The sequence below is a fragment of the Watersipora subatra genome, chromosome 11 (assembly GCF_963576615.1).
Source record: "Watersipora subatra chromosome 11, tzWatSuba1.1, whole genome shotgun sequence".
NCBI lineage: Eukaryota > Metazoa > Bryozoa > Gymnolaemata > Cheilostomatida > Watersiporidae > Watersipora > Watersipora subatra.
The window spans coordinates 7993529-8065617 of NC_088718.1; the positions used below are offsets into that span (position 1 = coordinate 7993529).

The 72089-nt window shown below is 32.4% G+C and overlaps 1 protein-coding gene and 4 long non-coding RNA genes across 6 annotated transcripts; 4 read left to right on the forward strand and 1 right to left on the reverse strand.

The window, feature by feature from the left end:
- Positions 1–14433: 14433 nt before the first annotated feature.
- Positions 14434–22923, forward strand: LOC137408457 (uncharacterized). Its single transcript, XR_010980088.1, has 3 exons — positions 14434–14549; positions 15047–15400; positions 22865–22923. It is a non-coding gene; the product is annotated as an uncharacterized lncRNA (long non-coding RNA).
- On the forward strand, positions 20717–22844 carry LOC137408456 (uncharacterized). The gene is made up of 3 exons (XR_010980087.1): positions 20717–20759; positions 21252–21361; positions 22513–22844. It is a non-coding gene; the product is annotated as an uncharacterized lncRNA (long non-coding RNA).
- A 3791-nt stretch (positions 22924–26714) lies between the features above and the next one.
- Positions 26715–29318, forward strand: LOC137408684 (uncharacterized). Of its 2 annotated transcripts, none has more exons than XR_010980111.1 (3): positions 26715–26824; positions 27321–27430; positions 28645–29318. It is a non-coding gene; the product is annotated as an uncharacterized lncRNA (long non-coding RNA). The 2 variants fall into 2 exon arrangements; XR_010980112.1 differs by lacking the exon at positions 26715–26824 and adding an exon at positions 26881–26915.
- A 3627-nt stretch (positions 29319–32945) lies between these two features.
- Positions 32946–34439, forward strand: LOC137408582 (uncharacterized). The gene is made up of 3 exons (XR_010980099.1): positions 32946–32990; positions 33478–33587; positions 34079–34439. It is a non-coding gene; the product is annotated as an uncharacterized lncRNA (long non-coding RNA).
- Positions 34440–42777: 8338 nt separating this feature from the next.
- Positions 42778–59630, reverse strand: LOC137407771 (solute carrier organic anion transporter family member 4C1-like). Its single transcript, XM_068094153.1, has 12 exons — positions 59471–59630; positions 57212–57330; positions 55823–56000; positions 53728–53904; positions 51973–52072; positions 50821–50939; positions 50303–50563; positions 48493–48685; positions 47512–47674; positions 46808–46980; positions 45749–45813; positions 42778–43304 (listed from the first exon to the last, which is right to left on the reverse strand). Exons 1-12 carry the CDS (start codon positions 59628–59630, stop codon positions 43039–43041), a joined length of 1974 nt encoding a protein of 657 aa, XP_067950254.1. The 3' UTR covers positions 42778–43038.
- Positions 59631–72089: the final 12459 nt, after the last annotated feature.

Sequence of the window (72089 nt, forward strand, 5' to 3'; positions counted from 1 at the left end):
AGCGTGGCTTCAGGCAAACAAACCGGTGGATATAACTCTTACTGTACTCAACATTTTGTCGGTATTAAGCTTGCAAATCTAGAGCAATTATTAGAGAATATACAGTAGTACAGAGTAATAATTACCTCACCTCAGTTCATTTGCCGTAATAATCAAAAGAACATAAATTTCGGTGCGACACCTCCTTTACCTGTATCAGTGACGGAACATAAGGAAGTGCCTTTTCTGACACTTATAACTGTGACAGCTACTGGCAAGTCAATAAAAATGCAAAGAAGACATAGCAGGTGATATGGTGGTTGCCATAAATTAAATGTGTAAATAGCGTAACATTGGTACAAACTGATACAGAATCATTTATTATACCCACTTGTCCGCTACAAGATTTAGATAGCTAGGAATGTAATAAGAACAACAGGTGCTGTCACACCTGCTGTTCAAAACTTGCTGTATATAGTGAGCGCCATTGATTGCTTCTGTGATGTAAGATTGAAAAATGGGTTTTAAAATACTCACATTCCTGTAATGAGCAGGTAATTATATATGTATTAGCATAAAGGAATTTTTTAAAACACACTTGAAGAGCATCTGTGAACAGTTTATTTTAATGTCAATATCTTGTTATAAAAACGAAGCAAATGAAAATAAATATCTTTTAGCTCTCATGGTCTATAATTTATACATATCTCAGGGTTTGTTGTTCATGTGTCCAGTCTTAAAAATCTGGTTCGCACAGGATTTGAACTCAAAACCATTAAGTCTGCAGTCAGGCATTCTACCCACTAGGCCTAGCAGCTACACTGAAGCATGACATCTTATCGCTGTGGCCATACTCATGAAATCAATTGAAATATGCACGAAGGGGAAAATACTAGTTTTATTAATAGCGCGCTTGAATATCATGATTGCTTGAGAGATCATACGTGCAATGTAACGATTATTAAGCTGGCTTCAGATACCATTATTTTTATAGTAAAGATTCAGACTAGCTTAAGTTACTCAAATTCATTGGGTAAATATTTTATTACCCGTGCAACGCTTGGCGTTTCGTTAGTAATAAGATAAACTGGTCTTGTAAAGTTTGAAGCAAACCATGAACCTTATCTGTGTCTTTGCTGCAGTTTTTGTCTGTTTTATGATTTTTTTCTATTCCACCTGTTGAAACTATTTACACCAAAAACTATAAAAGCCGGTACTAACTGAATTGCAATAAATTATTAATTATTACTATAATGAACAAAAGTTGGAAAAAACATTGAGCGGTACTGGATTTGAGCTTGCAACTTTCAGCAGGGTAAAACAACACTTTCCAAATTGTGGCAATGCATGAATGATTGTGTGCATGTTTATTCTCCATACTTTATCAGCACACCTGAGGATCTCTCACAGCCCACTAGACTGCTCCCATACCAATGAGAATTTATGTAAAAGCAGTTGAGTTATTCATTAAAGATGTAAAATTTAATGAGTTGATAGTTTAATATTTGCTAAAAGAAAGAAGCCGCTGTTTTTAAAATACTGAATTTACAGACGTTGCAACAGATAGCCTAAAGAGACCACTGCACATGGTTTGTTGCAAGCAGGCAACATAGGTATATAGTTAAAAATCATGGAGCCCAAATGGTCGAAGTTTTTGTTAATAATTTTGTTCTTTTTTTAAATTGTGACAGACACCTCTATTTTTATTTAATATATTGTTAAATCTGTAAAGATTTTATAAACACATCACTAAAAATTAAGTTTTTTGATGTATGCAGGAGCACCATTGTATTATCAACTAAAAGCTCAGCCAAACTTCAAAAGTAAAAAAGGAATTTTCAATCCGTTGACCAGAAAGGTTTTTTCGTTTTACTTCTCTAGAGTTACAATTATACTTGCTTCAAACTCACAAGTTAAGATGAGAAAAATCATTGTAAACAAGAAGGAAGACATCGAAAACATCAAAACTGTTTTAGCCATATTCCAAAGTGCCATGATAGTTGTAGATAAAGTGTTAAGAAAGTCAATAGGAACCTTTGGCATGTTGCACCATATGGTTAGGTTGACAAGGGCTGCTTCAACTCTGCCTCTATTTAGTGAGTTAGCTTTTAATCAGCTTGCTAGCTTTGACGTTGCGTCTTACGTAAAGGTAATCCAACCTCTTTGTCAACAAGTAATAACAAAACCCTAGTAATTGTAGGAAACTTTTGATTTTCAAATCTGACTCAAGAAGGTTTGAGAATATATTCAGAGTATTTGGCAGTTAATTATACAGAGTTATTACTAAAACTGTCAATAGCTTACAGTTATTTCTACCGGTAAATATATTTTGCTAATGTAGTTGTGATACAGCAGACTATCAGTCCTAGGAGTTTTGCTATCTACAAGGTCATGTGTTTAAGAGTTGTTACAAATCCGCTCGACTCTACCGATTCTAAAAAAGTTCTTAAAATTTTTTACATTCATTTTAACAGAACTAATAGGAATTACATAAAGGTTTTTATTTGTTATTTTTGCTATAAAACAGCTCTTGCAGCTTCTTGCCGGCAAAAAAAACTTGCGGCATATTTATAAAATAGAAATTTTTTTACTTGCAAATGAAAAACTTATTTTTGTTAATTTCATGAATGAACATGCCAAGTAGATCTTTTGCAGCATTGACTTTTCACTTTAAATAAACAAAAACATTTGGCAGTAGTCTACAGATACTGTACAAGATTGGTTGATTATTAGTTAAATAATTATTAATATCCGGAGTTGTGACCTCTTCAAAAACAGTTATTAAGTACTTAGCCTAAGTGCATTAAACAACATGAGTCATGAATAACTAAAAAATAATTTGCAAAGGTTTAGTTTACATTTTATCAACACTTGAAACGATTTGCTATTTATATGTAATTTTTGGTACAAAAGAAACTACAGTAACACTGAGATGTTAGCAGCAAAAAAGATGGTACATCAAGCTAACTTGAATGTTGTACACTTGTGAAAATGTTTTAGAATTGCAAGGGACACAGGCTAAAAATATAAAATCAAGCCAGTTTGAAAATAACTAAACTATGATAAAACAAAGATTTAAGGAAACAATGTTTTTCATTACGTTATTGCTAAGAACAGGTTCTAGAAGATGCGTAAAACTGTGCACTGTTGTTAATAACTTTATTGGGCACCTGGTAAAGCTATTCCTTACTACAATAAGGAGGCCACGCTTAAAGTGTTACAAAAAATTTATGCCTGACACTAGGATCAAACCCCAATGTTCAGATTAGCAGCCATGTACAGTACCAACTGTAGTTGAAACAAATTACCTGCCTATAGTTGAATACTGGTGGAGATATTTATAAACCATGATGATCCTTCAAAGTGCGCGGAACTGCAAGGGAATTAATGAGAATAATTTTGAATGAAGGTAAAATAATAAAATTGCGGAAAAAGCTTATAAAATTTTGAAAAATATTCACTTTCCGCATCTCTTCCTATGATTAAAATAAAGAGTTGGGCTCTAATGTATAATTGTGGCATCAACGCATTTTTGAGAATAAACGGTAGTATCTTTTACACACGCTGAGCTGTCATGTTTGCTGGATTTGATAGTATGTACATTTACTTTAGCTAAGTCATAAATAGTTGTATAAACATGACAATACTATAGCATACATGATCTTCAATAAAACTTTTGTATTAGATAATAGACACCTAGCTAATGCGACGGAGGAAAGTTGAGCTTTACCTTTACCCAACATTGTTATGTTCTTTACTAGTTCTATGTATCTAGTTTGATAATAACTCCAATACTGCCACCTTTAAGTTCTATCTGACTTTTTATTGATTTGGTGAAAACGTTATTTTTTAGTTGAGGTACATTTTTTGCATCAATAAATCTATTTGGAAGGTAATATTTCTGTAAAAATATACTTCATGTCTTTTTAAAACCAAACATTAACATAATAGAATGTGCTGATGATATAATGCTGCATATTGCTATAACTTCAAGTTATGAACTTTTTGACCAAAAACCGCTATGTTGCCATTTTTTTAACTTGTAAATGTAGTGAATATTATTAAAGAAACCGGATATAGATTGTGTATGTTGTTCAATCAAACATGTTGGGTAGGACAACTACTTCTAAAAACTAAATGATATTCTGCAGCAAACCAGAAAATGGAAATCAATAAACAAATAAAAAGCTAAACCAGGCAACAAATAGAATTGCAGAGTTTTTGAAAGCAGGCTAAACGATGCCTTAATTACAGGTGCGTCGACTATTGACTGCAACTGGTTTTCTGTATTGTTTTTGACTGTCATCTATCAAACACACTAGCTAGGAAGTCATTATAAAAGTCATAATAAAAATTATGCAAGCTTGAAAGCCAACAAACATCTCTCAAACTGCCGGTTGCTTGCTAAAATTAGCATCAGTTATTTTTTGCATAAACTCTGCCACAATAGTTAGAAGGTTTTAGAAAAGATTTGAGAAATCATTGGCAAATAGGTTGAAATATGACTAAGGAATTAGTTGATAGAGTTTATTGCAAGTCAAAAAGCACATGATAATTTAGGAAGTAGTCTTTGCCTTGCAAACTTGTATTCTCATCAATCACAGCAAATCAGGAAAAAGTTCAACCCTGGTCATATGACCAAAAACTTATCGCCAAAAGACCATGACATTTGATACGAAAAAAAGGAACAAGCTGGGCGGGACTAGATTGTCTCGTACTGTCTGACACCATAACAACCAGAGAACCCTGCAACTATATAAGGGTGCGTGATAGCAGGTCTCTTCACATCACATCTACTCTTCAAAACTCTTTGGTAAGTAAACATTGGGTACTTATTTAAAAACTTTTACCAATAATTAAATGTGTTCATTGATCATTCTGGAATATTATATTACTATAACCAGATAACTGCATAAACAGGCAAATTGTCATTTGATGAATTATTGTATATTGTTTTGATATGTAAATACTATATGTATATAAATAACAATGCCAACAAGGCATACAAAAAATTATAAATTTGAAAAGTAGAAAAATCGCAAGGATGACTAAAAATGCTAAAAAAAGATTTATCTGTCAGTCTACCTAAAATTCATTTGTTTCATTCAATTTTTTTACAATTAAACCATATTAGGGCTGTTGTATGTAGTTAATCTGTGAGTACCAAACTAAAATTTGAATCCAAAAAAATTTGTTTTATGCAATTTATCGATAATGTATATTATTATTACATTATTTTATTATTTTACGTGTAGATTTGCTTAAGAACATTTGAAAAAAATTTCTTTGAACCATAAACTGTCTCAAAAAATTGTAGGTAAAGCCTGATCCAGTTTGAAGTCAAACATGAATTTCACCTGCATCTTTGCTGTTGTCCTGGCCTGTCTGATGGTCTTTGCTACTCCATCTGTTGAAGCAACCAGCAGGGTAAGTATTTTACATTAGAATCTTGTATTACAGTAATGGCAAAACCATCTAATGTTATGAAAATATTGAAACATATCTTAACTGTGTGGCTGACTAGAAATTAACTTTTAATACGGAAATACCATTTTTGCCTTTCGTTTGTTAAAAATTATTAATTATTATTGCTTTGAGTAACCATATACTTGATGGAAACATTTAAACAAGTACTAACAAACGCAAAAAGTTCAAAAAGACAGAAAAGTAAAACTTTAACTTGTTCTTAACTTAAAAAACTTATTGAGCTTTTTTTATAGACCATCAGTGCAAAAATTCCTTTAGCCATTTATAGAATTTTTGTCAAGCTGTTGTCAAAAATATTTTAGCAAATGACTTCCAAATTTCAAATACATTCTTTCAGTCAAATGTATTCTTTCAGTCAGCTTTTCAGTTTGCAGCTAAGTTATTTGTTCGGCCTCCAAATTATTTGACCTTAACCCCCTTGATCAAGCTCATACCAAAGTTTCTATTTGCAGCCAAAGGGCTGCTGTCATTGGACTTACAAGTATGTGAGACAGTGTACACCTTCTCATGGAGGTCTCTACTACCCTCAACGCTGCCGATGGGTCAGGAAATACTACTGCGGTAGATACTGCCGCAACTCTCCTTACTACTAGAAATGACAAACCAGACCTCCATGATGATCTTTATTGAAGTTATCTTACCTTGATTACCCCTGTTTCTGTGTTTTTTGTGTATGAATACCGGTTAGTTTTTTGTTGCATAGCTTCTACTGTTAATTTTTGTGATTGAATTGTTATAAATACATTTTGCTGTTAGCACCCAAAGGAAGACTTCTGGTTTTTATGTTTTTACATCTTAGCGACCAGCTACACAACTGAAAAGATAGAAAACGCTTTTGATATTTTGTGATGAGTATGAAAGCATAAAATTTGAATAAGTAGCTCAGATGTTAGCCTATTTTCTATTCAGATAAAAAGTTTCTCAAGTTTCTTTCCTTAAAATGAACTTTAATTATTTTTAATCACTCATAACTTATCAGTTTCTCAGTCATATAAGGCTCCAGTACATAGATACATATACGCATATACACATGTACACATGTACACATATACACACATACACATGTGCACATGTACAAATATACACATATACAAATGTACACACGTATACACATACACACGTACACACGTACACATATACACATGTACACATGTACACGTATACACGTATACACATGTACATAAATACACATACACACACATGTATATATATATATATTTATATATATATATATATATATATATATATATATATATATATATATATATATATATATATATATGTATACATGTGTGCGTTAAATAAGATAAAATAGATTTGCGGAGTTTTTGTAACCACTCAAAATGATTTCTTCATCACATGAGCATCAACTATCGACTGAAATGATTTCTCTGTGTTGTTTTTCCTCTCTTCTTTTAAACAAACTGCTGTAACTAGGAAATTATTATCATTGAAAAAACTATCCTAGCTTCAAAGCCAACAAACGTCTTTCAAACTGGCATTGTTTGCTAAAATTAGGAACAATTGTTTTCTGTGTGTACTCGTCTACAAAATTGGAATGTTCTGGTAAACTTTTTGCCAAAATACTGCGACAAAAAAAATTACTTCAAAAAAGTGCATTTTTGCAAAAAAAGGCCCAGTATAATTTTTGCTACAATTCTAGACATTTGATGCTGCCAATAATAGCAATTTTCTAAATTCCTTTCCACTGTTTAACTCATGCACATGGTGATGTAAAAAAGCATTTATTTTAAAACTTACAGTAACGTGAGCACATCAAAAAGTGCATGACAGTTTATGAGCTGTTTTTGTCTTCTAGGCTTGTATCTTCATCAATCAAAGCAAATCAGGAAGAAGTTCAACCCTGGTTGTATGACCAAACACTTATCACAAAAAGACCATGACATTTGATATGAAAAAAAGGAACATGTTGGGCGGTACTAGATTGTCTTGTACTTTATTGAGAATTCATTTAATATAATTTAAAGAGATTGCAACAGATAACTCGAATAAGACAATTGCCCTCGACTTTGCCATAAGCAAGCAATGTATGTATATTATTAAACACTGCCGAACCTAACTGACATTATTATTGTTATCAATTTTTCTCTCTTTTAAAAAGGTGACAAACAGCTCTATTGTTATTTAATTTAATATTATATCTGTACAAATTGTATAAACCCATTGCAGCAGATAAACTTGTTCTGATGTATGCATGCGCACCAACTAGCAACTACAAGCTCAACCAGACTTAAAAAGTGGATAAATGAATTTTAAATCCGTTGACCAGAAAGTTTTTCATTTTACTTGTCCAGAGCTACAATTATACTTGTTTCAAAACTTACCAGTTAAGATGCAAAAAAACTTATTGTAAACAAGAAGTAAGATATCGAAAACATTAAAACAGTTTTTAGCCATAAGTATTCCGAAGCACCATAGTTGTAGATAAAGTGGTAAGAAAGTCAGAAGGAACCTCTGGTATGTTGCACTATATGGTTAGGTTGACAAGGGCTGCTTCAACTCTGCCTTTATCTAGTGAGTTAGCTTTTATTCAGCTTGCTAGCTTGGACGTTGTGTCTCGCATAAAGAAGATTCAACATTCTTGACAACAAGTAATAACAAAATTCTAGCGATTATAGAAACCTGTTGATGTTTAGCTGACTCAAAAAACTTTTGAGAATACATTTAAAGTATTTGGCTATTAAACAAACAAATTTATTACGAAAATTGTCCATAGTTTTTAGTTATTTCTACTGCTAACTAAACTTTGCTTATGTTATAGTAATATAGTAGAATATCAATCCTAGAAGTTGCCTCATGTAAAAGATCATGCGACTAGGCTTTTTTATAAACCTGCATAGCTCTTCTGACTATAAAATTATTTTTTAAGTTTTTTAATTTATTCTAACAAATCCAGTAGAAATTACGTAAAAGTTTTAATGGTTACTTTTACTACAAAACTGTTCAGTGATTACAAAACTAAACCGAACTGCCTTTGTTATTGCAGCCTATTTATAAAAGAGAAAATTTGTTACATGCAAATGAATAACTTCTTTTTGTTACTTTCATGAATGAACTTACCAAGTAAATTATTTGCATCAATGACTTCTCACTTTAAATATACAAGTACGTCTGTAGTCTACTGATACTGCGCAAAATTAGTTGACTATTGGGAAAACAATTATTATTAGCAGGAGTTGCGACCTCTTTAAAAGTATTCATCAAGTAATTAGCCTCAATTGTCAATAGATCAGGCGACATGACTGGCTAAAAAACCTTTAATAGTTTAGGGTGAAATTTAAAAATACTTGAAGTGATTTGCTATTTATAAGTAATTTTTGCTACAAAAAAACCAACACAGAAAAACCAGCAGCAAAAATGGTGGTAGATCAAGCTAACTTTAATGCTGTACACTTGTGAGAATATTTTTGAATTGCAAAGAGCATGGACTTAAAAAACTAAAAACAAGTTGATTTTAAAATAACTAAATATGATAAATCTATGATAAATCAAAGATTTAAAGAAACAATGTTTTTCATTGAGTGAAAGCTATGAACAGGTTCTCATAGATGCTACAACTACACCCTTTTTTATAACTTTATTGAACACCTGCTAAGGCTATTTTTTACTATAATAAGAGCCGTGTTTGATCTTTTGTTTGTCTGCAGCCACTCTTAAAGTGTTACAAAAAAGTTATGCCTGACACTAGGATCAAACTCCAATGTTCAGCTTGGCAGCCATGTACAGTACCAACTGCAAGGCTGAACCGCCTTCCTACATAGTTGAATTATAGTGGAAATATCTATAACACATGATAGTATCTCAAATTGCACGATACTGCCAGAGAACCAATGATAATAAATTAGAATGAAAGTAAATCGAAAAAATTGTGGACAAAGCTTATAAAATTTAAAAAAATATTCACTGTCCACGACTTTTCCTATGATGCTAAATAAAGAGTTCTGGGCGTTAATGTGTATTTGTGGGGTCAACACATTTCTGAGGATAAACTGTAATATCTTTTACACAGTCTGAGCTGACATTTTTTTATAGTCTGTATGCTTACTTTAGCTCAAGTATAAATAGTTGTATAAACATAGCAGTAGTATAGCATATATGATCTTGGATAAAATTTGTGTATTAGATAATAAACACTTAGCTAGTCTACAGCGACAGAAGAACGTTGCGAGTTACTCTTACCTAACCTGTCTTGACAAACTGTTGTTTTTGCAGAGTTGTCTCTTAGCGAGCGGTGCAAGCAAAACAACAGCTTGTCACAAAACCCACTGCACCTGATGCATCAGCTGTACTCAACAAGAGCTGGTCTCTTCCGTTTATGCGGCTTGGTTCCGATGTTATGTCGGTCGCTCCATTGGTAATCATAACAGATTTAGTGCAAAAATTTATGTAGAAAAAAATAAGATAATAGGGTTTAACCAGAGACCAGTCTCTGCGATAAACTTTAGTAGAACGAAAGACAACTCAGCAAAAACAACAGTTTGTAAAAGACAGGCTACTCTTAACAGACGTTGTTATATGTTCTTTAATAGTTCTTTGGGTCTTGTTTGATAATCTCTTTGACATTGTGACCTTTAGGTTCTACCTGGCTATTTATTGATTTAATAAAAACAATTTTCTTAGTTGAGATACCATTTTTTACAACAATAAATTTGTTTTGAAGGTAATCTTTTTGTACAAATACAGTTCAAGTCTTTTTTAATCAAAAAATAAACATAAAAAATGTGCAGATGATATCGTGCTGCAAATTGCTATAACCTCCGAAAGTGCTCTGACTGTACTTATACACATGTTAAGCGAACATCTAGATAAAAATGCTAAGAACTTGGTGCGAGCTCTTTTTTATTGACTAAACAAGCGCTTTTAACATTATCTATCCAGCCCTGTTAATAAAGAAAATGGTTTCCCAGCCTGTCATTCATCCAAACATAATCAACTTGCTATACAGCTTTTTAACTAACCGTACAAAAACTGTTAAGACTTCTGCAAATACATCAGTCATAATCAAATCATCAACAGGAACACCTCAGGGGTGCATCATCAGTCTCTTGCTGTTCTCGTTCTACGTCTCAGACATGTCATGTCAGCACGATAACATAAAATACATCAAATATGCTGAAAACACAGTGGTCCTGGAGTTTCTTACAGCAATGCAAAAATCAATGCTCCAAAATGAAGCAGATAATCTCAGTAACTGGTGCGCTGACAATGACCTTCTAGTAAACTCTAAAAAACTAAAGAGTTGATCTTCAGTAACTGTCGTGATAACCCTGCCGTTCAAAATCTAGCCATAAACAACTCGACTATCGAACAGGTGTCAGAATTTACCTATCTCGGCACAGTTCTGAGCCAGAAACTATACTTTAAAGCCAATACTGAAAAGTCTGTATCCAAAGCTCGCAAAAGACTACATATTATGAGTAAACTGCGGCATCTGGGTATCAACGCTAGTCTCATCACAACATGCTATAAATCGTTTAACGAAAGTGTCCTGATACAACACCTGGTAGTTGTCTTCTCCCATCTCACCAATGACTCGAAGAAGTTATTACAAAGGGTAGTAAAATCAGTTATGAAACCTAGTGGCGTTTCAGAGTTACAGTCTGTCCAACAACTATATGACTGTTGCCTAGCCAGTAAAAGCTTAAGGCTAATAACATTAGAAGCCACATCAATCTTAGTTTTGACAAAAATACTCTTAGAACGTCTGTCTACAACATAATTTAGAGTGAACCTATGCAAACACTGTTTTAGATCTAAGTGTATATCATACCTTAATCACATTTTTACCAAGTAATATGATTTTTATGGTTTTACATTTTTATTTTATTTATGTAAATCTTAGTCAGCATAAGTTTATGAGAATATATACAAACATTTTTTATTTCTTTTACTGAGAAAAGTACACACACACACTTTACACTTCACATGCACACACACACACGCGCACGCACACGCGCGCGCACGCACGCACGCACGCACACACGCACACACACGCACACACACGCATACACATATACACATGCACGCACACGCACACATTCAGGCTTTGCACTTTTTGACAAAAACTATTATGCTGGCTTTTTTTCTAACTGGTAAATCTAGCATATGTCCATTCGAGAAACTGGATATACAATGCGTATGTTGCTCAACCAAATGTGACCCCGGCAGTCAGAATGTACAATCGTGCGGTAATTGGATTGTTCACAATAGAGCGCAACGCGTGCTATATGCTATTATATGACACACCGTCACTATTTTAGTAAACAGTGGTTTATAGTGCATTCAACCCTGCTCTTTCACGTGGTCTTGTTTATTTTTGTGTCTGACCAATCGTAAAGCCAGAATTGCCATTTCACTCTACCCATATCGGTGGTTGCTATGGAATTTGTCATAACCCAAGATCTTAAGTATAAACTCTAATTGCGGGTGGGCGCGTGTATGTGGCTATGTTCTGTTTCAACGCTTCAGGCTAAAACAAAATAAACCATCGCACAAATTACGGCTAGTTTACGCTAATAATTTAGGTGAGTATTTCTACTTAAATTCTGAGTCAGCTGCCTCAGATTATAGTGAAAGCGATGATGAGGATTGTGATAATAGAGAAACCTCAGAAATACAGCTGCTTACGCAATATGTGGCTGCTAACGATAAGGAGAGTAACAGCGTTACAGCGATCATCCTAATTAATTAAATTACAGAGAATAACGATCAGCCTATCACTGCTGATAACTTTCCCATTATAGCTGTTGACATCAAACTAATAAGTAGATGCAACTGGAAGAAATTCTGCACTAGTTTTATGTCATCTAAACAAATAAGCCTCGTTAGAACTGTGTATCAAGGATTACCGAAGGACACATTTGAAATGGTTGTGTTGGGACAAACTGCCACTAATATAACAAGCAAACCCGTTGAATGGGCTACAATAAATCTCTGCAGTGTACGCTGTGATACAATGTGTGAGTGTTAAACTACATAAAATAACTCTAGATTGAATGGTCACTTGATGAGTTGTGTTAATATTTCCGCATCTTGATGCCCTCTGTGGTCACCTTTCGTTGACCTTACCATGACCTTTTGTATAGATGGACAACTTTGAATACACTTCCAACATTTTGATAAGTCGTTGGATTGTCATTATATGCAGTCATAGCAATATATCTTGATGAGAATTGCCCAGTTTGAAGCATACCCTTTAAATGTAAATCTCCAGGAAGGTGAGCTTTTAGCCACATATATTGCTGACCTTACCCTGACCTTTTGAAGATCAACCATCACTCAAACTTAAATAAAAATGTAACCATCATCTTTTTCAGGGTTTTAATGTGTAGAATGCCAGGTTTCATCAATATAGGTTGAGATTAAGTGGTCTGTTGCTATGGCATTTTGATTTGTAAACAAATACCATGATTTACGATTCATGAATCGTCAACCTTATCCTGCCTAAACTCAAAACAACAGTTTTAGTTTATCGTGAGACCTTCTCTACTAAATCGTGCATAACCTGGACATATATAATCCGATTTAAAAAATTTAAATTGCATTAAAATTCTCAGACTTTGCTGATTTTGATTCTGTAAATAACTCAAAAATGTTGTTTTAGCACGATTGTACATTCTGACTGCCTGGGTCACAAATATGTTCAGTAGGACAAGTACCTTTAAAAATAAATGATATTCTGCAGCAAACCAGAAAATGCAGACAAATAAACTGGTGAAAGGCTAAACGAGATAATAAATAGATTTGCGGAGTTTTTGAAAGCAGGCTAAACGGTGCCTTAATTACAGGCGCGTCAACTATTGACTGCAACTGATTTTTCTGTATTGTTTTGACTGACATCTATCAAACACACGACCTAGGAAATCATTATAATAAAAATAATGCAAGTTTAAAAGCCAACAGACGTCTCTCAAATTGCCGGTTGCTTGCTAAAATTAGCATAAGGTATTTTTTGTATAAACTCTGCCACAACAGTTGGAAGGTTTTAGTAAAATTTTTAAGAACATATTGGCAAAAATATCCCGATATGACTAACGTGATAGATTAGGGAGTTAATTTTAACTTTTGCAACAAACCTTGAGAACTATTGCTGGCAACGAAAGCTCTTTTCTTATTTCATTTTTAGAATGTTAATGTCATGCACACGGTAATGCTGCAAGCATTTATTTTAAAACTTACAGTAAATTGCACAAATAAAAAAGGCTCATGACACTATAGGAAGTCGTCTTTGCTTTGCAAACTCATAATCTCATCAATCACAGAAAATCAGAAAAAAGTTCACCCATGATTGTATGACCAAAAACTTATCACGAAGAGACAATAACATTTGATATAAGAAAAAAGGAAAAAGTTGGGCGGGACTACATTGTCTCGTACGGTCTGACACCATAACAATCAGGGAGCCCTGCAACTACATGTATATAAGGATCTGTGATAGCAGGTCTCTTCACATCACATCTACTCTTCAGAATTCTTTGGTAAGTAAACATTGGGTACTTATTCAAAAACTTTTACCAAGAACTAAATGTGTTTGTTGATAATTCTGGAATTTTATATTATTATAACCAGATAACTGCATAAATAGGCAAATAGTCATCTGATGAATTATGTTATTTTGATATGTAAACACTATATGTATTTAATTAATATTGCTAACAAGCTTACACAAATTACAAACTTGAAAAGTAGAAAATTGCAAAGATGAATAAATATGCTAAAAGAGTTATCTGTCAGTCTACCTACAATTTATTTGTTTCGTTCAATTTTTTTTACAATTAAACCATAGTTGTAGTTAATCTGTGAGTACCGAATTAAAATTTAAATAAAAAAAAAAATTTTCATACAAGCTATCAATAATATATATTATTATTACATTATTATATTATTCGAGATTTGCTTACCGATATTTGAGCAAAAATTATTTGAACTATTAACTGTTTTGCAAAATTGCAGGTAAAGCTTGATCCAGTTTGAAGTCAACCATGAATTTCACCTGCATCTTTGCTGTTGTCCTTGCCTGTCTGATGGTCTTTGCTACTCCATCTGTTGAAGCAACCAGCAGGGTAAGTATTTTGCATTAGAATCTTGTATTACAGTAATGGCAAAACCATCTAATGTTATGAAAATATTGAAACATATCTTAACTGTGTGGTTGACTTGAGTTTACCTTTTAATAGCAATCAAAACCGTTTTTGCCATTTATTTATTAAAATTATTACTACCTTGCATAACCATATATTTAATAGAAAGATTTAAATAAATTCTAGCAGATACAAAAAGCTTTTTGTAAAAAAAACAGACAAATAAAACTTTCAGATGTTTTCAACTTCAAAAGAAAAAATATATCGAGCTCTTTTTATGGACAATCGGTGCAAAAATCCGTTTGGGCATTTATAGATAATTTGTCAAGCTTCTGACAAAAATATTTTAGCAAATAAATTGCAAACTTTGAATATTTTTTCAGTTCGGCTTTAAGCTCGTAGCTAAACTATTTTTCGGCCTCCAAGCTATTTAACCTTGACACCCGTGATCAAGCTCATACCAAACTTTCTACTTGCAGCCAAAGGGCTGCTGCCATTGGACTTACAAGTATGTGAGACAGTGTACACCTTCTCATGGAGGTCTCTATTACCCTCAACGCTGCCGATGGGTCAGGAAATACTACTGCGGTAGATACTGTCGCAACTCTCCTTACTACTAGAAATGACAAACCAGACCTTCATGATGATCTTTATTGAAGTTGTTTTACCTTGATTACAATATGATACATTTGTTTCATATTCTGTTTCTGTGTTTTTTGTGCATGAACACCGGTTAGTTTTTTGTTGCATAGTTTCTACTGTTAATTGTTGTGATTGAATTATTATAAATACATTTTGCTGTTAGCACCCAAATGAAGATTTCTTGTTTTTATGTTTTCACATCTTAGCAGTCGGCTACACAACAAAAAAAGGACACACTTGTCATTGTTTGGGATAAGCATGAGACCATAAATCTTGAATAAGCAGCTCAGATATCAGTTTATTTTCTATTCAGATAGAAAATTTCTCATATTCTATCTTTAAAAATGAACTTTAGCTATTTTTAATCACTCATAACTTATCAGTTTCTCAGCAATATAAGGCTACAGCAGGTATTTTTACTTATTTTAATGATTTTAACAACGGTTAGCCACCAGTTTCAACAAACACTTTTAGCTCTTCTATATTGTAGCACTAAAATAACCGTTTCTGATAACTTAAAGTTGCACAAGATTTTAGCATATTTTACCAAAAGTATCAATATTTTTCTATCATTTGCGACTGTTCTTAAGGTTTGAGTTTATCTGACTGCCAAGATGTATCAAGATTTAAATCGACAAAACTAGATCGCGGTCAAAATAATCGGGCGAAAAATATGTGCAAAATGATTTCACTAGTGGCTATGGTTGACATTGGCTAATGCATTCAAGATACAACATTAGGCATCTTTATTTTACTGGTCTTTTTGTAACAAATAATTTGACGAAATAATTGAGGTTTTGCTTGATCTGAGAATTTTAACTGCTATCAAGTTTTGCCAATTTTAATTTTAAAACACTAATATTAAATGACTAAATGCAGCCCCATGATCTCAAACTTAAAAAAAATTGCAAGTTACAGAAAAATACTTTTAATAAAATTTACTAAAATTTTATGCAAATTCCTTTTCAATGGTCAGAAATATTTTTCAATGTCACGAAGAGGTGAAAAAGATTGTTTCAGTAAAAACATACGCAAAGAGCTGATAAAAAGTTAGGAGAATAGCTACATGTATGATTAATTGTTTGCTGAATACATTGATATTAATACATGCAATCTAAAAATAACCCTCAGCAATAGTTGTCATTATATACCAGATATTCTATTTGATAATAATAACGCTGGTTTGATTTTTGACGCACTCAAAATACAAACTTTAGATGAATCTTTAAAAGCTATAAAAAACTTTTAACAAACCTAAAGCCTTTATGAATATAAAGTAATTGAAACTATATATAACTTTATTTTAAACTTGCTAAAGCAACAAAAACAATGGGAGAATGCTACAAGAACAGCAAAAATAGCTAAACAGCAAACAATAACAACAGCTACAACAACAACAATAAGAACAAATACAACAGCAAACAATAGAAATCAGCAAAAATAACAACAGCAAACAGCAGCATAAATGTGCTATCAGCTAAGGAACTTCCTGTACTGGTTTTCATCATTCAAGCTATTTATATCAACAAGTCTGAATAAACACAAAGCCTAAACTTTTGCTATAATCCTGGATCCTTTAATTAATTATAGGCATTAAATGTACATATATATAGTGTTAGAAAAATATATTGTGCTGCACAGGAATCTAATCAAAGCTTGGATTCACAGCTAGGCATGCTACCAACTGCACCACTTAACCACCTTCCACATCTAAGAACACTTGTGCGCGTAGTTGTTACACTTAGCAATCTCTAACAGCATGCAGGACTACCAGCATACCAATACATGCATATATACATATGTGCATATATACATATGTATATATGTATATATCTACACATGTATACACCCATATACATACGTAAATGGGTTTGTATGTACATACATATATACATACATTACCGTACATACGTATATACATACATATGTATATACTCACATACGTACATACGTACATATATACATACACAAACATATACACATGCATACATACATACATGCATATACATGTGACAGTATACATGTGCATTTAGTTCGTATGTGGAGGTACGACTGTACTGTAACCGACGAAAGTTGCAATTTACATTTACCAGCTGTTGCTATATGCTCTTTCATAGTTCTTTTGATCTAGGGTGAAAACATTTCCATAGTTATGATTTTTAAGTTCTATTGTGTTCTAAGTGCTATTTGCTTATTTAGTACAAACAATGTTCTTGACCAAGGTACAGTTTCTTTTCAGTAATGAATCTATTTTGAAAGTTATCTTTGTGTACAAATGATACTATCAATCTTTTTTAATCTAACAGCAAACAGCAAAAATAACAGCAAATACAACGACAGCAGCAAACATTAGAAAGCACCAAAAAACTGCAGCAAACAGCAGCAACAAAATGGGCTATCATCTGACGGACCTCCTATACTGGTTTTCATCACTGAAGCTATTTATATCAACACGTCTAGACAAAACAAAGCTTAACCGAGTACTGACCATACAGATTTCTTAAACGACGGTCGATTTCGGGGATATTTAAGGCAAGTGGCTAATCCCCAATAAATCAAAAAGTTGCCTATTAGACCTGGACAATGCATATAATTTCTAAAAGCTAACAAATTGAAGAACTTAACTACACCATAATCTAGGTTGGGAATGTTAATTAAATACACTATATTTGACCATACATCATGGGGAGACAAATTCATGAAAGATTTTTTCCCATGTTTTAGGAAATGTAGGAAAAGGTAGTGTCCTTCTTTTGAAAGTGTCTTTACAGAATCCAACAAGACTAAGTGTGAAGAACATATGCACAATTTTTCAAAGAATTATCTTCATTATTTTTTCATTTTATTGCAGTTTTATTCAAAACAAATTAATAATATTCAAGTGTACAGACTGCGCTAGATAAACGCAAACAGAGAATTACATTAATGTAATATTATTTTTAATTAATAAAATATTAATATAGTTACAAATAATTAAAGGAATTACAGATTATGATACAGTTAATTTCAGCCTAAATGACAGCCCATTTTGCAGGCTGCACATCAGGTGCTCCAAAACGACCTTCTACAATGTTCCTTACTCTTACAAAACTATTTCTTTCACCACTATCAAATTCAGTGCTGCTACTTTAATTATCTGCGTAATTACAAAAATCTGAAATGGCTATAATGTCGGCAACAAAAATAATTCTCTGTTTTCTAACTTAGGAGGTACATACAAAAGCTATAATAACACTAAATAGTTCAAACGCCAGAAAGAAAAAATGTTTGTTTTCAGTTTGGAAATTCTCAAACAAAAAATTAAAGTTGCTGCGTGATTTTCTTAATTTTCTTGATTTTCTGATTCAGAAGAGCTTTCTGAGTAATCATCATCAGTATAGTCAGCCTCAAAATCACTGCCATCAGAATCTAAATGACCTAAAACATCAAACTAGGCTTACTACTTTTACTATAATCCTGAAACTTTTAATTAATTATAGGCATTAAATGTACATATATATATATATATATATATATATATATATATATATATATATATATATATATATATATATATGTATATATATATATATATAGTGTTGGAAAAAGATATTGTGCCATTCAGGAATCATACTCAGAGTTTGGAATCCCAGGTAAGCATGCTACCACCTGCACAATTCAACCGGTCTTTTTTACATCTAGGAATAGTTGTGCACGTATTTATTACATATAACAATCTCTAACCGCATGAACGACTTCCAGCATACTAATATATGCATATATACATATGCATATACGTAAATACGTATATACATACATACGTACATATAGACATACATACATACCTATGTACATACATATGTACATACTTATGCACCTACATTCGTACATACAAACATTTGTACAAACCTCTGTATCAAAAGTACATAGGTAGGTATGCACATATGTCCGTATGTATGTATGCACATATGTCTGTATGTATGTATGTATGTATGTATGCACGTATGTATGTACGTATGTATGTATGTATGTATGTATGTATGTACGTATGTATGTACGTATGTATGTACGTATGTACGTATGTACGTATGTACGTACGTATGTACGTACGTATGTATGTATGTATGTATGTATGTATGTAGGCATGTATATATGTAGGCATGTATGTATGTATGCATGTACATATGTACGTATGCACGTGTATATCCACATGTACCTATGTAAATGTGTATGCACATATGTACATATGCACATACGTATATACATATACACATAAATACTTGAACACATATACACATATATACATGTGTATACACATGTGTACACATGTATACATTTGTATACATGTGCATTAAGCTCGTTTGTGGAGGAATGTATGACCGTACTGTAACAGACAAAGTTTGCATTTTGCAAATTACCTTTACTGTAGGTTTCTGTATGATATTTAATAGTTATTTTGATCTAGGGTGAAAACACTTCAAAATCTTAATTTGTAAGTTCTACCTTGCTACTTATTGATGTACATTTAGTACAAGCATTGTTTTGGATCAAGGTAAACTTTCTTTGCAGCAATGAATCTATTTCAAAAGTACTTTTTGTACAAATAGTAATTTCAGTCTTTTTCAGTCTAAAGATGAACATAATATAATATAAACATAATAAAGTGTGCAGACAATATCATGCTTTGTATTGCTATAATCTCAGGCTATTGATTTTTTATAGAAATTACTATGTTGTTATATTTTTTAACTTATAAATGTAGAGAACGTTTATTCAAGAAACTGGCTATAATATAGGTTGTGCATGTTGCTCAACCAAACATGTTTAATAGGAGAAGTACTTTGAAAAATAAATGATATTCTGCAGCAAACCAGAGAATGAAGACCAATAAACTTATAAAAGGCTATTCAGATAATGAATAAAATTGCGGAGTTTTTGAAAGCAGGAAAACCAATGCCTTAATTACAGGCGCGTCATCTATTGACTGCAACTGGTTTTCCTGTATTGTTTTGACTGCCATCTATCAAACACATTAACTAGGAAATCATTATAATAAAACTGATGCAAGTTTAAAAGCCAACAGACGTCTCTCAGACTGCCGGTTGCTTGCTAAAATTAGCATTAGTTTTTTTATGTATGAACTCTGCCACAATAGTTGGAAGGCAACTTTGGCAATAAACCTGGACAACTGATGCTGCGCAAAAACACTTTTCTAAATTTATTTTTAGAAGGTCAAAGTCATGCACAAAACAAAGCAGCAAGCATTTATTTTAAATCTTACAGTAAATTGTACAAATCAATAGGTCTATGACAGTTTAGGAAGTTGTCTTTGCCTTGCAGACTTGTAATCTCATCAATCATAACAAATTAGGAAAAGGTTTCACCTTGATTGTATGACCAAAAACTTATCACAAAATACCTTAACATTTGATATGAGAAAAAGGAACAAGCTGGGCGGGACTAGATTGTCTCGTACTCTCTGACACCATAACAGCCAGAGAACCCTGCAACTATATAAGGGTCTGCGATAGCAGGTCTCTTCACACCACATCTGCTCTTCAGAACTCTTTGGTAAGTAAACATTAGGTACTTATTTAAAAACTTTTACCAATAATTAAATGCGTTTGTTGATCATTCTGGAATGTTATATTGCTATAACTAGATAACTGCATAAGTAGACAAAAGTTCATTCGATGAATTGTATTGTTTTGATATTTGAAGACTATCTGTATATAAGTAATAATGTCAAAAAGGCATACGATAATCATAAATTTGAAAAGTAGAAAAAGTGTAAAGGTGAATATGTTAAACATTTATTTGTCATACTGGGTACTCTGTCTATCTACAATCAATTTCTCCATTCAGTTTTTTCACAATAAAATCATATAAGAGCTGTTGTAGTTACTCTCTTTGAGTACCAAATTAAAATTTGAATAGAAAAAACTTTTTTATGCAAGTCATCAATAATGTATATTATTATTACAGTATTTTATGATTGTAGATTCATTTATCAACACTTGAGTAAAAAACAATTGAACTATAAACTGTTTAAAAAAATTGCAGGTAAAGCCTGATACAGTTTGAAGTCAACCATGAATTTCACCTGCATCTTTGCTGTTGTTCTTGCCTGTCTGATGGTCTTTGCTACTCCATCTGTTGAAGCAACCAGCAGGGTCAGTATTTGGCACTAAAATTATGTATTAAATTGTTGGCAAGACAATATAATGCTATGAACATATTGAAACATATTCTAACTGTGTGGTTGACCTGAGTTTACCTTTTGATAGTAATAAACCGTTTTTGCCATTTATTTGTTAAAACTATTACTACTTTGTGACCATACATTTATTGGGCAAATTTAGAGAAATTCTAACAAATGCAAAAAGTTTTTGTAAAAAACAGAAAAGTACAACTTTAATTTTTTCAACTTTAAAAGAGAAAATCTTTTTAAAATTTTTCAAGCTTTAATAATAATAAGAATAATTTCCAAATACATTTTACCGACATGTCAAATATAAAAACTCATTCAATGATATACATGTAGTTGCTATAGATCCAGTTTGAGGTAAATACAATTGGTTTAATTAATAGTTTGTATTCATGAAAATGATTTGTGTTACTGTTAAGGCTTTTTTATTAAAAATAATTTAAAAACTGCATCATATCTTGAAAAAATGTAAAAGTAAATATGAATAAAATACTGAAGGCATGATTGAATAAATCAAATGGTAATTCTAAAACTGTTGTGTCTAGTGAATTAAACCAGTAACTGAAATACCTGCTAGCAGCTGTCAGGTGTATTGGTTAAAATAATTTTGTTGACTTCTCTTTTATCTCACAGTAATAGTTTTGCGATTTAAAGCATTTTGTGAATTATTTATTATGTGACATAGGATCTAAATCACAAGTGTCATACTCATGTCTCCGAGCCAAATTTGGTCTATGGTATAATAATTATTGTACCATACCGCTAATACTATAAATTCCACAAGGTTTTGCTAGTAAGTTAGCACTTCTTTTATGTGACTTTCATGTTACAGAGATTTATATGAAGCAAATTTGTTTTTTTTTACCTGCTGAAAGTTAATGATGGATAATATAGCCATAGGAAATAATTGCTTTATGATTTAATTACATTGGAAAACATTTGTATGGTCTCAAGTAGGTTAAATTGGGCTTGCGTGGCTATATGCGTCAGTTTATAAATTTTTAACGAACATTTTTTCGGTCTGGTGTTCAGCTTTTAGCTCAATTAGTTTTTCTGTTTCTCATTCATTTGACTTCGAAATCCCTGATCAAGCTCATACCTAACTTTTACTTGCAGCCAAAGGGCTGCTGCCATTGGACTTACAAGTATGTAAGACAGTGTACACCTTCTCATGGAGGTCTCTACTACCCTCCCCGCTGCCGATGGGTCAGGAAATACTACTGCGGTAGATACTGCCGCAACTCTCCTTACTACTAGAAATGACAAACGCGCCCTCCATGATGATTTTTATTGAAGTTGTCTTACCCTGATAATGATATGACGCATTGGTTTTATATTCTGTTGCTGTGTTTTTGTTTATAAACACCGGTTAGTATTTTGTTGCATAGCTTCTACCGTTAATTTTTTGATTAAAGTATTATAAATACATTTTGCTGTTAGCACCCAAATGAAGATTTCTTGTCTTGAGGTTTGCACATCTTAGCGGCCAGCTATGCAACTGAAAAAATAAGGAGCACTTTTTATCTTTTGGGATACTAAAGAACTCATAAAATTTGAATAAGCAGCTCAGATGTTAGTCTATTTTTTATTCAGATAGTAAGTTTATATCAAAGATTTTTGCGTTTTTTATTCTTAAAAATTAATTTGAATAATTTTTAATCACTCATAAATTATCAGTTTCTCAGCTATATAAGGCTGAGATGATTTAAATGGTTAAATGCGGTCAGATCATCTCAAACATAGAAAACAATTGCACATTATAATAAAATACTAATATTTTTCTAATAAAATTTAATAAAATTTTATGCAAGTTCATCTGTGATTGTCGGGAATCTTTTCAAGGTCACCAAAAGGTGAAATAGATTGTTCTAGTACAAACATATGCAGAAGGTTGATAGAGAGTTAGGAGAATAGCTATGATTAGTTATTTGCTGAATATATTTACATGTATATAAACTAATAATAACCCTCAGTAATAGTTGTCATTATATAACAGTTATTCCTATATAAACTCACACCGGTTTGATTCATGACGCTTGATAACTTGGAATACAAACTTTTAGTAGACCTCTAAAAGCTATTAAAAACTTATAAAAAATCTCAAAAAAGCTATTAAAAACTTTTAATAGACCTCTTAAACCTTTAGTAATTAAAACTTTTAATAGACCTCTAAAAGCTACTAAAAACTTTAATAAACTTGAAGCCTCTAAAAATACAAAAGTAACTGAAACCATCTACAACTTTACTTCATACCTGCTAAAACACCACAAACAATGAGAACATGCTACAAGAACAGCAAACAAACAATAGCAGCAGCGACAATAACAACAGTTATGGCAACAACAACAATAAGAACAAATACAACAACAGAAAACAATAATAGCAGCAAAAATAACAACAACAAACAGCAACAAAAACTGGGCTATCAGCTGAGGAACTTCCTGTACTGGTTTTCATCACTGAAGCTATTTATATTTATATCAACATGTCTGGACAAAAACAAAGCTTAACCCAAGTACTGACCCAAAAGGATTTTAAATGATCATCTATTTCAGGGATAATTGAGGCAAGTGGCTAATCCCCAATAAATCAAAAAGTTGTCGATTAAACCTGGACAATGCATACATTTTCACAAAGCTAATAAAGTGAAGAATCCAACTACACTAAAATCTAGGTTGTAAATGTTCATTAGATACACTATCTTTGAGCATACACCACGTGGAGACAGTTTTGTAAATTTTTTTCAATGTTTTACGAGTTGTCGGCCAAGTTAGTGTCCTTCTCTTGAAAGTGTTTTTACATAATCCAGCCAAACTAACTGTGAACAACACCTGCACAAAATTCTATAGATTATTTTTATTATTTTTTATTTTATTGCAGTTTTATTTAAAACAAATTAATAATATTCATGTGTACAGACTGCACTAGATGAACGCAAACAGAAAATTACAGTAATATAATATTATAATTCATTTATAAACTATTATTACAATAGTAAAATAATTAAAGGATTACAGCTTATGATACACTAAATTTCAGCCAAAATGACAGCCAATTTTCCATGCTGCACATCAGGTGCTCCAAAAAAATCCTCCACAATGTTCCTTTACTCATACAAAACTATTACTTTTACCACCATCAGAGTCAGGGCTGCTATTTTCATTATCTATGTAATCACACAAATCTGAATCGGCTCTAATGTTTGGCAACATAAATATTTCTCCGTTTTCTAACTTAGGAGGTACATACAAAAGTCATAATAAGACTGATTAGTTTGACGTCAGAATGAAAAGGTGTTCATTTTCAGGTTAGAAATTCCCAAACAAAAATTTAAAACCGCTTCGTGATTTTCTTGATTCTCTTGATTGTTTGATTCAGAAGAACTTTCTGAGTGATCATCATCGCTATAGTCAGCCTCAAAGTCACTGCCATCAGAATCTAAATGACCTAAAACGTCAAACTAGGCTTAATACTTTTGCTATAATCCTGAAACTTTTAATTAATTATAGGCATTAAATGTACATTTATATGGGGTTAAGAAAAGATATTGTGCCATTCAGGAATCATACTCAGAGTTTGGAATCCCAGGTATGCGTGCTACCAACTGCACAATTCAACCATATTTTATATCTAAGAATAATTGTGCATGTAGTTCTTACATATAGCAATCTCTAGCAGCATGCAGGACTTCCAGCATACTAATATATGCATATATACATGTGTATACATGTACATGTATATACGTATATGCGTACATACATATAGACATACATATGTATGTATATACATTCGTACATACTTAAGTACTTAAATTCGTACGTATATACATTTGTACAAACATCTGTATCAAAAGTACATACGTAGGGATGCACATATGTCCATATGTATGCACACATGTATGTATGTATGTAAGCTTGTACGTATGTACACATGTAGGCATGTACGTATGTATGTACATATGTACGTATGTATACATATGTACCTATGTACATATGTATGTACATATGTGCATGCGCACGTGCATAAGGACATACGCACATACGTATATACATGTACACATATATACGTGAACACATATACACATATATACATGTGTATACACATGTATACACATGTATACCTGCATATACATGCGTATACATGCGCATTAAGCTTCTATGTGGAGGTATGTACGACTGTTACACTGTAACAGACCAAAGCTGCAAATTTCCTTTACTAGAGGTTTCTAAATAATCTTTAACAGTTCTTTTGATCTAGGATGAAAACATTTCAAAAATTGTAATTTGAGTTCTACCTTGCTACTTATTGATGTACATTTAGTACAAGCATTGTTTTGGATCAAGGTAAACTTTTTTGCAGCAATGAATCCATTTCGAAAGTACTCTTTGTACAAATAGTACTTTCAGTCTTTTTCAGTCTAAAAATTAATATAATATAATATAAACATAATAAAATGTGCAGACAATATCATGCTCTGTATTGCTATAACCTCAGGCTATTGATTTTTGATAAAAATAACTGTTGTTAGATTTTTTAACTTATAAATTTAGAGAATGTTTATTCAAGAAACTGGCTATAGGTTGTGCATGTTGTTCAACCAAACATGTTTAATAGGACAAGTACTTCTAAAAGATTAGTGATGTTCTGCAGCAAACCAGAGAATGGAAACCAATAAACTAGTAAAAGGCTATTGAGATAATGAATAGAATTGCGGAGTTTTTGAAAGCAGGAAAACCAGTGCCTTCATCAATGGTGTCTCAACTATTGATTGCAACTAGATTTTTGGTGTTGTTTTGACTGTCATCTATCAAACACATTAACTAGGAAATCATTATAATAAAAATAATGCAAGTTTAGAAGCCAACAGACGTCTTTCAAACTGCCGGTGGTTTGCTAAAATTAGCATGAGGTATTTTGTATAAACTCCACCACAATAGTTGGAAGGCTTTAGTAAAACTTATAAAAGCCTATCGGCAAATATAGTTGCAATATGACTAAGGTGAAAGTTTAGGAAGTATATCGAACTTTTGCAACAAATCTGGAGAACTGATACTGCCAAAAATAGCACAAAATTTATTTTTAGAGTGTTCAAGTCATGCTAAAGGCAATACAGTGAGCTTTTATTTTAAAACTTACAGTAAATTGCACAAATAAATAGGCACATGACAGTTTAGGAAGTTGTCTTTGCCTTGCAGACTTGTAATCTCATAAATCACAGAGAATCAGGAAAAAGTTCAACCTTGGTTGTATGGGCAAAAACTTATCACAAATAGATCAAGACATTTGATATGAAAAAAAAGAAACAAGGTGGGCTGGACTAGATTGTCTCACACTGTCTGACACCATAACAACCAGGGAACCCTGCAACTATATAAGGGTCTGTGATAGGAGGTCTTTTCATACCACATCTGCTCTTCAGAAATCTTTGGTAAGTAAACATTTGGTACTTTTTTAAAAACTTTTACCAATGATGAAGTGTGTTCGTTGATCATTCTGGAATGTTATATTGTTATAAACAGGTAACTCTATAAATAGGCAAAAAATCATCTGATGAATTATGTTGTTTTGATATTTGAAGATTATATGTATTATAAGTAATAATGTCAAAAAGCTTACGATAATTATAAACTTGAAAAGTAGAAAAAGTGTAAAGGTGAATAAATATGTTAAACATTTATCTGTCATACCGAGTACTCTGTTTATCTACAATCTATTTTTTCATTCAGTTTTTTCACAAGAAAATCATATAAGAGCTGTTGTAGTTACTCTCTTTGAGTACTAAATTAAAATTTGAATAGAAAAAACTTTTTTATGCAAGTCATCAATAATATATATTATTATTACAGCATTTTATGATTGTAGATTTGTTTATCAACATTTGAGTAAAAAAAAATTAAACTATAAATTGTTTAAAAAAATTGCAGGTAAAGCCTGATACAGTTTGAAGTCAACCATGAATTTCACCTGCATCTTTGCCGTTGTCCTTGCCTGTTTGATGGTCTTTGCTACTCCATCTGTTGAAGCAACCAGCAGGGTAAGTATTTGGCACTAGAATTTTGTATTAAAATGTTGACAAGACAATCTAATGTTATGAACATATTGAAACATATTCTAACTGTGTGGTTGACCTGAGTTTACCTTTTAATAGCAATAAACCGTTTTTGCCATTTATTTGTTAAAAACTATTACTACTTTGTGTGATCATACAATTATTGGGCAGATTTAGAAAAACTCTAACAAATGCAAAAAGTTTTTGTAAAAAACAGAAAAGTATAACTATAATTTTTTTCAACTTTAAAATAGAAAATCTATTGAGCTCTTTTAATGGAACATCAGTGCAAAAAGTTTTTTGTGTATTTATAAAACTTTTTCAAGCTTTAATAATAATAATAATATAAATAATTTCTAAATACATGTTACCGACATGTCAAATATAAAAACTCATTCAATGATATACATGTAGTTGCTATAGATCCAGTTTGAGGTAAATACAATTGGTTTAATTAATAGTTTGTATTCATGAAAATGATTTGTGTTACTGTTAAGGCTTTTTTATTAAAAATAATTTAAAAACTGCATCATATCTTGAAAAAATGTAAAAGTAAATATGAATAAAATACTGAAGGCATGATTGAATAAATCAAATGGTAATTCTAAAACTGTTGTGTCTAGTGAATTAAACCAGTAACTGAAATACCTGCTAGCAGCTGTCAGGTGTATTCGTTAAAATAATTTTGTTGACTTCTCTTTTATCTCACAGTAATAGTTTTGCGATTTAAAGCATTTTGTGAGTTATTGATTATGTGACATAGGATCTAAATCACAAGTGTCATACTCATGTCGCCGAGCCAAATTTGGTCTATGGTATAATAATTATTGTACCATACCGCTAATACTATAAATCCCACAAGGCTTTGCTCGCAAGTTGGCACTTCTTTCATGTAACATTCATGTTACGGAGATTTATATGAAGCAAATTTGTTTTTTTACCTGCTGAAAATTAAAGATGGATAATATAGCCATAGGAAATACATGTAGTTGCTTTATGATTTGATTACATTGGAAAACATTTGTATGGTCTCAAGTAGGTTAAATTGGGCTCGCGTGGCTATATGCGTCAGTTTATAAATTTTTAACGAACATTTTTTCGGTCTGGTGTTCAGCTTTTAGCTCAATTAGTTTTTCTGTTTCTCATCCATTTGACTTCGCTATCCCTGATCAAGCTCATACCTAACATTCTGCTTGCAGCCAAAGGGCTGCTGCCATTGGACTTACAAGTATGTAAGACAGTGTACACCTTCTCATGGAGGTCTTTACTACCCTCCCCGCTGCCGATGGGTCAGGAAATACTACTGCGGTAGATACTGCCGCAACTCCCCTTACTACTAGAAATGATAAACGCGCCCTCCATGATGATCTTTATTGAAGTTGTCTTACCCTGATAATGATATGACGCATTGGTTTTATATTCTGTTGCTGTGTTTTCTGTTTATAAACACCGGTTAGTATTTGTTGCATAGCTTCTACTGTTAATTGTTGTGATTAAACTATTATAAATACATTTTGCTGTTAGCACCCAAATGAAGATTTCTTGTCTTGAGGTTTGCACATTTTAACGGCCAGCTATGCAACTGAAAAAATAATGAACACTTTTTATCTTTTGGGATACTAAAGAAATCATAAAATTTGAATAAGCAGCTCAGATGTTAGTCTATTTTTTATTCAAATAGAAAGTTTATCAAGTCTTTATCCTTAAAAATGAACTTGAATAACTTTTAATCACTCATAAGATATCAGTTTCTCAGCAATATAAGGCTGAGATGATTTAAATGGTTAAATGCAGTCAGATCATCTCAAACATAAAAAACAATTGCTAATTATAAAAAAATACTAATATTTTCAAATAAAATTTAATAAAATTTTATGCAAGTTCATCTGTGATTGTCGGGAATCTTTTCAAGGTCACAAAGAGGTGAAATAGATTGTTCTAGTACAAACATATGCAGAGGGCTGGTAAGAAGTTAGGAGAATAGCTATGATTAGTTACTTGCTGGGTATATTTATATAAACTAAAAATAACCCTCAGTAATAGTTGTCATTATATAGCAGTTAATCCTATATAAATTAATAACCTTCAGTAATAGTTGTCATTATATAACAGTTATTCTTATATAAATTAATAACCCTCAGTAATAGTTGTCATTATATAACAGTTAATTCTATATAAATTAATAACCCTCAGTAATAGTTGTCATTATATAACAGTTAATCCTATATAAATTAATAACCCTCAGTAATAGTTGTCATTATATAACAGTTAATCCTATATAAATTAACAACACTGGTTTGATTTATGACGCTTGATAACCTAGAATACAAACTTTTAATAGACCTCTGAAAGCTATTAAAAGCCCTTAATAAACCTAAAGCCTCTAAAAATACAAAAGTAACTGAAACCATCTACAACTTTACTTCATACCTGCTAAAACACCAAAAACAATGAGAACATGCTACAAGAACAGCAAACAAACAATAGCAACATAAACAATAACAACAGCTATGACAACAACAACAACAATAAGAACAAATACAACAACAGTAGCAAACGAAAAATAGCAGCAAAAATAACAACAGCAAACGGCAACAAAAAATGGGCTATCAGCTGAGGAACTTCCTGTACTGGTTTTCATCACTGAAGCTATTTATATTTACATTGTATATCAACAAGTCTGGACAAAAACAAAGCTTAACCCAAGTACTGACCCAAAAGGATTTTAAATGATCATTTATTTCAGGGATAATCGAGGCAAGTGGCTAATCCCCAATAAATCAAAAAGTTGTCAATTAAACCTGGACAATGCATACATTTTCAGAAAGCTAATAAAGTGAAGAACCCAACTACGCTAAAATCTAGGTTGTAAATGTTCATTAAATACACTAGTTTTGAGCATACACCACGGGGAGACAGTTTCGTAAACTTTTTCCAATGTTTTACGAGTTGTAGGCAAAGTTAGTGTTCTTCTCTTGAAAATGTTTTTACAGAATCCAGCAAGACAAACTGTGAACAACACCTGTACAAAATTCTATGGATTATTTTCATTATTTTTTATTTTATTGCAGTTCTATTCAAAACAAATTAATAATATTCAAGTGTACAGACTGCACTAAATGAACGCAAACAGAAAATTACAGGAATATAATATTATAATTCATTTATAAACTGTTATTACGATTGCAAATAATTAAAGGAATACAGCTTATGATACACCAAATTTTAGCCTAAATGACAGCCAATTTTCCATGCTGCACATCAGGTGCTCCAAAACGATCTTCTACAATGTTTCTTACTCTTACTAAACTACTACTTTTACCACCATCAGAGACAGTGCTGCTACTTTAATTATCTATGTAATCACACAAATCTAAATCGGCTATAATGATTGGCAACATAAGTAATTCTCTGTTTTCTAACTTAGGAAGTACATACAAAAGTCATATCAAGACTAAATAGTTTAAACATCAGAAAGAAAAAACGTTCAGTTTTAGGTTAAAAATTCTCAAACAAAAATTTAAAATTGCTTCGTGATTTTCTTAATTTTTTTGATTGTCTGATTCAGAAGAGCTTTTTGAGTAATCATCATCGCTATGGTCAGCCTCAAAGTCACTGCCATCAGAATCCAAATGACTTTAAACATCAAAATATACTTATTACTTTTGCTATAATCCTAAAACTTTTAATAAATTATAGGCATTAAATGTACATACATATATATAGTGTTGGAAAAAGATATTGTGCTGCACAGGAATCATAATCAGAGTTTGAATTCCCAGATAAGCATGCTACTACCTGCACAACTTAATCACCTTATACATCTAAGAATAGTTGTGCACATAGTTATTACACATGGCAATATCTAACAGCATACTGAACTTTCAGCATATGTACATACATATGTAGGTACATATGTACATATGTACGTGTGTACATATGTATGTATGTACATGCCTATGTACATATATAAATGTACGTATGTACATACGCATGTATGTACATACGTATGTACATAAGTATGTATGTACATACATTTGTACAAACTTATGTACGTATTTAAAGTATGTACATACGTATGTATGCATGCATGTATGTATGTATATACCCATGTACATATGTAGGCATGTATGTATGTATGTATGTACATATGAATGTACATATGTACATATGCACATAAGTACATACATACATATAAACATATACACATACATTCATATATACATATACACATATATACATATGCAAATATACATATATATATACATGTAAACATGTGTATACACATGCATTAGGCTCATAAATTATGTGGAGGTACGACTGTATTGTAACAGACGAAATTTGCAATTTACATTTACCAGATTTTTCTATATGCTCTTTAATAGTACTTTTGATCTAGGGGGAAAACATTTCCAAAATGGTAATTTCAGAGTTCGATCTTGTTTTTTATCGATTTACATGTAGTGCAAACATTGTTCCTGATCAAGGTACACTTTCTTTGCCGCAATGTATCTATTTCAAAAGAAGTGTTTTTGTACAAATGATACTTTTGGTCTTTTTCAGTCTAAATAAAAACAATAAGATTTGCAGCCGATACCATGCTTTGTATTGCTATTACCTTATGCTACGAATTTTTTGATACAAATACATGTAATTATGTTTTGTTTTTAAACTTGTAAATGTAGTGCATGTTTATTTAAGAAACTGTATATAGATTGTGTATGTTGTTCAACCAAACATGTTTAATAGGACTAGTACATCTGAAAAATAAATGATATTCTGCAGCAAACCAGAAAATGCAGACCAACAAACTGGTAAAAGGCTCATTGAGATAATGAATAGAATTGTGGAGTTTTTGAAAGCAGGCTAAACGATGCCTTAATTACAGGTGCGTCAACTATTGACTGCAACTGGATTTTCGGTGTTGTTTTGACTGTCATCTATCAAACACATTAGCTAGGAAATCATTATAATAAAAATAATGCAAGTTTAAAAGCCAACAGACGTCTCTCAAACTGCCGGTTGCTTGCTAAAATTAGCATAAGGTATTTTTTGTATAAACTCTGCCACAAAAGTTAGAAGGCTTATTGGCAAATATAATTGCAATATGACTAAGGTAAAAGTTTAGGAAGTATATTGTAACTTTTGCAACAAATCTGGAGAACTGATACTGCAAAAAATAGTAAAAAATTTATTTTTAAAGTGTTAAAGTCATGCAAAAGGCATTACAATAAGCTTTTATTTTAAAACTTACAGTAAATTGCACAAATAAATAAGCACATGACAGTTTAGGAAGTTGTCTTTGTCTTACAGGCTTGTAATCTCATCAATCACAGAGAATCAGGAAAAAGTTCAACCCTGGTTGTATGACCAAAAACTTATCACAAAAAAACCACGACATTTGATATGAGAAAAAGGAACAAGCTGGGCGGGACTAGATTGTTTTGTACTGTCTGAAACCGTAACAACCAGAGAACCCTGCAACTATTTAAGGGTCTGTGATAGCAGGTCTTTTCACACCACATCTGCTCTTCAGAACTCTTTGGTAAGTAAACATTGGGTACTTATTGAAAAACTTTTACCAAGAATCCAACGTGTTCGTTGATCATTCTGGAATATTATATTGTTATAAACAGGTAACTTTATAAATAAGCAAATAGTCATCTAATGAATTATGTTGTTTTGATATTTGAAGACTATATGTACATAAGTAATAATCTCAAAAAGGCTTACGATAATTATAAATTTGAAAAGTAGAAAATTTGTAAAGGTGAATAAATATGTTAAAAATTTATCTGTCATAGTCTGTTTATCTACAATCTATTTTTGTCATTCAATTATTTTACAATAAAATCATATTAGCGATGTTTTATTTAATCTGTGAGTACCAAATTAAAACTTGAATCCAAAATATTTTTTATGCAAGTTATCAATAATATATAACATTATTACATTATTTTACGACTCTATAATTGCTTAACAATATTTAAGAGAACATTCTCTGAAGTATAACTTGCTTCAAAAAATTGCAGGTAAAGCCTGATACAGTTTGAAGTCAACCATGAATTTCACCTGCATCTTTGCTGTTGTCCTGGCCTGTCTGATGGTCTTTGCTACTCCATCTGTTGAAGCAACCAGCAGGGTGAGTATCTTGCACTAAAATTTTATATTAACATTTTGGCAAAACAGTCTAATGTTATGAACATATTGAAACATATTCTAACTGTGTAGTTGACCTGAGTTTACCTTTTGATAGCAACAAACCGTTATTGTCCTTCAATTTTAAAATTATTGTCGCTTTGAGTAAACATTTACTTGATGGAAAACTTCAAACAAATACTAACAAATGCAAAAAGCCTCTGAAAAAAAAAGAAAAATAAGACTTCAGTTTGTTTTAAACTTCAAAAGAAAAAATCTATTGAGCTTTTTTATCAATGAGCAGTGCAAAAATTCATTTGTACATTTATAGAGTTTTTGTCAAGCTGTTGACAAAAGTATTTTAGCGAATAACTTCCAAATTTTGAATATTCTTTCAGTTTGGCTTTAAACTCGTAGCTAAATTATTTTTTTGGCTTCCAATCCATATGACCTTGACACCCTTGACCAAGGTCATGCCAAAATTTCTACTTGCAGCCAAAGGGCTGCTGCCATTGGACTTACAAGTATGTAAGACAGTGTACACCTTCTCATGGAGGTCTCTACTACCCTCCCCGCTGCCGATGGGTCAGAAAATACTACTGCGGTAGATACTGCCGCAACTCTCCTTACTACTAGAAATGACAAACCCAACATCCATGATTGACCTACAACTTTATCGAAGTTGTCTTACCTTGATTACAGTATGATGTATTTGTTTTATATTCTGTTGCTGTGTTTTTTGTGCATGAATGCCGGTTAGTTTTTTTGTTGCATAGCTTCTACTGTTAATTTCTGTGATTGAATTATTAAAAATACATATTGCTGTTAGCACCCAAATAAAGTTTTCTTGTTGTGAGTTTTCACATCTTAGCGGCTAGCTACACAACAAAACAAAAGGGAACACTTTTTATCTTTTGAGATAAACAAGAAGCCATAAAGTTTAAGTAAGATGTTAGTCTATTTTCTATTAAGATAGAAAACTTCTCATATTCTATCCTTAGAAATGAACTTTAATTATTTGTAATCACTCATAACTTATCAGTTTCTCAGCAATATACGGCTACAGCAGGTATTTTTACTTAAACTATCGATTTTAACAACTAAAAATTCCATTGTCATACAGCCCACAACCAGAAAATTATCATCGTCATTCCCTTTACTTTCACTGCTTTGGACATCAGTTGGAATAGCAAAGTACTCATTACAAGTGTCTAAATTGTCAGTTACTTTGAAATCGGTAAAAAAGAAACGATTACTTTTCAGTACTTCTACGTTAGTTACAGAAACCTTCGGCAATTGGACAATGCTATAGACTGGTGAAATGTGCACGTTTTTCTTGTGAAATGCGCACGACTTAATGGTTCTACTCTCTTTCTCACGACCTTCTCAGCGTTTCGTTGGCCGGTCTTAATTCTAATTAAAAAATGTTTGTCAAAGTTTTAATAGCAATTTTAGGCCAAATTAATCTGTCTATTTATGTACAATGCAATCAGATGAGTAAGGTTTAGGATATTGTCTACAAATTTCAAAAACTTGATAACATATTTGAATAGGTTTACATGCGTTTTGTATCGTTATTATACTTAAACGACTCCATTGAAAAATGGTAAAATTTGTTGATGAGATTTTTGTATAAGAGTTTGCGACGGTCGTTGATAAATAGTTTTCGTGAGTTGTGTGCACATATGCATTTATCATAAAGCTCCCGAACAATCACTTCGCTTGTGTTTGGGTCGTGGGACAATTAACCACCAATTTCAGCAAACACTTTCAACTGTCTTCTCTCCTAGTACTAAATTAGTTTTTTCTGATAACTTTGGGCTGAAATTGCACAAGATTTTAGTAGATCGTATTAGAAAGTATCGGTATTTTTCTTTCATTTGCGATTGCTTTTAATGGCTGAGGTGATCTGACTGGCAAGATGTTTCAAGAATACAATCAACAAATCTTGATTGCGGTTAAAATGCTCAAAAAAAATATGTGCAAAACGATCTCACTAGTTGCTAAGGTTAAGGGTTGACTTGCAACAAAATTCACATTACAGTTATTTGGTATCATAAGATTCACCATGTCTAGCTCTGTTGTATTGTAGTTGCAAAATATATGGGAATGTGATTGCAAGCTCTTGAAAGCAAAAAAACGAACATTTAATCGCAGCCACACGAGACCGCCGTAGTTTGGATTCGCTTTCCAAAACGGCTCAAATGGGACGTAGTTTTTACAGGATGGCTTCTGTTTACACTTTCATGCAACCTCATTCGTCGAAATATTTCCACAAATATACTTCATGCATTCAATAAAACCATGTCTATTGTTCTTACCCGTCTGTTTTATCGTTATTGTAATGCTGTCACTTTTAGCACTGATATCTTATAACTTACCGTAAAAAATCGTTAAACTTTTTAACCTTAGCTCGAAGCAGTACATACATGTATCATTGTCTGATAACCATGACGAGCCTGTTGGTCACCTGTGATAATCGAAAAGTGCTGCAACAATTATTTGTGAAGTATTGGGTCACATGATCAGATTACGACTCGACGATTGAATAATGCCGAAACAAAACTGTAAAGTAGCGAGCATCTATATTTGATACAAGGTCTTCGATAAAATCCGAAGTGTTTGTCATAAGCTAGTGCTACGATAAGTTTTATATTGAGATTTTTATTGGCCTTTCAATTCACGTGAGAACATCACGTGACAAGACAATATCTAAACTGTAATGACTAAGTCAGAGAAATAAAGAGATTCCAATCTATGGCAGCGTTTCGTTTTTGAGCTTTTAAGAGCTTATAATCACCTTTCCACATATTTAGCACCTACAACACAACAGAGTAAAACATGGTGAATCTTTTGATACCAAATAACTGTAATGTGACTTTTGTTGCAAGTCAACCTTTAAGATGTGTTAACCACAATTACCACCAATTGTTAGATAATCTTCAATACAGTAAGGAGAAAAGGCAGGAGTCGGACCAACAGCTGTATAAGATGCTGCTGTGGTGGCTGGAGCTGAGTCTGTTTGGTGAGTTTTGCATATTTATTGATGAAAACCAATATAAATCAATTTAACAGTCTTTGGAGCGTTTTAATTGACTATTTATGTCTATTCTAAATAGTATTTATATTCTATATTAGCGGAATGCCTTGTGTTGCACAGGTATTAAAAATCAGCTTTTAAACAATGAGAGGTAATGCAGCTGCCTGCCAGTTAACGTAGTACTTATTAACATAGTGCTTGTTAACATAGTATTTATTAACACAGTATTTATTAACATAGTATTTGTTAATATTGTATTTGCTAACATGGTATTTATTAACATAGTATTTTATAACGCAATATTTATTAACATAGTATTTATTAACATATTATTTGTTAACATAGTATTTAATAACATAGTATTTGTTAACATTGTATTTATTAAAATAGTATTTAATAACATAGTATTTATTAACAAATTAATTATAACTATTTATTAATGTAAAATTTGTTAACATAGAATTTGTTAACATTGTATTTGTTAGCATAGCTATTGTTAACATAGTTTAATCAAAATTGTTTTACAAATATAGAAAAGTAACACTAACAAACATCCTATAAGCATTTAACACTGTGGCCGCGGTTCCAAAATAAAATATCTTTAGTCAGATTTTGCTAAACATGGAATTACAACAGCAATGATCACGCATTTTACAGAATTTGTTACATGAAAGACAACTCCCCGTTAACGAAGAGTAATCTTTTCTTGGGAAAACTTATTTTCATTTGAAATGTTAGAATGGGACTAGTAGGTCAGGTCAATGACAAGCGTTAAGTCGAGCTGTTATAAGCGTATAGCCAACAATCTACTTGACTAACTTAGATGTTTAATGCTCTGTAGATTTCTTCATACCAGTTCTTTCGCTGTAGCCCCAAGTTTTCTGAAGAACTTTGTACAAGAAAGCATAATATTCAACACACGATCAAATTCTATCACCAATATAATTATGTTTACATTGTCATTATACATAAAGATGACCTTCCACAAAATTATTAGCAGATTTTATCAGAAAAGTATTTCTCTATCGATTGTGATTGTTTTTGATGTTTCAGGTGATGTGACTGTCAAGATGTTTGAAGATTAAAATCAGCAAAACTTTATCACCGTTACAATTCTCAAATCAAGCTAAAATAGTTGCGAAGTCTATAGCTGCAAAGAGACCGACAACATAACATGACGCTGTAACATAAACACCGTAGCAGATATCAACTATGGCAACAATGACAACTTTTGATGTCTTTCGCACATTATTTCTTCTTTGTGTTTTAATCGCAATTAATTTTTGTTGATTATACCTTGAAAAATCCTGGCAGTCACATGACCTCAAACATCCAAAACAATTGAAAATCGTAGAAAAAGTCTGATTCTTTCTGATAAAGTCTCCTGAAAATCTGTGGAAATTTATCTTTAACTTTTCAGATAACCACTACTAAAAAACTCAACTCTTTAGTGTGCCGCTGTCTATTAATACAAGCAATAGCATATCAGCGTTTTAAAGTTTCAAGGTAAAAAAGTTTGTTATTAGCTTAATTTTATTTTTGTTTTATTAAATTATTTTGGATGTTCAAGCCATACATTGTACAAAAACAATCTAAAATTTTTGCTACATGTGTGAATACACAAATGTGAAGAATTGCAAGGTCAGCAATTGCAATGTGTAGTTGTCAGCATCTCAACATTCTATCGGGCGAAGAGCATACCAAGGGAGACAAATCTATAATTAATTTGTGGTGCAGATCCAAGCATGCAGATTTTATTACTTAGTAAACCTTGTAAAATTTCAGTAGCGTTTTTCTATGTAGCTGTACTGTGCTTGTGCATAATCATATCATAGAGCAACATTATACCTAGCAACGTGGCTCTATGATGTTACTGCATACAGCACTTGAGGGGTAAAATAATGTAGTAAATAAACATTGTAGAGTGTCGTTCTAAGGTAACATTGTAAAACGATTTCATCAACAAAGCCGTGAAGCGACAGCATTAAGTGCCTTATCATACTTACTATAGTAATAGTCGTGTCTGTCCGTCTGCCAGTCCATCTGTCTGTCTGTTTGTCCCTCTGTCAGTCCGATGAAATGCTAAGAGTGTTAGGGAAAAACTCGTTCACACAGGAAGTAAACTAAGATATTCAGATTCAAAGGCAAGCGCGTCATCACTAGGCCACTCAAATACTTTTCTCATTTAGGAATAATTGTGTACATTTGTATTACACCTGATGATCTTTAACACAGGACTGCCACTATACTAGTTTTAGTTGTGAAAACATGTTTGAATATCGTTTTCTGGCCTTTCCATATTTCTATCTATTCATCTAACACATGGTTTCTTGCTAGACTCTGCTTTTGGTCTATAAAATAGCAATTATGAGTGTTGATGTACCAACTACCTGCATGTACTTTTGGAGTTTAGATTGTGGAGATAATGATAAAAATGATTTATGATAGAATTGTTGTCTATATCTAGTGTTGTCATACATCTACCACCCTTCCATCTAATATTTAATTTTTTGCCACAAAAAATAGTTCTGCACCAGTTTATATCAAGTAATTAGCTCTGACCGGCATTTTAGCTTCTTGATTAATAAATGGGTAAATATGTCACACACAAATGGAACGGCAACATTTTTAGATTGATGAATTATGGTTAAAAACAGATGGTTGAGGTAAGATTATTTTTACCTGAGCAGATACGGAGGCCAGTGTTTAAAAGCACTGATAAACACAAAGGAACATCACCTTTGTGCCTTGGTGCCAACATGATTACACATACCTTTGGTTTGTTTATGCTTTGTGAAGTAGTTGTATTTTGATAAAACCTTTAAGTTCAGTTACACTTAAACAAACGAGATGAACTGGCACGAAATTTCTGTAGATTTTATCAAAAAGTATCAATACTTCTCCATCATTCACAATTGTTTTTAATGCATGAGGTGATCTGACTGCCAATATGTTTTAAGATTAAAATCAACAAAACTTGATCGCAGTTAAATTACTCAAACAAAGATACTTGCAAAATGATTTCACTAGTTGCTATCGTTGCTATTGGCTATTGCATTCAAGATATAGCATTATGCGTTTCTATTTCATTGGTCTCTTTGTAACAATGAGTCGTTTAACCGCTGTCAAGTGATGTTGATTTTAATCTTGAAACACTAAGAGTAAATGATTAAATGCAATCAACTCACCTCAAACATAGAAAACAATTGCAAATTATGAAAAAATATCAATATTTTCTGATGGAATCTAATAAAATCTTATTCAAGCTCATCTTTGATTGCCGGAAATCTTTTCAATGTCACCAAGAGGTGAAATAGATTATTCTAGTACAAATATATGCAGAGGGTTGGTAAGAAGTTAGGAGAATAGCTATGATTAGTTATTTGCTGAATATATTTATATAAACTGAAAATAACCCTCAGTAATAGTTGTCATTATATAACAGTTATTCCTATATGAATAATAACACTGGTTCGATTTTTGACGCCTGTTAATCTACAATAAAAATAGAATGAATGAATACATAGAACGAAAACGTTTGATAGACTTGAAGCTTCTAAAAATAGAAAATATCTGAAACCATCTACAACTTCACTTCTTACTTGATAAAACAGCAAAAGCAATGAGAAAAAACTGTTACAAGAATAGCAAACAAAATCAAACAGCATCAACAACATGGGCTATCAGCCAAAGAACTCCTATACTGGTTCTCATCACGGAAGCTATTTATATCAACAAGTCTGGACAAAAAACAGCCTAATACTTTTGCTAAAATCTTGGAACTATTAATTATCGGCATTAAATATACAAATATATAGTGTTAGAAAAAAAGATTGCGCTGGACCAAAATCATACTTCCGATGTTTGGATTCCCAGCTAAGCGTGCTACCATCTACACAACTCAACCACCTTTTACATCTAAGAATACTTGTGCACATAGTTATTACGCATAACGATCTCTAACGGCGTGCGAGACTACCAGCATACTAATATAAATAATGTATATATATATATATTTATATATATAATAGATAAGTGGCCAGGCCTACTGCTAACAGCACTCTACGCTCTAAAAAGTGCGGAGTGTTTTAACTAACTAAAGTGTTGGAATAGGTTAATATTACTTATCTTTCTTCCAGATTAATGTTTTACCATGGAGTCACGACAGGTCTGTTTCGCGCTGGCGCTTTCTTTAGGTGACTTGTATTAAATCTTGTGCATATATATATATATATATATATATATATATATATATATATATATATATATATATATATATATATATATATATATATATCGGTTGGTTGAGCACTCTGTGAGAGGTGCGGCACTACTAGCCTTTGTGCAAAGCTCATCACTTTTGTGATTTGAGCACTCTGGTGCCAGCACATTGACTTTCTTAAAGTCTGTGAGGCAACCTAGTTGTTTCATGGCAGGAAGTCAACTCTCATTGGTAATGGGATTTGTGTCCCTTGCCAAAGCTCTTAGCTGCACTGATGAGGCTTCAATAACCGAAACAGTACTGTCTGTAGCATGAGTATATGCTCCCTTACTTCGGTTTGGTTGAGCACTCTGTGAGAGGTGCTGCACTACTAGCCTTCGTGCAAAGCTCATCACTTTTGTGATTTGAGCACTCTGGTGCCAGCACATTGACTTTCTTAAAGTCTGTGAGGCAACCTAGTTGTTTCATGGCAGGAAGTCAACTCTCATTGGTAATGGGATTTGTGTCCCTTGCCAAAGCTCTGAGCCGCACTGATGAGGCTTCAATAACCGAAACAGTACTGTCTGTAGCATGAGTATATATATATATATATATATATATATATATATATATATATATATATGCATATTATTAATAAATAATATTGACACATATTATTGATACATTTTATTGATAAAATTTACTGTTACATTTTATTGTTATATATATACATATATATATATATATATATATATATATATATATATATATATATATATATATATATATATATATTTATTTTCCTTTTTTATATATAGGCCTACATATATATATATATATATACCAATGTAGCATGAGTATGTATACATATTTATTTATATATATAAATATATATACATACTCATGCTACATTGGTATATATATATATATATATATGTATATACAGAAAAGAAAAATAAATATATATATAGTATGAATTTATATATATATAACAATAAAATGTAACAGTAAAATGTATCAATAAAATGTATCAATAATATGTATTAATATTATGTATTAATAATATGCATCAATAATATAATAGATCAATAGTTTATATTAATAATGTATATCAATAATATACATCAATAATATATATCAAGCTCAAAGTTTGCTCAAAGCTACTAAAATCTCACATCGTGCTGGATTTGAACTAGCATGGAATGCAACCACAGGTTTGTAATCCAATGGTCTAACCACGAGTGTACGAAGGCTCGTACAATTCTTAGCTTTTACTATATACATCCCTTTTCCAAATTCAAACGCTAAATTGACCAATTAGTTGAAACTCTATGAATTCTGTTCACTCTATGAAACGCAATGATTTTTTTGCTCCTCACCGTACCAGGGCTAATTTGCTTTTTGCAAAACCATACCAACACTAATTTCTATCGAAATTAAAGTTGAACGATTGCATCTCAGTTCAAGGTCATCTGTTGTGGTAAAAACTGGTTTGCAAACAAATAATGATGAAACTTTGCTAAAATTCGTACTAAAACATTCTTCAAGTATGTTTTCAGTAAGCTAAAGTCATATGAGTTAGATTCAGCATATATATTAAACGTCTTTGGAAGTAAGAACTCTGCACGTGGTACATTGTAATGTTACATTTTCTTGCAGAGCATAAAAAATTAACTAAAGGTCTTGTAGGTAACTATAGTTACTAACACATTGTTAACACAATTGTTAACAATTAGTTAACACATTGTTTTGTTACTATTTTTAATGATGATGATTTTGATGGTTATTGACAGCCAGTGATTGCATTAGATAATTACTATAGGTTTCTATACCACCGTATACGATATTTTCGCCTTATGATGCTAACACTGAAATGAACTAAAATCATATAATCGTAAACTAAATAATGTTTTATTGTAATCGTAGCAGAACAGACTATTTTTAACCATTACTCAATAATGATTTCACATTTACAGCCATTACATTTACATCATTACAGTCAATCCTTGTGAATCCTTTAGAATGTATATTTCATAATGAGATGTGTATGATCGATTGGTTTTACATTATAGAATTTTGCGTGCACGCTGAGTACTTACATTAAAATCAGAACATAAAAAATTTGAATTGATAAGAGATGTCTACGCAACTTGCAATCTACAAAAAGATATACAGAAACCTTAAAGTTATTTGTAAAGATTGAAATAAGATAACTCATTTGATAGACTTGGAACTAGAAGAAGTCTCATCACTGTTCATGCTAGCCTCATCTTGAGAAATAGTTGGTTTATATAGTCTGAGAGCTATAGCAGTGCATACAAGGGAGATAAACTTGAGCGAAAGAGTTAACAATGTAACTCGTAGTGTCAGTTCCTTGGTGTCATACACCCAACACAAACCATTGGAACCACAGCCACCTTTCCATACGAGACAACTAGCATCAAACATGGCTCCAAACAGCAGTGGACCAGGTACACTACCTGTAATAAAGAGCATTTGGTAAAGTATGCTTGCATGAAATTGAATTTCAAGTCTTTATCTGGTGTAATTTTCAGCTGCATGTTTTTAGACTTTAATTCACATTACTCTATGTATTATTTTTTCAAGAAATCCAATTTTTTTCACGACCAAACACGAGCGAAGCGATTGTTTGGGAGCTTTATGATAAATGCACATGTGCACACAACTCACGAAAATTATTCATCAACACCGTCGCAAACCCTTGTACCGAAATCTCGTCCACAAATTTTACCATTTTTCAATGGAGTTGTTTAAGTATAATAACGATACAAAACACATATAAACCTATTCAATAATGTTATCAAGTCTTTGAAATTTGTAGACAATTTTCTAAACCTTACCCATCTGATCGGATTATACATAAATAGACAGATTAATTTGGCCTAAAATCACCAATAAAACTTGACAAGCATTTTTTAATCAAAATGAAAACCGGCCAACGAAATGCCGATAAAGCCGTGCGACAGAGAGTAGAACAATTAAGTCGTGCGCATTTCACCAGAAAAATATGCACATTTCACCAGTCTATGGCATTGTCCAATTGCCGAAGGTTTCTGTTTTTAGCGTAGAAGTACTAAAAAGTAATCGTTTCTTTTTTGCCAATTTTAAAGTAACTGATATTTTGGACACTTATAAAGAGTACTTTGGTATTCCAACTGATGTCCAAAGCAGTGAAAATAAAGGAAATGATGATGATATCTTTTTAACAATTCTTACAAAATTATTAAAATATTTAATTATAAGAATAATTATTGGATTTCATAAGATTATTATAAGATTTAATTATAAAAATAGTCATTCGAATTTACAAGATCAAAGTATATAGTGGCCGATAGTGCGCAATATGTTACTGTTATTATTTTTCTAAAGATTTTGTTGATGATGCTACAGCTGTGCCCAATATTGCGGTACTGCCAAGCCATTTTTAATATCTGCAAAATTAAGTAATAGGCCTACATTTTTTTTATAGATATTCATCTATTTCTATGACAACCAACTAAAATCTGTTTAGATTGTTTAATTCAGCATAACATTTTGGATATAAATACAGAAATCTAGATAAATGTCACAACTTCTTGATGTTGGTTGCTATGACGTTTTGAAATGTAAACAAAATTGTGCATTGGTTTTCATTTATCAGACTTTAACACCAGTTCTCTCAAAACTATGTTTTCGAACTAATGGTAAACATGCATTCAGTTTATTGACCATAGAATCTGCTGTAATTAAGCTGGAATCAAGTTTTTTTTCAAATTAACTGAGAATTTTTTTTCTCTGCTAGTGTAGATAACTTTAAATTTTTGCGATCATGACCCATTTCTTCACTTTGGTTACAGATCGCTGTCAAAACCATTTTGCATTCAACACAACCAACTTTCAAACTGTGTATATTACACAGCAGCTTGCCATTTTACTTCTAATATTGCATTTCTCCTATTGCAGGGAAGAGATATAAACTTATAATATTTTTCTTTCATTGATGCTGTTTGTTGTACATAATAACACCCAGTACATTACAGCTACCATTGCAGCTACTATTGCAGTTATCCTATTGCACTGCAGTGCCATTTGACTGCTAATATTGCATTTCTCAACCAGCAGTACCCTTTCTTTTTCCATTATCACTTTGGTCGCGGGCTGTATGACAGGGGAATTTATAGCTGGATATTTAGTAGCTCAAGGGTTGACGAAGTTCTAATTTGATGGTTTATTGTATTATTATAGAGTTTGTATCAGATTTAATTGTAAAATGATCATGAGTTTATGCACTCATTTATGTTTCATCGCACTACATTTTTAGATGCAATGTCACTAAAATTATTAATTTAATTCATTATAACATAAATCAGCAAAACATTTTAGTGTGTCTCTGTGTGATATGTAATGCAAATGGAAAATGAATATGCAATATATTTGTTAGAACATCTGAACATGCTCCTAGTGTGAACAGAAAGTGAACTGGCATCCTATAATTCTTTAGTGGATCTGAATGTGATATGTAATGGGAACAGAAAGTAGACTCATAATGCATTTGTTAGGGCAGCTAATCATGATATGTAGTGCAAACAGAAGATGAACGGGCAACACACTAATGTGGTTAGTGCGGTTAGTTGGCAACACGGTTAATGCATATGTACATAATATGTCATGTGAGCATAAAATGCTCTTGCATACATTTTAACACATTTGATATCAACTGTGAATGTCTACAAGCTTTTTGCTAGTTAAATAAAATCTGAATAAAAATGGAATTACTGTAAAATCTCTAACTGAAAGCTATGCCATTCTATTTTTCAACCCTTATAGCGTAGTGTCTGTCAAATAGAGGTGGCGTTCCATTAGAAGTTTTATTTGATTCGTCAGACAGATGGACAACAAAAGAGAAGGGAACAATCCTACATACCTAGAAACCTTAGAAAGACCATCTGCACAGCCATGCTGTAGGTACGCAGCTCTGCTGATACAACCCTGTCAACATGTATGGAACTTGGTTACAAATAACAACATTGAAATGTCTTATGTTACAAGTCAAGCTCCTAAACTGTGTGTACACTAGTTGATAACCTCTGATTCGCTTTGGGATAACTTTTGCGACTGACAATTCGCTTCCTAAGGGAGCATATTGACCAATCTACACTGATGATTGATACTCCACACACAAATACATTCATCATCCTCATTGGTTATCAGCATACGCTTGTCTTTTTCACGTTTAAAATTGAACTACATCCGTATGTGCCCTGATTGGTTGTTGCAACTGAACAAACATTTACAAATTGAACAAGTTCAAACTGCAGTTCGGTCAAATTCGAAAACATTGTAGCCAACGGCAAAGCTGCAAGTCGCAGTTGAAATATTGTTACAGATAAATGAATGTTCTTCAACTAAGATGTTTTTATTTAATTATAAAAAAGGTTATTTAAATGTAATTTTAAATTACTAATAGTAGGCTTAAAATAAAAATGCAACAATAGCAGTAGTTTTGTAGTTTCTAACAGTTTTGTTTTAGATTTTACTAATTAGAGAAGTTAAAATTACTAACTTGCTTTTAGTAAGGTTTATCATCTTAGTATTAAACAACAGATTTTAAAAATATTTCATAGCAAAAATTATAATCAACAGTGCATGATCAATTTGTAAATTTCATACAATTCTTTCATCTTCGCAACAGAATAGTGTGCAAAGGTCTAAACATGCTTATTGGAGTACCATGACCTAATTCAACGCCTTTCATAGAGAACACATTTCTAAAGCCAAGGTGGTGATTGTGTAGTAAATAGTCAGAACATAATGCAACATGTGGGAGAAAAAAGGACAGTTTGGGCATCAAAATGTGCAAACAATTATCTTGGTGGGAAATTTGTATAGTGATAAGTAAAGGGGCTATAATTTTACACATTAGGGGACAGTAAAAATACAAAAGTATAAGCATTGAAGTAACATAGAAAAGGCAATTCCATACCTGAGAGATGCAACTGTCATTGAAGTTGACAGTGAAAATGCTGTGACAAACTGAAGGAATCCAAAAGGTATAAGAACGCTGTATAGCAATTTACACTTGACATCGCATCTGCCACTTTTGACCTCACCACTGCCAGCATCTCGTATTAAAGGGCAGGTGCAGTTGTGAAACACCTACAGCAGAGATAGAAATGGATTATAGGATAAATTTTAGGTAAAACTAAAATGTTTTGTTTATTTTTACTGTGACCGATAATTGTGTAATGATGTAATGGTCTCAGGCTCTACCGTTTGGCTATTATCACACCATTTTACTACACTTTCATAAGCAGAATAGTTTTCACAGTCAGAAGAAAATGGAAAATCTGTTAACATTGTGAACTACATAAAGCAGAAATATTTAGATAGAAACCTGTATAAAGTGTCTGAAAGCACTTTGTAATTTTTATACATAAGTTTGGTCAAAGTAAAATAATATGATACTTTATTCTTATAGAATGGGTAGCATCCAGCAATTCTAAACTTTTCAAATATTCATTTAAACTCGGTTTAATTTTTTGTGCCGTTAGTGCGAACTTTCAAAGATTTTGTAATTTTTGGAATGTGAAATCATGAACTAATCGCTACTTTGCGATAAAAATAGATAATACGGACATAGGGTTACAAATGTAGATTGAATCGGAGTAGACTTCTTGTTGTGCTCACCTTTACTCCGTCTCTATTTTCATAGCTTTCTTGGCTACAGCCAGCATGGCAAGGAGAGAAATATTGCACATCATCGGCACAAACTGGATCATACAGAGTTGTGGTGCATTCGCATGCATCATTGCATGAAGCTGTCAATTCAGGAGTTATCAGCTCATTTTTACTAAAAATATGAAGAAGATAATTTCTTAGCAATGCCAACCGAAACCTCAACAGCAATGACACATATTCAACTCAATAGCAAAACCCATTAAAACACTAATTTATCTTCATGTACTTTTGCAAAAAAATCAAACAGATCTGTTGGCCAATTTCTTCCAAAAACATAGCAAGTCTTTTATCAGTAATTGCGGAAATTCCTGTTTAGAAGTCATCCTTGTTAGTTCTATTATATTTTTTCTGTTTTTTCTTTTAGCGTTTGTTAATATGAGTGCTCATAGTCAACAAGATTCTTAACACTGCTCAGAATTTACAAAACTTCAGCGTAAACAATGAAGCAAATGCAAAAGTTCTTTCTGTTAAGAAGTCATCTATGATATTTCTGTTATCTTTTTTTTGTAATGTTTTTAGTAGAAGTGTTCATATTGTTCATGATTAACAACACTGTTCAAATTTTCCATAAATTCAGCACTGACAATAAAGCAAATGAATTGATCCGGAAAGCCAACTACTTAAAAGTCTAAATGTGAGTAAATATACATGTATTTACTTTTTCCCATAACACCATATTAAGGGCATCTTTATTTACATTCAATTTATTGATAGTGAGCCTATTATATATTTTTTAAGTGACACGGCATTGGAACAAGTGAAGGAAGTTGTACAAGTGGGCTGAAAGACTTGTTTGTGAAAAGCCAATCAGCCAGCCATATTAAAAGATTTTTTGGCATAATTATTTCGCAAATGAGAGAAGCTCAATAAGTGAAACTATGTAGTAGTGACACAATGGAGAGTGAGCCATTTACAGTCTGCTTCACTTACTTGTTATAATGAGTATTTATCCCAGCAAATTCTACATCTGGGCACCTTGCCAAGTAGACGGGAACCATGCACGTTGAAACAGCTGATACTATCAGGGAATATTTTAAAATTGATTTCAAACTAAAGTCCCAATTTTTGATTATGGCTCCACTAGCGCATTGACCAATCACAGCTGCCGGTACTGCCACAGCACCTGCCAAAAAAAGTCAATTGGTACAACTCAACCCCCAGACTCCTTAGCCAATACAAATCATGTGTCAAACAAAGTTAAAAACTTGTCCATACATGTCCTTTCAAATTCTTTTGCATTTTATTTAATTTCAGAGATTTAATAAAACTGCTTTTTTATTTTTATGTAATATGAAGACCAAGATGTATGGCAGCTAAACAACAAAAATCTTAAAACTTCGGGATTTCTCAATACTTAAAATTAATACCTAGATTCTAGGTCTTTAGACTGTTGACAGTATCTGCTGCCAACATTACTAAAAGCGCAACTAGTTGTTTTCCTTTACTTTTGAAGATGTAAGTTGTAGTCAAATCATACCTAAAACAGCTAAATATTTCCATATACGTTTCAATATATTTCGAGTTTACAGATAATTTAATTTTTAATAGCTTCAACCAGCTATTTTTTGCCGTAAGACTGAACTAGAAGATTTTTATTTAGGTTAAATCGTGTAAATTTATGCTATCCTTTGCTATGATACAATGAGATATTTCCTGTTCGTGTATAAAAGTGTTCATAGTCATGTTGTTAATATCTATACATTTCGGAATTTTGTACGTAGTCATCTACTCATGAGATTTTGAAAGACCCTGAAGGTACCCAGTGATTTGAATTTGCTCAAGCTAACATTAAAATGAATGATTTGTCAGTAATCTGAAAGTGTTGAATGAATAAGGATGCACAACTATCAATCAGATAGTTATTCATACATGTCAGTTGCATTATTTTCTCCTGTTGGGTTTGCTATTTCAACAATTCATGGCAATCATAATATTATGCATGTATGCTGCAAGAGAGTTGAGATATTAAGTACATTAACAAATTAACAAGGTGTCCACAGTAATTGGTAAATAATCAGTTTGGAAGGAGCTAAAAAGTAACTTAGCTATCTAACATATTTAACTGCATTTTTGCTGTATGAAATAACTTGAATTAATTCTAATTTCTTCAAACATTGATATTAGAAATAGATACATATAGATGCTAAGAAGCCTCCTGTTTCACACATCTGAAATAAGGTAACAACTTTTTAGCAGCAATGGTGCTTGAAAGCTGTTTACTGACAATACTTTTAGTTATACCTTAGGAGTTGTCACATTTTAGTAAAAATGTTTCATAAAGTAACTGAGTTTTAGGAACATCTATAGATAGTACTACTTAGTCTACTTACGTATCATATATCGTACCTATTCTAAAAAAGATCATATAGCTTTAAAATGATCAAGCAAAATGAAGTTGAAACCTGTTTTATTTGGATTTAGACTTGATGCACGCTGACTTTTCATTTTGTATATAGAAAATGAAGTATATTAAAAATTAAATTTCATTTTATTCACAAAATTTAAAAAGAACTAACCCAGCGTTTTACCAAGATAAAAGGCTTACTAGGGCTTTCCCGGTCCTTGTGAAAGGCTATAAAAAGTTTTAACATGTCATCTAGTTCATATTCAGGATGGCGTATATACAATAACTACATTTAGTAGACAGCGCACATCAAACCTTTAATCAATGGAAACAGCTTAAATTTAATGCTAAATGAAACAAAACTTCATTCAGCAATAGGCCACCTTTCAAACTTACCTGTCAAGATGGCAGAATAACTTGGCGTGAGGTTAAACAGAACTACAAAGAGCTTTGGAAAGAAAGTCGCAAACCCCAGTACAATGGCTAGGTCAGTTGAGTTGGCTATAGAGATTAAGACATAGCATGGGTTCTTTAAGAGATATAAAGTAGTCTTAGGGAGACGGCTCCATGTCTGTCCAAACCCCGAATTCTTAATATGTTCATATACTCCATGGTCATGAGCTTCAGATATTTTTGCTTTCTTTATCTCTGCAGTATCTGAAACACAACTTATTACTGTATAAACATATTAACATAGCAACCATTCTGTTAGCTATCCAAGTGTTTCAGTCCAAATATGCTAATTTAAATTTTAAACTTGTGTTATTTTCTGCCTGTTGCTTTTTAACAACATATAATTTTAGGAATGAGCTAGTAAAACTTTTAACCAGTAACACAGGTTTTGAGAGATTTTAAAAAGTTCTTGAAAAGTTTCAGAAGTTTGTTTCTCATACAAAATAAAATAAACTACTAACCTGAGAACTCTGGAGGGAACAGGAAGAGTAGTAAACCCACAATTACTAATAGTACCATAGCGATGATAAAACCAAGCCACCAAGCTCCTACCCAGGCTGGATCATCAGGACTCAAACCACTGCAATATATTGCTAACTACTTATGTAACATCAAATGCTGTAGCGTAATAGGTTATTCAACTTGCAAAAAAACCAATTTATTTTTTCAAAATTACTAGCAAACTTTAAACTTTTCATCTAGTATCTAAATATAACTTATAAAATAAATTATAATACACATATAAATAAATATAATGCTGGCAGTAAAAATTGGATTTCTAAATACTACGTACTTTACTTATGCAATACTGACACAAATTTAAACACCAGTAAAACAACAATTTTTGCAGTTATTCTGTATATTTTGCACTCAACATTTTCGCAGTTTCTTTTTTCAATCAACAAGTTGTAACTGATGATGTGCTTGCAATAGCTAAATACTTTACCATTACTCTAAATCTTTGGTCAGAACTCTTATGAGTGACTCACTTTTTATAGTCCCATTCTAATTGCTTATTCATTATTCCTATTTTATACATGCCATTATTATATTATTTAAGATAAACCCTCTCACTCTCTCACCATTTTTGGTACTGATGAAGCATATCTAGCCAAGATTTGCAACATAACATCATTTATTGTATTGATCAAGTTAGGAACTATGCCAGCCTATTGTATCAGTGCATTTAGTAGTTAATTTTTAAACAAGAGAATACTAAGAAACATTCTAAAAGAGCATTACCTTGCTTTCAAAGTTAAACCAAAAAGAACATCTATTATAGTTCAACATACCGTTTTCAAAAAATTAATTATTACTCATAAACCATTCCTATTCAGAAAATTTATTGTTTTTCATATGCTGACTGAAGCAGAACTTGTTTTTAACTATATTTTATCCTTGAAGTGTATTTAGACTTGTCCACTTTGTGCATTTCTCTGGTGTCTCACTATAATGGTACATAACAAAAGACTATTAAGTGATTTCAAAAACTGTTTTAGAATTTTCAGCAGCTTTTTAGCCTACCACAAAATTTTGAGTAAAGGCTAACATATATGACATTGGCCTTTTATCATGTTGGTTGTAAGATCAGTCAGACAGGAGAAGATACATACTTTGGAGGACTGGATGGAAAGTCAACATAGATATCTAGAAAAGCTCCAGAACTTAAGAATCCAATAGCTGGACCCAGGACAGATCCACTGCTGAATATTCCTGAAGGGGAAATAACATATTCTACTTATCAATGGACTCAAACAACATAACACAGGATTAGGTAAGGAAAACAAGTTCCAGTATTTGCTTTTTTGAAGTTAGTTTTGAGGCCATCCTACATTGTGCACGGTGAGCATAAACTATGTGATAGCATATGCTGACTTTGTTGCAGCTGTCTTGGTGATCACTTGATTTTTGTCAGCTTTGGTGCCGATACTTTTCTTTTGGTTTAAACAGCAATTATAAGACTTAATAGTTGGTAATATCATAATTATTTCAATGTAGTAACATAATTTGTGAAATAATAAAGTTACAATTGATTGCCTGAATATTTTGTAACCAGTTAATGTTGCGAGCATTTTTTCATCCTCAAGTGCCTATCACAATGTTTTTCACAGAGTTACTTATTTAAAAGTAAAAATAACCTGATTGGCTTTAACATAATTAAGCCAAAACTTCAAGTTTTGGTCTCCTGCATAAAAAATTAACATTTTAAAGCCTGAAATAAAACTGACCAGATAATTGTCATTTATGGTCATTAAAAAAAGCTACCATTCAGTCAAAAAACTTAAGTGTGGTTGGCAAACAAAGTATTACTAGTGGCAACTTTAAATTTGTTACAATAAAAACTATTAGGACATCTAAAAATACAATTAAACTCAATTTATGTTTTTTGCTATGATTTGTTGATAATTTAATCACGTTTGCATCTTGTGAGATCTTTCCACATATTTGTTTATCTTGCATTGTAACAGCAATCCTTCGTTTTTTGTGACGTCATTCTATTGTTGTCTGCCATCTTTACGGACAACTTTTATCGTTAAAACATGAAGTTTCTGCAATTAATTATTGCAAACAATACTTCTGTTTGCAAGTTTTTTATTTTTGCATCAAAACAACACCAACAAATACTATTAATCAAAAGAATGACGATCGCTTTCTACCAAAATGGCGGCTTTTTCGTGGACGAGCGCATGTGCAAACAGTGTGATAACGTAAAAAAAAAACAATGGATAGTTGAAAGCCTTTAATTTTCTCTGCAGTATATCTAAAAATCTTGCTAGTGTTTATCTGAGTAATATCATTGGTCTATTTAGTTACATTAAGTAGCAGAGCAATGTAATTTATTGCATATATATACTAGATTTTTCCAAATGTTGTAATGAATCTTTAACTGCACCTCGCTTCAACAGCTATGTTAATTTGGTTAAGCATTCCGGCTTTTTTACCGAAGCCAAGATTTAGCAATCAACCCATTCTGTGGTACTCTGGCATCAATTGTCAGGGCTTTGAAAAAACTGATAGCTTTTTCTATGCCTAGTTTCAGTAGGTGGAGTAAAACATATTAAAGTAGCGGTTATCTACCCTTTCTCCAACAGTAGGACAACTCCGATTTTAATGACAGTGAACTAAGCAGACCCTTTGCAGCAGCATCAGGATAGTTTCATTACTGATAAAAATGCTGATGAAGATGACTATCATCAAAGGATACGCTAATTTACTGTTTTTTTAAGCAGTTAATACAACTACTAGTAAATCGATTTCCTAAAACCAACCAAAATGCTGAGACCTATTTTATTTCTTTGTAGATCTAGAACCAAGCTCATGAATCAATTTTTTATTTATTTACGAAATGAAAAATGTAGGCTACATACCAAGATAAAGTGCTGACTGAGCTGCTGTTGAGGTCAACTCTATAAAGGTCAAAGAGAGGGTGTATAGTGCTGCCCCTGTACAGCCATTTAGAATCTGTCCAATAATAAGCAGAGAAATGTACCTTCTTAGATAGGAGTTGCTACCATCCCCTGAGCTGCAGTCCGAGGAGAGTGGATCTACATGTATAACAGCAAAACAAAAATATACCAGCACGGCTGATCAAGAGAAAGCTAAAACATATTAGCACATTAATGAAACACCAAAACTGTTTCTTTTAGTGACAGTGAGGCTACGAATGATTGAAGAACATCCTAAATATGTTTGTGTTCTGTACACTCATAGGTCAATTGTAAAATAATAGGTGTTTAAGTTTGAGAGCACTTTGAGTGTGTTTCATGTATTCAACAGAATACCGATGCGACTCTTAAATTTTTTTGATGTTCTTTTGTGTAATTTTTTATCCCGATGATTTGCTAGAACACAAATTATGCAAAACTTTAAAATTCTCACTATGTAATATACGCCATACAGCTAAAATACACAAAAATACACATTATATTGTTATCTGCCATTACCTGTAAAATTTCTACTGTATTTTTATTGCTGCTACCTCTTTTAACACAAATTTTTTTTTCATCAAGTTTAATTAATTAAGAGTAAAAGTTATAATTATGTGTGATTTACATGTATGTCCATTGTTTAATGGCAATTTAGATGTCTATGTTAATCTTTATACTTATTTTCATCACTGTGTACTTCCTAAAACATCTATTGTGCAGTACAATAGAATAAAGATTTGTATAAACGATTTGAAATAGTTATCAGAGAAGTAGCAAATTACCTGATGCAACCTTTATTTTGAAAATGCATGCATCGCTTCTTGTAAATCACCATAATTATTCAAAACATGATAGTCCAAAATGCTTTAATAAAATACTACTTGGTCAACAGTGTGATGAGACTACCATCAGAAGAGCATAACTCCTTCCAAAGGTAAAGGCTAGGGAAAAGTTATTTTATTACATTTGATGAGTTAAGTTCTAAAAGGTGTTGTAGTATGCAGTTAGGGTTGTATGCCTTTGCTGCTGCAAGGTTAGGCAACTCTTGCTCTCCATCCAGTCATACCTTTTGTACCTAATTTGGAAAACTGAGTCCAGTTTTACACTAGCTTTAAAATACAAATGGTGGTCATGCTAATCTGAATTTGCTGAGACAGGAAGATTAACAGCAATATCATGAGCAGCAGTCACTTACCAACATTGGAGTTACCCTCTCATTTAGAAGCAAAAGTAATTTCAACCAATTTATATGGGTAGAAGAGCTTTACCAGAACAATTTTTGCTTTACTTACATTTTTTATGCATTAGAATCGGTTTATTAATTTTAAATGTTTAAATATTATGACTGAAAGAGATTGCACAAATTATTTATGTTTAGTTATCTTAAAAAATAAGGCAGTTCGGCATTTTAACATAGACTAATACATGCCGTACAGATGTGTTAGTAGTTGGCTATAATTTTAGGTTTGAACAAAATGACAGACTAACGAATGCAAATCCAAATTAGTTTCAGCATCGATTTTAGTTGTAACTTGTTTAAAGCTGTCAAGGTTCCAAAGGTGTCTATTTTAAATAAGTTTAAGGATGAACTTGCAAAACATTTCTATAGACTTTTTTTTAAGTGATAATTTTCGATTATCTTTGGTTGTTTTTGATTTTTGAGGTGAGCTGATTGCCAAGATGTTTTCAAATTAAAATCTACAAAATTTTATAGAGATTAAAATGCTTAGAAGACAAATATGTGCAAAATGATGTAATCAGTTGCGTTCAAGTCGAAGCATTACGCATCTCTATTCTGAGGGTCTCTTTGTCTTTCACTTGACCTAAGCGTTTAAATTGCTATCCGGATATATTGATTTTTATCTTAAAACATTGAGGCAATCACATCACCTCAAACATTCAAAACAATTGCAAATGATAAAAAATACCTATACTTTTTGATAAAATTTACTAAAATTTTCAAAAGGTTGATCTTTAAACTATGAATACTTTTTTGATTATAATTAAATAGCAGAATAGAAAATTCAACACTTACTTTCTAGATGACAGAGACTAGAAACATTTGCATGACTTGTTGCACCAGTAGGTTGGTACATTGGTGAAGTGAACTGTGCCAGACACATCATGAAAAGCCCTAGACACATAACCAGAGAGCTGACAGCTAAAATTCTAGGTTGGTGTCCAATTGATCCATAATATCCAATAAAAATCACCTGCAAAGCAATTAAAAAGCTAAACATATTCCATGTATTTTGTATAACTTTTGAGTAAACAATAGACATGTGAACTGTAATGCAGATTATTGTTTCGGTGGGAAAAATAGCATTTGGGTGAACTCAGAACAACCCTATAATATGTATATATATATATATATATATTTAAACAAATATATATATTACATATTACATATATAGTACTTTATTAGCAATAATTTCATTTCAAAAATAAAAATGCTTTTCACGTTAGGCCATAAAACAACTACAAATAATTTGCAACGTATCCGTCAAATTTTTCTATCTGGTGCCATAAAACTGTCATATAATGAGTTAAGTTAGTGTGACATGCTGTTTATAAGATTAAAAGAACAATAGACGATTGTGACAATGTCAACACGTAGCAGTCATGCTAGTGGCGATTGTGTAGATTACTTGTACATTACTTGTGTAGATTACATGAGCTGTTACAGCTAGGGTATATATACCTTAAAGATTTTTGCTACCATCTGCTGCTGTCTCTTGGCTATATCTAGCCTGATTCTTCAGCCTTTACTCAAAAATCGACTTAGCTTAATTTATTGACCGTCAAAAAAGATCTTTGTAATATTTAGTGTACTCCCAATTTGCTGGTTTGGGACCATTCAAAAAAATTTAACAAGAGTAAGTTTAAGAGACATTGCAAACATGGTTCTACTCAATTTGAGATCAGAACTACTTAAAATTGTATAAAACTACATTATTTTATGCATAAATAGAAAATACAGATCTTTAGCAACAAAGCATAGATGAACCATACCAGAATATTATACAACTTAAAAAGAATATATACAACATGTGTACCAAGTAAACGTAAGCAACTGTCACAAAACTGAAGCGCTCAATGAAGAGATAATCACAAATCGTCACCACAAATCTTATGCTATCTCAATATCTATGTGAATTGTAGTTTTACACGTGTTCAAGTTATGATAACAGCCTCTACTAACTGCAAAAGATTATCATGTTTTTCTAACCTCTTAGGTATATAATGAGCCTAAAGGAATGGCCACATAGCACAAAGTACCGTACCTGAGGAGCACAGACTTCTTTTCAATCAACAAGCTCAGGAAGTTAACAGAGGAACTCAAATTAAAAGATAAAGCAGAGCAATCATAAATACTAACTTCTACCATCACTAGATCCATTTATTGTATCAAAGTTGAACTCACCACAACGCCTACTGTTATGTCAAAAGTTACAAATATGAGGCTACTTTCTCTGCTTGTGAGTTGATATCTTCTCTCGTACATCACTGCATTGCTTCCATTTATTCCATTGGCAGCAAACCCTACATTTAGAATTGATACAATGCATTAAAGTGACTGAAACTTCTGGACACCTGCTAAAGCATTTCAACATGTAGCCACTGTGCTCTGAATAGACGTGTTCTTACTTTGCAATATTAAAGGGACAATGTAGTTTCTGGCATTCCTAAATTTGTTGGTACCTTGTGATTTGTTCTTCCTGACATCTTGATCAATTATAAATATACACCATATGATCACAAATTTAAAACTACTACAAAACTAATGTAGCATTGCGTGTCAAATATATTATACTACATGGTATAGTAGTACTTCATAATAATATAATCAAGCAAGGGCAACTCCTATATACAAATCACTGACCATCAATACTATTAACTCATCCTAGCTCGTGGTATTTATAAACTGCTAGTTTTTGTCTGTTACTATATTTAGAGTGCGCAGATGTGTTATTTCTAGCCCTAGGACCAAATTGTGTGTTACATCACGGGATATCATAAAAAGTGACTGGGTTCATTTACTCACACAAACACCCTATAACTATTGCTGGTAGTCTTGCTCTTGCCAACTCACAGAATTCTGACTACATCATAAATTAACTAAATTTTGCACGATGTGAGACACTATTAGATTTAAAGTTAGCCGTGCAGATAACATACAGTCATTTCTAATGTAAGTGTTACGTATGGCCATAGGTGTTTTTTGTTATAATAGAACAATTTTGCTGCTTTTACGGTTTCTTTCATCTACCAACAATTCAGTATTTATATTGCATTACAAAAGAAGACTGTAAACAATCATGAGCAATGCTGCCTTATTAACTGAGAAACAATAAGCTGCACCACTTTGATTTTTACATTGAGCTGCCCACTAGTAAGCCATATAGTTATCTTTCTATGACAGCATTTTAGAACAACCTTTTCACACAGTGTGTGCTTAGTGGATCTCTCTCACCTTGTTTGCTCTAAAAGAGGCATATGAAATCAATCTGTTTGTAATAAATATATTTGTTTTAAATCCACAGACACTTTTTGAGGATATCTTTAATTTGTTAAAAATACTTGTTTTTCAAATCAACTTTGTTCAAAAAGCTTGCCAAATATACCACTGCCAGAAATTTTACAGAAAATATTTGTTTGAAACTATTGTTTATAAATAACAAGGCAACTTTTGCATAGATCTTGAGTTTAAGATAATATTTGATATTTTGTATAACAAAATAACAGTGTAAAACTTGCAGGACTTTCAAAAACTAAAAGATTAAATAAATTATGTATATATGCCTATTTTGGTACAATCGAAAAACCTTGTAAAGCATAGAAGGTCCAAGCACTTCAAAAAAATAGCTGTCTGCATACAGAAATCACAATGTGTAGGCAAAACATCCAATAAATTACAGTTTGGGTAGACTTTGACAGATAAATTGTTATTAATTTTATTCAAATACTTACCATAGACATCCCACAATCAAAAACCTGACATGAAGCTTAACATAAAATTAGTTACATAATTGTAATGATGAAATGAGTAGGTCTGCCAGTGGCTGAATCTGAAAACTGAGCCAATCTTCAGTTGAGTAATCTTTACTTTGTTTATGTATTGGTTGTGCCCTTTTATATCATCAATTACCTTTATTTAGTTATGAAGTTACTTAAAGCTTTTTATTAAATAAAAATGCTATTTATCTGGAAATATGCACAAAGATTATAACTCCATAATTATGGTAAAGGTTTTTGTCTGTAGCATCAACATCTTTAGAAAGTCTGCAAATAATCGAGAATCCTATTTTAATTCAACATCTTTTGATTTAGATAAATACATGACAAATGACAAGGAGTTGTCTACTTTCCACAACTGCTCTTTCAAGGCCTCAAAATGCTCCTTTTTACTCTTTGCCTAGTATAGCTATTTCTTCCAGTTATAATGTCATTCGACATCTAAATTGATGGTACACTTGGCTTAAAGCATTCTTGAGCCAGTATAAAGAATACTTTTGACTATAATTAGTAGTTTCTCAGATGTAAAACCGAAAATCAGTCATGTTTAACTAAAGGTTCACTATTGACTGAGTCTGTCAAAATCTACCACAATTATTTGCTCATCTTCACTGACAAGCAGTCTATGAAAGGTTTAGTGGTTTGCTCAACTTAAGCAAAGTCTTACCTTGAATTAGAGCAAAAAGTGTGATAACAACCAATGATGCTTTTGCATTGGCAAATCTCTGCAGCCATTTTGGTCGACATTTTGTTGTGTAACCACAGGATGTATTGACTAATTCTGTCACTTCTTTGCTGCGTATAGTACTTGCCACAGTCAATTCCATGTCTAAAAGAGACAAAAGCTGATTTGAATTCATGGACTCAGCGTTGAACTCAACATTGCATTCCTGTTTGATAAAAAAACTAAATTATAGTCGTTTCTTACTGATGATGGCAGCTTTAGCAGCAGTTAATACAAAACTTGTTACATAGATTTTATAAGCCTTTATGTATAGCTTGCTTTGGTAGGGAGTTCAGGAGACCAGCAGTAAAAATATGAGAAACCAGCAGAAGAAGTTATAAACCTAAAATGCGTCTCTAGATTAATGCAACAAATCTTTCATTAAAGCTGAACTTTAAAGAGAGAGTGATAGCTTTAATATTTATACTAAAGTTTCTATATGGGCTTCAGAGATTTTTACCTATAGCTTACATCATTAGACAACAATTTTGAAGCACTAGCAGTGGCATAGAGAATTCCGGATCAAAAATCCCAAACAAAGCTATTTTTGTATTAAATCTCAGCCTCTCGTATTTCTAAGTATTTCTATTTAATTTTGGAACTCAAAGGTTATGAACTTTGAAACATTTATTTTAATGTTTTGTCTATGAGCATATTCAAAAGGTTCTGAGCAAAATGAAAAAAATATATATAACAACTAGAAAAAAATTTAGCTGCTACGGATAACAAAGACACTTATTAACACTGCTCAACACATTTCCAGTAAATGGTGTGGAATTTAATTTCTTTAGCTAATCATGAGATGAAATAATTATATTTTATTCAATGGTATTCAATTAACACAGTTATGCAGATAATGAGGCACCAAAGTAGTAACAAAATATATAAATAAATTAAGATTTTCATGATCCTGTGGCAGGTGCAGACTATTTTAAGTACATTATGCATATCCTGACAATAATACTGGTTGTCACTTGACCAAGAATGTGAATTTCAACACGAGCAAAAACTAAACTGCCTGTCTAGTCGCTAATGCTAATAGCACCAAACGACTGCAAAAACTTCATGTTCATAATCATGATGAGGAAATTAGAATTTTTTCAACTAGCGTGAAAAAACTTGGCATGTAAAACTAGCTGGTAAAAACTTTTCTGCTAATGCAAATTTGTTGCCTGTTGCATTTTTTAACAAATATTTACCTTAAAAGTTACAGATTTTTAGAAATACTAAAGTAGAGAGCAATAACTGTATTGGTTTTATGTCAAACAATTTTTTTAAAGTATTTATAAATCAGTTAGTTATTATTTATGGAAATTTTTGAGGCTCTTCGCTTTTCATTCATAATGACAATCATAAAATTGAATTTTTATCAAAAAGAAATATGTTTTACTGGCAGCATCTAATGTTCTACTAGCAGCATCAATGTTTGCCCTAACCTGACTACGGGTTATATATAACCCGTAGTCAGGTTTTCACATATATCTATCAAATTAGGATGGGCACTTTGTGAATATTCGACTAGCATAACATTAAGTAAACTATAATGAATTGAAGTATTTTTTTTCTATATAAGACATACTTTAGTATCTACATAGTGCAGCATTAGTAGATAGTCTGCAACTGCAACAGAAATCGCCGAGACACTATGTTGGTTGGCTTCCGCAGTCTTCATCCATATTAGAAACAACATGGACATAACAGAACATCATACAACTTGAAATAACTATATGCAATGTATGTAACGAGTATATGTAAGCAACTACAACAAAACTGAACGTTTCAATGAAAAGATAATTACAAATTGTCACAGCGCATTTTATGTTTCCTGAACCCTTTTGTAAATTTTAGTTTCATGTGATGCTCAAGTTAGGATAACAATTTCTGCTAAATGCAAAATATTATGGTTTTCTAACTTATTAGGTATATAACAAGCCTAAAGGAATAGCCGCAGAGCACAAAGCAGTGTACATGACACAAACTATATTGCTTGAACTATTAGAAGGTAGGTGAAACTATAATTATGAGTTGACATCGGGCCTGCCAAAAACAAGAAGGCTTTTCATGCCGCAGTTTTGCTAATCAATTTTAAATATAGTTTCTGTCCGAATAATAATACTCCTGAAAAAACTTTGAAAGGTCAATTTGAAATTATTCAGAGCCTCAAAATGTAGCAAATACCGCAAAAATGAATTCTAGGATTTGAAATTTCTAAACAATAATAAAACAGAAGATAAAGCAATTCAACAAATATAATATTTTTGGTTTTAACACAGCGCTGCTTTAGCCACATCAGTTACAAAGTTAGCAACTAAAGGGGGCATCATACAGCTGATCACTAACAGTCAAACTAATAATTATGCAATTAATGTGTTTTTATATTTTAGCATATTTATTATATATATATAGAATACAAAGTTTTCCTAAATAATATTTTGTCAAAAAACTACCAAAATGAAGCCAAAATATTTCCATTGTTGTTTATTTTGCAATGTTTTAAAAATGGTTAAAGTGTTAAAGTTTACAAGTTGTTTAACTAGGTGTTAAAGGAATTATTTAAGAAGTTAAAATTCATTTGTAGTGAAAGAATCATACAAATAGACATCTTCATATGATGCTGAGTAGATGATGACTGGGAAGGTAGCCGGTTCTTCATAAAAATTTTGGAATTACTTTTTGGCATATTTAGAGAGCCGTTGAAAAAGATAAATTTCTATAGTTCACCACTTTTACAATAACGCTGTCCAATTCATATCAGTTGATAAAGCAATGGGCAATAAAAAATCTCCTTTCTGTCTCACCTTATCGTCATTGTAATGAAACAAAAAGCATAACTTTTCTGGTTGAAAATGCTTGTAAGTGTGCTTACAAAAACCTAATTAAACAATGAATCAACGTGGGATGATATAGCTAGAAGTTAATAAATCAAGAGGGCGTTAGATTACGTTTGAGCAAACAAAAGGAGAGGGGAACTGTTTGCTCTGGACTTATGTGAAAGATTACACATTTTCCTTGAGTAAGAATTAAAAGGCCAAGCTCTGTACTTGCCTTCCTGTTCTGTTATAGTAATTGTTCCCCATAGAGAGCATATCGCAGACTAACCATTCAAAGCTCACTGAATTAACTAAAAGATCAAAGGTAACAAGTCGCAGTTCAAAATTCAGTTGACTAACTATTAAAAAAGATTGTTAAGCAACAGATCTGAAGGACAGTTGGCAACTTGCCAAACTGATTGATAAGCTAGTAGCACACTCTTCTTTGTAAAATATTTAATATTGAGCTCAGAGTGTTTAAAGCAGCCAAGGTGTAATTTGCTTTGATACTACAAATATATTACATAGCCTACTCCGTTGATGACAGCTTCAAAACTAAAAACATTGAAAAGATTTAAATAGAGATGGAAGTATTGCTTAACTAAAACACAATTTTTTCAAGTCTGTTGTATTCTACAGACTTCATATTGCTGATTATAGACTACATTTTCCGGTAATTATATGATAATAGCTGGAGGGGAGTGCTCTTATGCTGATGTGATAGCGGTGGTGTGCGGTGTGCGGTGTGCGGTGTGCGGTGTGCGGTGTGCGGTGTGCGGTGTGCGGTGTGCGGTGTGCGGTGTGCGGTGTGCGGTGTGCGGTGTGCGGTGTGCGGTGTGCGGTGTGCGGTGTGCGGTGTGCGGTGTGCGGTGTGCGGTGTGCGGTGTGCGGTGTGCGGTGTGCGGTGTGCGGTGTGCGGTGTGCGGTGTGCGGTGTGCGGTGTGCGGTGTGCGGTGTGCGGTGTGCGGTGTGCGGTGTGCGGTGTGCGGTGTGCGGTGTGCGGTGTGCGGTGTGCGGTGTGCGGTGTGCGGTGTGCGGTGTGGATGTGCGGTGTGTGGTGTGTGGTGTGCGGTGAGCAGTAAACGGTGTGGTATATGATGTGTAGCGTGTGGTATGTGGTGTGCGGTGTGCAATGTGGGGTGTGCGGTGCCCGGTGTGCGGTGTGCGATGTGCGGTGTGCGGTGAGCAGTAAACGATGTGGTATATGTGTGGCGTGTGGTATGTGGTGTTCGGTGTGCGGTGTGGGGTGTGCGGTGCCAGGTGTGCGGTGTGCGGTGTGCGGTGTGCGGTGTGCGGTGTGCGGTGTGCGGTGTGTGTGTGTATTTCATCAATTGGTAGAAATCTAACATTGAGAAAAATGAAGATCTGGTGATAATATTGATTAAATTAAACAAAATAACTGAAAACTTAGTTCCTACTTGTTAAGGCGTGACGAGGCCCACATGCAGAGTAACACTCCAGCTAGTCGAGGCACGGGCCCACACAAATTGGCACACTCAAACAACAGTTTTTGTTTAATCCAGGCTTAACAAATGGCTTTTAACATTAACTCTAATACTAGTAAATACAAAGGTTTTGCGTAAGTCTATTGGAAGACTGTTCCATTATGATGGTACTCTGTGTTCGATTGTTTTGTCACCTGAAGCAGTATAAAATAATGGTAAAGTTTGATTGATTTATAGAAATCTGGTGTTACAGTGTGAATCTTTATTTGTTTTGAAATAACTTGAATAAAACTTTGAATGAGCTATCAAAATAATTTTATACTGGTAAATTTTATCAACAGGCAACACAGACAGCTGAACAAACAGGGACTGAGATGAAGTTAGTTGTGGTTTATTAAATATTAAGCACATTGGATGTTTTTGTGGTATTACTTTTTTGTTTCAATAATAAAATGGAGCACTTCCCCATGACTCCAGACAGTAACTAATTTCTGAGTTAATAAACCTGTTGTATATTAACTTTATAAAACTTTTGAGTAAAAATTTAAAACATCTACTAATCAGGCCTGACATAGATTCTATCTGCTAACTTAGCTTATAATAGTTCATTGTCAACTATATTAATGTCATTATTCAAATTGTTGAACTGAAAAATGAATTTGATCTGTCAGCATATAGAATTACATGTAGAATGGATTTTAAATGATTAGTAGATGACACTAGATCCTTAATATATATTTAGAATAAGGTTGGACCTTGATAGAACCTTGAGGAACAGCACAATTTATAGTTGGAAAACTAGATTTATAGTTTTCTATAAAGGTCACCTGTTTTTCATAATCCAACTAGCTTTTATCCAGTGAATAGAAGACGATCAAAAGTGCATGTAATTTAATTTATAAATGAGTGTATTGTGGTCAATAGTGTCAAAAGCCTCACTAAAATTAACAAATATCTCTAAGACTGCTCTGCCATGGTTCATTGCAGATAAAACTTTATTTGTGAGCTCAATTAATGCTTGGCTAGTTCTTCGATTTTTCTGAAACCAAATTATTGTGTCGTAAGAATGTTGTTATTTTCTAAATATTTGCATATTTGTGTATTGGCAACTTGATGCTAATACACAAATATGCAATAGCAACAATCCCTTTTTTTGAGATGTAGCATTAACATGCTACCTACTCAAGGAAAGGGATTGGACTGTCACCATTTTTGTATTTTAGAGCATTCCAAAATTAAGGTAAATAATACCAGACAAAACTATTACGGTGTATGAACTTATGGCATCTAGAATATTCTAGAATTACCTCCAGGATTGAAAAAACTAGTAGAACGTAAGAACTTATGTATTCTAGAACAATTCAGAATGTTGGCAAGGTTGAGAGAAAAAGTTTTGCTTCGTTACACAGTGAATCACAACACGGTGCTTAACATCCAAATTTGGTCTAATTGGCTAGAAGTATGAGATCACTCTTTCCTCAATGATGTTTGGTATAAAATAGTAACCCCTTAACACAACGTTTACAATTTGAGTGTCAGTGAAACTCCCAATGACTCATTTTGTATTCCTGTTACGTGATGACTGCCTTATCGCTGTTAAGAATGCTATCTTTGGCAGTATTTTAACAATGTACGGAGTGCAAACACAATTAACAGATGAAATCTGAGTTATGTAAATATGTCCTAAATATTCCAACGTGCTGAATGTTATAGCAGGTCTTATGAAGTCACTCAAGCTTGTCTGACTAATAATTTGTGTACATGATTAGGCGCACCTACATGTAAATATGTTTGGGAGTTGGTTTTGATTAAAACATCTGTACTGCATTTCAAGTATCATATTGTATCATATTGTATCATATATTATTATTATTAATATCATATTAGTATCTTTAGAATTTGAGCAAACAACAAATACTCTTGCCCCATACGAGCAACAATTAAAAAAATATATGGAAGTATTTAAAAATTATATACCAAACCTATCATGCTAGTTATTATAATATCTCAAACTCAAGAAAAGACAACCCTTAAAACAACATTTATTATAGTAAGAGCTATATCTGTCAGTCAGTCCAAAGCCATGCTAGAAACATTAAGAAAAAAGATAGATTGGCATGGGAATTGAAACCACAGCATCAGACTGAAAAGCAAGCGAACTACCACTACACCACTACCACTACCTTGTCATTTTGTGGGCAAATTATTCTTGTAGTGATTACTCATAACCATCTCTTACAGTGCACCAGACTGGCAAGCGTACTAGTTGTTTGCTCATAAAAAAAATTTCAGGTGACTATGAGCTGCGACACACTTTCGCAACAGTTTGTTTGCTACCTACACAGTTCGTTGGCGCGTGCTAATATTAAATGCAAATGAGTCATGAAACTCGAAAGCTTTGTGCCAAAAATCAAATGTTTCCTTCTTCTTCGCGCTTAGTAGTACGTGTACGTATATTTCGAAAAGTGTTTACCTGTATGGTATGTGGCATAGCTAATTCCCCAAATGTTTAGCTAATGAGCTAGCATGTTGCATGCAAACCTCAGAACAGATTCAAAAACTGTACGAATACACAAATAGTAAATGGAGGGAAACAAATTTTTGGAAAATTAGGCATAAAGGTTTTAACTTAAAAACGTAAAAATTATAAAAATATAGTATTATTTAACTGCAGATGTTTATTATTGAACTCTGCACTAAAAAATCAATTGTTGTTTACCTACTAGCATCTTTATTGCTATCATTTCAAAATGAAACAAACTCTGAAACAGCAAGTGGTTTGTGAGTCAAACAGCCTCTGTCTTTTTAGTTCTTACTAGCATCTGTAAAAATATGACTATGTATGGCATTGCTTAGCTGGTTCACCAGATGTTATCACAACAAACTAACACAACTTTTTTTAGATGTCAAAACAGATTAAAAATTTGTACAAATATATAAGTAGTAACCTGAGGCAAAAAAGGCTTGCTTTGCCCTCTGTCAATGATCGGTTCATAAAACATCAATTTCTACATTAATCTCATTTTTTATGACATAAACACAAAAACTTTAATCTGGAACTGTTTTCAACTCATAAAAATGTATTATCCTTTCACTGTACACGCTCCTAATTAAACTTTGTACTAAGTGACACACTGTTGTTCACCTACTAGCTTCATTATATTGCTATTATTTCAAAATGAAAGAAGCGGCGAAACAACAAATTATTTCTGACTAAACTCCCAAAATACAAGGAAAATATTTTTCGTACACTCTTAGAAAGCTAGTGTTTACATGTTTACAACATTATTTAGCACAGATGATTTTTAAACACCGTCTGTCAGTTGACTGACCGATGCTTTCATTTACCAACTAACAAGGTTTTGTACTTAGTGTATGATACCCAATAACATCTTGTTAATAAATCTAGTTGTAACATAGGTATATGATTGACATAATCCTTAAGGAACTTATAAGACTTGTGTGTCTGTGGCTATAACCAGCCTCTTACCTGAATCATACAATTCTGACTATAGCTCCTTCTGCAGCCCACACTTGTAAACACTTGGAAAGTTAACACTCCTCTACTACGGTAGCACAATGTGTGTGTCATAGTATTATGTATTATGAAATTCACATACTCATTCTTTGAAGCGAGCTGTGCTCAATGATTGACAAACAAGATAACCTATTTCACAGTTCACTGAACAGCTTTGACTGAGTTGATACTTTTACAATGGGTTGTATTATACGAAACATTAAGCAATCCTTTATGTCAAGTCATGTAATTCTGACAGCTTTACTAAAAATAAATCTGTAACAACATGGAGACTGCCAATCTAATACTGGATGAAAAAGTTTGGAAATTTCTTTGATAAATTTCATCAGAGAAATATTCATCTTAGCAAAGATTTTAATGTTTATATTTATATAAATATTTCTCAAAAGTTTGTGTATGTCTCGTTCAAGCCATTGAACTTAAAACCCCTGGAATGGCACGCATATGACTTTTTTACATTGATAGTGATATGTAATGCACACGCCATATTGGAGGGCTAATCATATACTAGTTCCGTTTGTAAACAAACAGTGAAAAATAACATAAGGGTACATGTTTAATAGTTATTTTCTAGCTGGGTGTTAATAAAAACTCTTCCTACACAACGTTTAGAGTGCCCTGATAGAAGAAAACCTATTTATAACATATGGAGTGGGATGTAATAAATGATGAGTAGATGTAAAGTAGATTTTCGTGGACCATATTATTCATACAAACAGTTGTATTACAGATGCATAAACCCAGCAGATGGTATATTCAAGCAAATAAAAACTGTTCCATTATATTAAAAATTATTTTACATATGCATAAACCATAATGGAGAAACTTAGCACATGAAATATTTCGATAAAAACAACACATATGCTGCCAAAACAGAAACCGTTTTTAAGATTTAAGTGATAATAGCTCATGAATATATGATATGTATAATACAGTATCTGTAAAAGATGGAATAAACTACTGCAACAACTAAATGGAAATTAAAAACAGTTGTAATGGAGGATAATCAAAGTAGTGCAAACAAGGAAATGCAAGAATTAGTGTAATCAGATGATTAAACTTATACATACACATAACAGAAACTGTGTAAAAGAAGACTTGTATACCACTGAATATTGAGCCAAGGTGCATCAGAGTTTCTTAGAATTAAATCGGATTAGAAATTACAGCACAACAACAGCTACAGATGAATATTACATTACATTGATTACATTAGATTACATTGTTACAGGCCATTAAAAAGTACTGCTTTAGTATTGTATGCCGGAAAGATGCATCTTGCAGTTTGATTGTACGATTTTAGCATAATGACGCTGTCGGAAATTATAAAACAACTAAATAAGGTTTTTCATCAACAAAGCAGTGGTTGGATATGCCATCTGCTGTGTCCGTAAGGTGTTTTCTAAAACATAGCACATCACTAGATCCTACAGTCTGATAACATACACCACACAATGAAGTGGATCTGGCTTTGCATTAATACGGAAAGTATTTATCTGCAACTAGCAGGATCCTGATGACCCCGTCTGATGGACGAACCAATCCTCCATTGTTTTGCAGCTCGAGTAGAGCATAGAGATGTCGGTAGCGAATACTTGACTTTGTGGTAACCAGCGACTGACTGCCAATGTCACGTGACAGCACTTTAATTAGTTTTTGCAAAATGCAGCCAGCTATATAGACTATACTGTTACATGTAACATAAATTTGACATTTGAAATCATTGTGAGATCCACAAACTGATCAATTTCTGGAGTAGCCTATATGATGAGAATCTTGTTTTGAGCAGTAGCATTACCTGTCTTACCAGCGTCTGATTTTGCACCACATTTGCTGATAAGTTTGCGAAAGGTAGCCTTAAACTAATGTACTTTTTTTGTAAGTTTGTTTGCAGAAACCTCAAACAGCGTGCAAAACAGTGAAAGCTGCCCAGCAAGTGCTTATGAATATCTCTGCAGCTTAGCAAAAGATGTTGACGTAAATTTCTTTAGTAATGCATCTGTGGCAATGGTTAGTACATATTTGCAGTATTTCTGCAACTTGTTTGTTGTCATTTCTATTGAAACAATCTCATGGATGCATTTCATTTTTGACCCATGCTTGATTAAAAATTTCCATTAAGTTTTATGCCTAAGATGTGTGTTTGCATGCGTGCATGTGTGCGTGCGTGCTTGCGTGCATGTGTGTGTGAGTGTGTGAATGATTTCCAGTGAAAATTGCCACATTTTGACTCTACATAGCGATATGGTAAAATTTTGACTTATTTTATTTTTGCTTATTTCATTAGCTGTATTGTTGTATCTTAAGAGTAGGCTACTATGTTTATGTGAATAAGACACGAATTTTTGTTGATTTTATGTAATTGTTATAGTTGATGCTTTTGTCTAGAGGGTTGGAATAATAATCCTACAGTTAAGTTTAAGATAAGTGGTTTTAGCAGCAGAGAGCATGTCCACCGACTTCTGTCAGCCAAAGCATTAGTATTGCGGCTACTGGTGTCAATAACAACAGTTATTGACACCAGTATCCGCAATACTAATGCTTTGGCTGACAGAAGTCGGTGCAACAGAGATACATGTACTGTATATATTTTCTAATTAAAGAAACAAGTATTTTGCATAATTGATTCAGTCTAAGTTTAGGCTGATGTTATTTAGGCGGCATTATTTTCTTAGAATTTAATAGTTAGCCATTTGTGTATAAGATAATATAATAAATGTCATTCTATTGACTAAGGTAGAAGGAATGAAGGTCACAGAATGACATATTCACAGAAAAAAGATATTTTCAAATTTTGGAAACAACTTTTATTTTGTCATTGGTTTATGCTCATTAAAAACAAATATTACTTCTTCATTATGTTTGTTTTTCAATTTGAAATTTGTTTAAAAATGACTTATAATTGTACATGTTTTTTTTCAAATTTAAAGCAAAATTGTTGCACCTTTCTCGGTGCACTTCTCAATATATTGACATATCAGTGTATTGCACATTACTTTGTATAAATGATTTGCTATCTATCTACTGAAGCCTAATAATACTGGCAGCACTTGTACACAAATCTTTTTGGCAGTAGATGTGTATCATTGTTTGAAACTACACAATAGCCTATTACTTCTTTCAACATACTGTACATTTACAAAAATTTACAGTTTACCACCTATAGTATTTTAAAAGAAATATTTAGTAGCCAATAAAAGTTATTAATAAACTGTGTTTGTATGTGCTAATAAGATTCAATTACTGTCACATGTTAGGACTATAGTTTAATCAAACAATAGAGAAAAGAGTCAATGTAATATTAGAGTTGTCACACATTTGTGAATTGGACTACCTTTAAAGAGAAGACAACTACTGTACTTGGCAAATCAATTGACAATTTTTCATTATTTATCATTCAGTGCAATGTTATGAATATGGTACAAAGTAAAGTTGTTTGTGTAGTAAAACGGTAAAATTTCATTCACATCTATTTGTTATTGTTATTATTACTGATCAGAAGAAGTAATTATTATTGTGTAGTTTCAAGCAATGACACACCTGTTTAATGGGATAAGTTTATAGGATAATAAAGGCTATGCCTTCTTAGTGACCACTATGCAAAAATTATATTTATCAATTACATCTCGGAATTTTAATACAATATATGCTTGGAAACCTTTTTTTGTAAAACAATTTTGCAAAAAATGTTTGCTAAATAATACGTGATGGATGGTAAAAACCTTTTTATTTTTGTCGTGTTACTCAAGTTATATGGCTGTGCTAAATTATAACTGGCCAACAGTACTTGTTTACAATGTTTATTGAGAAAGGGTTGTTACCTGTACACTGTGTGAAACATACAAAATAGCAAAAACGCGTAAATGCACAACATTAATAAATAAAAAAATACAAAAATTAACTTACAGTTTGGGATGGAAACAGTTACTTTCATCTAGCAACTTGTAGGCAACAGAAAAAGCATCATTTCTTTAAATTATAGCCTATGTTTAGACATTTGCTTGATGATTGATAAGGTTGTCTTCAGTGGTATTCATAGCTTACTCGCTTTCTTATTAAGCTGACAAACTGTTTTTGTAGGCTTTCTGCACAGACCTGCTTATGGCCATTGCGAAGTAGCTTAGATTTTTTCTTAAAATTACTACTTAAGGAGACTGTAAATCATTTTAAATGTTGATTCAAAGATTTTTTTTCATGCAGCTTTACACAATTTTTTTCTAATTGTCAGTAAAGCATTGTTTTATCACCTCTACTACTAACCCTAATCCTTTTGAAATTCATGATTTTAAACTATCAGTGAAAGGTATATAGCACTGTCTAATAGTATTCAAACACTATAGAACTGAACTTTGTAATAGAGAAGTATGTACAGAAATGTCGTCATTTGCAAAACTGCAATATTTCAATAAAAAATTGTTCAAGCATATGCTCGAACTTTCTGGAAAATTGCTGAAACATTCATTTGAAAGTAAAAATGATGTCACACCGTAATCTTTTAACGAAATTGCAAGTCAATGTTATATGGATGTTCAAACTCAAACATTGCAAAGTAACATTCCTGTAACATAGTTGGAACATTCATTTGAAAGAACAAATGATGTCACAACATAACGTGTCAACTACATTACAAGCCATTGTTATAGGGATGTTAACCCTTGAACATTCAAAAGTAAAACTCCTGGAAAGTTGCTGGGGCCTTTCATTTGAAGGTGAAGATTATGTCACACCATAATATTCCAATGACCTTGTAAGCCAATGTTATATGGATG

Bases quoted from the DNA above. Each gene is read 5' to 3' on its own strand.
- LOC137407771 (XM_068094153.1), bottom strand. From the start codon at position 59,630: ATGGAATTGACTGTGGCAAGTACTATACGCAGCAAAGAAGTGACAGAA. The intron at 50,564-50,820 runs GTTAGTAGTTTA...GTTGTGTTTCAG, and splicing joins GTTCCCTCCAGAGTTCTCAG to ATACTGCAGAGATAAAGAAA. The intron at 47,675-48,492 runs GTAAGTGAAGCA...TCATATTTTTAG, and splicing joins ATAAATACTCATTATAACAA to TAAAAATGAGCTGATAACTC.